Below are 72,089 nucleotides of genomic sequence, written 5' to 3' on the forward strand. Positions count from 1 at the left end.
CATATGAAAGTTCTTCGCCTGTACATTCTAAAACAGATTTTTATTTATTTTTATGCATCATATTTTTTGAATTATCGTGCAAAATGTCGAAAAAATAAGACTGTAGTACGGAACCTCATTGCGCGAGCCTGACTCGCACTTGGCCGGTTTTTATTTATCATAGTGAGATCGCAGTCAAGGGCTTGTAATCGATAAAAAAGCGTTTGTAAACAAAACTGTTTACAAACTTCTAGCAGTAAAGTGGTGTATTTACAGCGAGTTGTTATTCTAAGATTTACAGTTTTCCTCTCTCCATTATTTAACTCAATGGCTTTTACAACATGTAAATTATGCCTGATTTCCGGTCACAATGACGCGGCTACTATTTCTATAAAGCTATCATACCTCTATATTGTAAGCATTGTAAGCTAGAAGCACTAATTTACCATTAGATTATGATCTAAATGACTCTTCGAACGCAGCGGACTGCTAGCTAGAACGAGAGTCGCTGAAAACTAAATTTAGGGAAGCTAAAATTATGACAGTGCATAATCAATATATTTTTGAAAATTTACTGTACGTACATAAAAACATAAATAAATTAAGAAAAAAAGTGACTGTCATAATATAAATACTAGAAATAAAAATAAACTTGTAATTCCCGCCTCTAGGCTCAGTAAAGTTAGCAATTCATTTGCTCGTAATTCCATACGTTTCTATAATAAGCTTCCAGAAGACATATTGGAGATGTCTCTCAACAAGTTCAAAGTTTTCATAAAACGTAAACTGATTGAAAAATCCTATTACAATGTAAAGGATTATTTAAATGATAAGCAAGCTTGGGAATGAGTTGCTTAACGACTTTGGGATAGTTCTAATAAGTTTCAATAATTTTGTAAAGTGGTGATAATAAAAAGAATACCCGGCTGTGTTTGTTGTGGGCTCTTCTCAGACCTGGGCGCGTTTGGAACCCTCGTAGCTTTAGTTTTAAGTTTGCGTAATAATTATCACCACTATATCTTACAAATCCAACACCATACCAGACCATCAATAAGAGTAATTTATTACCTATTTTGAATAAATCATTTGACTTTGACTTTGACTTTGAACTAGATAGGTATAGTCACTAGTGTATATCCGTAAACTTAAAATCACCAATTAATTAATTAATGTGGGGAGTAGTCTTCACGGGTTATGATCTTAACCCGCTGGATGAAAGGCCCAGCGGAGAGAAGACCGATGAAAGCGGAGAAAACGCTCCAAGAAGATATTTAGGGGTAGGTTAGGGGTTCAATGAGTGGGGCTTCAGACCCTGGCCTCAGGACCGCTTGAGCAGGTCTCGGGGGCATGCCCTCCTGTCAGGCATAATAACCTCTTTTTATTGAAGTAAAAAAAACACTAAGCGTAATCAAAAAAGTTAAACAGGATCCAACGAACATATTTTTATCAAAAAACGCATTCATATATAGGTACATAACTCCAAAATTCTACCTGTCCGTTTTGTTGCCGGGTAATTGGTAATAACAGGTTCCCCACATAATTACCGTCCAATTTGCCAAAATCATGTCAAACTACACACATCCATTCAAACTCAATGTCAGAGGTCGTTATCCTGCATCGTTACGAGACCATAAACGATAAATGTCTGGAGTTTGCCCGTAATATAAAATTTTACGTCTCACCAAACGTTGCTAGAATTCGAGAATCGAAACAAAATAACATCAAAGTAAAATGGACCTAAAGAGCTTTTAATTTAAGTCAAAAGTTCAATGCCACTGATTTTAATTTCGCAACGTTTCCGCTTGAAGCGCTAGCTGTAGATGTGTAGACAAACTTGAGCTTTAAAACAAGGCAATTTAGATCCAGTTTACTATAACGTAGAAGTGTTTCGATTCTCGAATTCTAGCAACATTTGGTGAGACATAAAATCTTAGACTACGGGTACTGGACACATCGAACGCAGGGCGGATACGTGCCCATCGCTGTTACTAGATTGACTCCTATAAAGACTGATGTTCTTCTATATCGATGCTGATGTTGTTCGATGTAAATATATTGCTGTATACAGTTTAGGTAAAGTAGGAATAATGCGTAAAAACGCGCCGCATTGGGAACCTTCTCATTTTTGAAAGTCGGAAAAATACAGTCAAATATAATAACTTCATCATTTTACCTGTCCGTTTCCATTATTACATTCAATCTGCCGAAATCACGTCAAACAAACTCAATGTCAGAGGTCGTTATCCTGCATCGCATCGTTATGAGAGCGAAAAGGATTAAGGTCTGGGACACATCGAACGCGGGACCAGAGTGAACTAGAGTGAGTGAGCTCTCGCTTTGATGCTGAATACTGAGCGCGACAGTACCTATATTATACTACTAGGGGTAACGAGAAATTAAAGATTTAAAAATATTATAATACTAGCTGATACCCGCTACTTCGCGTGGATTTAGGTTTTTAAAAACCCGTTGGAACTCTTTGATTTTCCAGGATAAAAAGTAGCCTATCATTCTTCAGGTCTTAAGTTATACCCATGCAAAAAATCACGATAATCTATTGCTCCGTTGCGACGTGATTGATAGACAAACCAACAAATCAACAAACCAACAATCAAACACACTTCCTCATTTATAATATGGATAGTGATTTTAGCACTGAGAAAGAGAGTATATTATAGGTACTAAATCTAAGTTGAGCACTAGCGGTGACGGGAATTCAAAGATTTAAAAATATTATACCTAATGTTTTAAACTCTTTTTTTTTTAAAGAATATTAGCCATGTTAAATGACTAATATTCCCCTTTCCTCTCCAACTAAGCGTCAGGCTTGTGCTAGGAGTAGGTACCTACGACAATAGTGCAACGGGCGGGGTTTGAACCGTTGACTTTGTTTGTCATTATACTAACATCTGATCATGTACATATTACGAATAGGTACATGACCCCTGAAAACATTACTCTCCTTTTTTTGGGCAGTTGTGTAAAAAACAAAATACCTATAACACTTAATTAAGTAAATAAATTAATTCACTTTAAAATACGTAGGATGGGTTACGTACTGACTAGTTATCATGTTGATCTATAAACATTTTCCTAGAACTATTCGACAAATAAGCGCATCGATTCGGTTGTAATATAAATAAACCGTTAATCGATTTGTCACCGATTCGCCAGAATCCTAAATACCTAGGTATACAAGCAAAAACAGGGGATCACCGCTCCCGCACTAATCTCTGTGATTCGCAGAATGTTTAGAGTAGCCAGGACTTAATCGGACTGTGAACGTGATCCTATACACAACTACCAAATTATTCCTCTGACTAAAAAGATCTCAGGGTTTTTAGGGTTCCATAGCCAACGGGACCATATTACTAATACTAAGTCTCCGCTTTCCGTCCGTCCGTCTGTCTCTCAGCGGACAGTATCTCATGAACTGTGGTAGGTAGAGAGTTGGAATCTAAATCTGAATATATAAAAGGAAAAGGTGACTGACTGACGACTGACTGATCTATCAACGCACAACTCAAACTACTTTACGGATCGGGCTGAAGGCATGCAAATAGCTATTATGACGTAGGCATCCGCTAAGAAAGGATTTTTGAAAATTCAACCCCTAAGGGGGAGAAATAGGGGTTCGAAATTTGTATAGTCCACGCGGACGAAGTCGCGAGCATAAGCTGGTATAATATAAAAGGAAAAGGACTGACTGACTGATCTATCAACGCACAACTCAAACTACTTTACGGATCGGGCTGAAGGCATGCAAATAGCTATTATGACGTAGGCATCCGCTAAGAAAGGGTTTTTGATAATTCAACCCCTAAGGAGGTGAAATAGGGGTTTGAAATTTGAGTAATCCACGCGGACGAAGTTGCGAGCATTAGCTAGTTCACCTATATATTCTTAGGATTGCCGCTTTACAGTATACAATACACCTATAACATCAAATAATAAAAATTTCAAAATGGCCGCCTTGCAAATTAAAAAAAAGACAATAGCACCTAATCTCCACAATCCAATAGGACCCCACGACGCTCGAGTAAATCCCTATTTAGCGTCTTGGGCTCACCTAGTATTACCTTGTCTTGAGAATGACTTGCTTCTCATAACAAGGAAACATTATTGTATTATTGTAAACATCGGGAGATTTCCTTGCGGTCAAGTAGTCGGAAGATTACCCTGAATCTTGTGTCTTAGCGGAATTACTAGATCATTTCAAAATGACTACTCTGTTGGATTGCTTCCGAAGTCACGTCCACATTTTTTTTAATTATTTTGATTGGTACAAGTTGGTACTTGAATACAAATACAAATACAAATACAAATTTCTTTATTGCGAATATGGGTAAACAGTTGAGATATTACAAAAACAAAAAGGTACAGCCAAATTCTGATTTCTGCCTATTAGCATGCAATATGTTATGTTATACCTAGCATCGAGTTCTGATAATATTACTCGTACATATTTAAAAAATAAGGTAAAAATGTGTCTGGTAGTGTAATATGTCAAATAAGAATAAAATGTCAAATAGTCGGATAAGAACAACGTTGAGTTAAAATGAGGTTATTATTCAAAATTTTAAGTTAATGTAATGGGGTTCCCATGTATATTAAATAAAAGTAAATCGTGCATTAAGTAATCATTACTGCAATACATTGACTGCAATCTCACATCATCACATGGTGGTGAGTGATGATAGCAGTCTAAGATGGAAGCGGGCTCGAAAGGTATGGTTTGGTTTCTAGTTTTCAGACAATTATTTAACCCATTCATATCGTGCCTTCTTTTCGGGAGGTCAGGGCATCGATCCCGGGCACGCACCCCTAACTTTTCAAAGTTATGTGCGTTTTAAGCAATTAAATATCACTTTGTTGGATACAGGAGGAAACATTGTGAGGAAACCTGCTTGCATGAGAGTTCCCCATGTTCTCAAAGATGTGTGAAGTCTGCCAATCCGCATTAGGCCAGCGTGGCAGACTATGGCCTAAACTCTTCTCATTCTGAGAGCAGACCCGTGCTCAGTAGTTGGCTGGCAATGGGGCTGATCATGATGATAATTATCGTGCACTTTCTTATTGCGGTTTTAAGGGTTCCGTATCTCAAAAGGAAAAACGGAATCCTTATCACTTTGTTGTCTATCTGCCTGTCGGTCTGTCAAGAAACCCTACTTCCCGTTGACCTAGAATCTTGAAATTTGGCAGGTAGGTAGGTCTTATAGCAGACATTCGGGGAAAAATCTGAAAACCGTGAATTTCTGGTTACACACACAAAACAAATTAAATTGTGGTCATGAACTACTAAATAATTAGTATTTTCAATTTTCAAAGTAAGTACCTAAGATAACTAACTATCAAGTCGGGTATCATATGAAAGGACTTTACTTGTGCATTCTAAAACAGATTTTTATTTATTTTTAGGCATAGGTACTTAATAGTTTTTGATTTATCGTGCAAAATTTCAAAAAATACGACTGTAGTACGGAACCCTCGGTGCGCGAGCCTGACTCGCACTTGGCCGGTTTATTTATTGGAGGCAATACAGGAATGCGGTAAGAGGCATAACCTAATAAAGAAAGGCAAATAAACTTTCAAGAGTTTGCTCTTAAAGTTTATTCGCCTGCGGTTAAAACCAAACTGACGTCAACAGAATTTCCCTGATGCTGATTCAGGGGATACTTCAGATTATATGAAGAGATTAGGATGTCGCTCAGGTAGATTTCATAATGATTTTTGACGACTTCCCTCAGCAATAGAGGAGGAACCCCTTAAGGGTTGAATTTTCAAAAATCCTCTCTTAGCGGATGCCTACATCATAATAGCTGCATGCCAAATTTCAACCCGATCCGTCCAGTAGTTTGAGATGTACGTTAATAGATCAGTCAGTCAGTCAGTCAGTCAGTAGTCAAACCTAGTTTGTGTAGTCCACACGGATGAAGTCGCGAGCAGAAGCAATGGCTTGTCGTGAATTGCCAGCATAGTGTAACGACCCCAAAAACTTGCACGGAGTAAGGTAGGCTTGGAATACTCTTCCGCGATATGTGTTTCCTACCAATTACAACCCGGGTATCTTTAAAACAAGAGTGAATAGGCATCTTCTAGGTAAACGCGTCCCATCTTAGGCCACATCATCACTTCCCATCAGGTGTGATTGTGGTCAAGCGTACATCTATAATGAATCATTCAATCAATCAATGCTCATTTTCACCAAGATCAAATTGGTTCATGAAAGAATAAAACATGTTGGTTCAATTAGACTCATCATATTAGGATGCTGTTGAAAAAAACTGACAGTTATATCTATTTTAAAGGCTACAGAATTAGAGGTTTCAGAGATCTTCAGTTCTCAGTAGCTAGCCCTTTGTAAGAGCCCATACATTTGCGCAAACAATACGAGATAGATCTGTCAGCAACCCTTTATCATCCGTCAACCCTTGCAGATCCTTCATCCTTGCATTGCAGTGCTTGCTTATCAATTTATCATCGACAAGGCGCCGGCTTATCGCGGTGGTGGGGATTGGAGATACGATTTAGCGATTTACCCGACTTATATACTACGATCGCGGTTTGAACAGTCTCAAACGTAACCGAGCGGTGGACGAACGCGCACCGCGTTAATTTTTTTTATTTTAAAACTAAATTAATTCCGTGAGAATGTGTAACGTTTGTACGAAGGAGGTTGTGGCGCCGGCGCCCGCCCCTGCGAAACCTAACAAGGTTCTGGAGAGATTGAAGAAGAAACACAACATCGTCACAGACCCCAGTGATGCTGAGAAGCAGAAATCTGTGGAATACCAGCCTGACCTTCTGGCGCTGTCAACTCAGTACTCCAAGGTAGCCTTCGACATTTTCAAGCAGAGCCTGATGCGTCTACAGGAGACGAAAGCCTACGCGTAAGTATTTTAGTGTAAATAAGTAAAAATCGTGATATTTTTTAAGGTGTTTAAAACTTTTTACACGTGTGTTCAGGTGTTTTGCTGTAGGGTGACGATAGGTTTTGATTCTGACGGAGCTAAAGATTAAAATTGGTTCTGTTTTAACATGTGAAATAAATGTTGGCTATATAGCTTAAATCCAATAATACCTACTACATTAGAAGCTATTATTACATTTGAACTAAAAAATGTGGAGCTATCAAATTAAGAATCATTATTTATACTTCTGAAAACTAATAGTACTTATGATTTATACCTACCTTAAAATATTTTTAAAGCTTAAGACTTATTTTTTTTTGCGACAAATTCAGGATTCCAAGCATTTTTCTGTTTACAAAATTTTGCTATACCTAAAGAAATTGAACCATAGTTTTATCTTTTTACGATTCTAACAATTTTTTGTACTTATATTAGTTTGTAAACAAATATCTCCTATTTTTAATACAGTATGAGTGACCCTGTAATTGTGTGAATGAAATGTCATCTAGTCGTAAAGTCGCGTGTGTTAGCATTAATATGCAGTTCCAACTTCTAACAGGCATGTTTCCCGCATGTGGCTCGGTCGGCGTCACTTATTTATTCAGCTGACCCGTGAATTATGACGTCTCGTTTGTGCTCATGTGACGTAGTGCTATTCCGCGATTCTACGATAACTACGCTTGTTTTTCTATTATGTAAAGCTTGTTGGCTTCACGAGTCACGACCTAGACCTGTAGCATCAAACTTGTCGATTTAACCGCGATTATTCCTACTGTTTTTATTCGCTGATAAGTTAGCCCTTGACTGCGATCTTACCTGGAGCAATCCAGTCCAAGACGGAAACGGGTTGGAAGTTTTTTAAACCCACGCCCTTGATCTTTCCAACTGATATTTTAAATGACATCTTAGCTGGTGCAATATTTGCTGGTACTATGTAGTCTAACATGGTAACGGGGTAATCTGGAAGGTGTTTAAAGGTCTTTTCAAATCCATGCCCCTCAACCTTCCCAAGATATTTTTAACTTCTATGACTAGCTGTTAGCTCTTGATGATTTGTTATGCTATCTATTATAGATCTATTATAGCTATTTGCTAACTCACCTAGTGTGACAATGCAGCTTAAGATGGAAGCTGATAGTATTACCTAAACCCATTATCAGTTTTTACGAGCCATGTACGTACTGGTACGCTTGGCGGCAGTGCGTTTCTGGGGTAGCTAGCTAAAGCTGAACCCTCCCACCAGAACAGACTTGAGCTAATTTAGAAATGATAAATACTTGGATCTCCCACCTATAAGACCACAGCTCTCATCACTACGGCAGAGTTTGCTGAATGTCTTGACTACTATTGACTGAACATAATATGGCACTCTTGAAATCAGTAAGAAGATTGTATGTATTTTTGGTAGTTTTGGAAGGGTGTCGGCCAATCCAGTATCGTATTTTTCTTCAATTGTATTGTTACTGTGAGATCGAAAGCTGACGTTATATCACAAAAAGTAGAATAGAAAGGGTTATACGACCTTGTTTTCGAGGCCTAAATCATGTCCGCTATCTTTCATCCATTAGCAGGATAAAATGGGTACACCTATTGTTGTAGTTTCGGCCCATTATCATAGACTTTTGGATGTAGAGGGTTCATGAAACAATCTCCACGGAATTACTTGAACCGCTTGGGTCCAGCGGCTCCTGAAGTCTCGTTTTAGATCATCCAAAGTCAGAGGTTTGTAATATATCTGCGTTTTCGGGTGCAGAGTCACCATTTAAGCACCCAAAGTTTGCTGGTAGATATATTATGGACCTACATATGCCTTGCCCATGACCATTTCACTTTTGCGACTTTTTGAACAATGATTACCATGCTGTTGAGAAATTATTTTAATTAAAATCTACTGTGTCTGTCACTTAAACTTTAAAAGATTCTGCCGCTTTAAAATAACGATTCGGTAGGCACTTTAAGTGACGATTAATTTAATATTGTTATCATTATAATCAGCGGCGTTTCATCTGTCGGCCAGGCAAAACAAGCCGAGGTCGTCTGTCTGTCTGTCACGATTTCAATCTCACCTCCAGGAAGGCTATTTATTACTTTGAAGAAAATATGCAAAGTCGCAAATTTATTGCGGTAAACTTAATAGTCATGGTTAAAAGAGTTATTCAGATAAATATATAACAACATGTTTGTACCTACTTAGGCTTTTATTTCTACACTCATAATATTATGCAAATTACAAACCGTTGCAGTTCCAAAAATAATATTCTTCGTTGGGCTTTACGCCAGATCTCACACTTTTAAAGTATTTTTACTTACAATTTTTTTATTATGAGATGTCTGATGTTATTATTATTAATTAACACTAACTGTTACATTGTCCATATAAATGGTGACAAAAACACTAGTTGTGTTTTGGCGCTGATTCTTGATGCAAGAACTGAGCTAGTCCTGAAGATTAAAATACTTAATGTAGGTATTATGTGTACTTATACATTTTAATGTAACTGTTTATGTGTGTATGCTGTAGGGGGGTTTTAATGCCTGACAATAAAAACTATTATTACTTTCAGTATTAGCAACAAAATAATTACATTTCATGCAACATCGTGAGCCGCAGCTAATAAGACACGGTACTTACGTCGTGGCAGGCATCATAAAACAAATACTTTACAGTTAACACATTGCAATAAAAGTCCTCCATAAATATGTAAAGTTACATTGATCCCATTTTGGACAGCGTATTTATCTGACTTCTTCTTTGCTGAATTATTTTTGACATTATCATTTTCAACCTTGGTGATGTGTTGGAACTGATAAATAAGTGACTATCTTTTTGTGTACCGAGATTGTCTCTATTTATTTTTATCCTGTGCATTTATGTTCTTCAGTTTTTCACTCCAATGGCATTTGCATATATCGATGCCAAAGCTCTGTGCTGTGTAAATATATCTCCTTATAACCATGATTTTATGATCTTTTTTAGAAGTTGTAGTACATAATATAACCTAGTTACTTTCCCCCAGTTCCCCAATTTCACTTTATAACTGATTATATTCACACTAAACCCCGATAGGATATTAGAAAATATGAATAAAAAGCGTGAGAAAAAATTGGTTTGAACACTTCTCTGTTTCGGTATGCCGTGAAGTTTCGAATAATAAAATCAATGGATTATCTTTCACTCGATTAAAAAAAAGTAATGCGAAACAATTTTAATAACACAGTCAAATCTAGATTATCATCACAAAATAACAAAAGTTTTGGATGCTGCCCAATTTTTTCGAGGCTTCTAGAACGTCTTCGCATCGTCAATTGCAAAATAAAATAACTAAGATCATAATCTTTATTTTATTTGGCAAATTTCATGTCATAATATGCAATTTGATTCATGTCAGAAGTACATATTTGCATTTTGTTGTTGTAAGTTATTACATAACATTATTGTCACAATAATATGTAAGCAACTTCCAAAGTAGCCAAAATTGCGATAAAAAAGATAAAGTTCATACCTTGCAGACTTCGAACCATTTGATTTTTTCTTTTTTGTGACACTAAAGTCTGATATGACCTTACTCACTATGACCTTCGATAGATGATGTATGATTTGGTTTGATTGCTGCAAAATACAAATTCCATTTCTAGAGAAGACATACCTACCTCTATTTTGTGTCAAGTAACACACTTATAGCGGAAAATAACAGCCAACTAAAATGATAAAAGAAAAAACGTAACCCGCGCCGAACTCGAAATCACTCCCTGCTTGCTAGATATCACGCAGATTAGCATTTTATCGTAACGAATTAATGTTTGCAGAAAATACAACTTGGTAATCAAAATCTTATAGATTATGAAAGAAGACTATCGCCAAAGTGAACTATGCTATTACTACCTGGAAAGGTGTATTATTAAGAATACATGAAACCTACATGCTATTCTATTTCTATGGAATATAACTCGCTGAAGAATACAGTTACAATTATTACTATTGCATGCACCTTTGCGGTTTGGCAGCCATTTTGTATTCTGTATTCATCTCAGAATTTGATAAGCTATTTCGCAGATTGAACGCTGATTTGATAAAAGGTTATCTGCACATTTTGAAACACGTGCAATCTAATTTAACGCACACATTCAATTTAATTGTATATCGATACACAATCTAAATCACGATCTTTATCAAATGCATTTCAAAGTTTCATCATTACACTTTTTAATACGATTTTATCGTTATTTCATTTTCTTCTTTATCATCAAATCTACATAATGTTTAGATGAAAAGGACTTATCGTTGCTAAAAGCATTGATTTTCATGTTTTTGATAAGACTGAAAAAGCAATTAAATGTAAACAGTCTTCAAAACAATTTGATCTAAAAATATAATTTATTTTTGTACTTTTTTTTTCGATGATAAGTCAGTCCGTGATTGCGATTTCATCTGGTGATAATTGATGATGTAGTCTAAAATGGTAGCGGGCTAACCAGCAGGGGAAGGTAGCTTTTGTGCAACCAATACCTGCTATAGTAATTTTGGTACCAAGCATTCTAAAAGTTTGAAAAAGTTTGACAGGAACTCGGAAGTAGGGAACTCTTAGTTATAAGTCCACAGCGTACATCATCGGACATAGACCTCTTCTAGGAACTTCTACTTGCCTGAATCTAGCGGCTCTCTGTGACTCGATGTCGTTGGTTCACCTAGTGGGTTGTCTGCTAGTGCTGTGCTTTAAGGTTCGTACGCACCTGAGCGGCGCGGCGCGGCGCTTCAGCGAGCTGCACGTCGCGGCACAGAGCGTCAAAATATCATTTCTATCATTTTGTATGGCGCATATCGCACTAGAGCGGCGCTGCACAGCGCTTCACCGCGCGTTGCCGCGCGGCACGGCTGGAGAGAATATTTTAAAGCGCAGCGAAGCGACGCGCAGTGCAGTGACGCTAGTGCGACATACCCAGCGGCGCGGCACGGCGCTTCGCGCTCGTACGCGAACGGGTATAAAAGTGACGCGCAAGTGACGCGAGGTGCCGCGTACTGAAGTTGTAGTGCGGTAGGCACCGTCGAGCGGCCTGAGGTGACGCGTTCTGCAGTCGGACTGAAGCGCCGCGCCGCACCGCTCAGGTGCGTACGAACCTTTACAGTGCAAGGTTGCCAATCGAGCATCTCGGGGCCCCAACATCTATCGGTTCTTCGTAGTTCTTCCCCATCCATTGCCACTTCAATTTTGCAATCCATGTACCCAACATAAATTGCCAATTTGAATCCATATGTAAGCAAAACAAGAGCAACAAAACTCCCCCTCGCAATCAGAGTCCAAACAAATTGCGAAAGAATTGCTACGTGCTGAAAGACGTGCTCCATTGCACGTAGCTTGATGTTTACATGGTGATCTTGTTACTGCAATCTGCAATACCTTGCGAGCTGCAGTTAGGGTTGAACAATTGCCAAGAAAAAATCGGGATGATAAATTGCATTGCGAAATGTGAAGACTGCGCTACGTGTCACGATGCAAGCGATTTATATTATGTATTTGTACTTAACTATGTGTAAAAAAAAATAATGTAATATGTGGTACCTTCCTATATAATTACCCCATACTTTTGAAAAATATTTAAGACTAGCTTATGCTCGCGACTTCGTCCGCGTGGACTGCACAAATATCAAAGTTTGCGTGATAATTATCACCACTAGGTATATCTTACAAATCTAACAACTGACAATCAAAACGAGTAATTTATTACCTATTTTGAATAAATTATTTGAATTTTGAATTTTGAGATATAGAGATAAAAATATGTGTAAAAGTCATTCAGGAACAAAAATTCTTAGAGAACCGCTGTTACACCTTACATACAGTAATAAAGTAACATTAACAAAAAAGAAATGATGATGAGATGTAAAATAATTACTTATTGAGTATTCATTATGTTACTGTAAACATGTTAAACTAAACTTCATTGTAAAATACCATAGAAATAGGAGCCGTAATCTTTTTATGCCACATTTTCTTATTTTTGTGATACTTTCTTTGGATACCGAAGGGAGGAAAGGGACATCGACACAAAAGTTTATTTTAACATAGCATAATTCCTATTCTAGGACTATCCTATAATTCCAAAATAAGTGGCAGCCCTAATAAGCATATGTACAGGGAATAATCACATGGCCAATAAAATGAAAAACGTCGTTCGGTGGTTGAAACGACGCGGTTTGATTGTGTTTTGAAAGTCTACGATTGTATGAATGTATGGACGTGTGCCCGGAGTTTCCCACGCTCTTGGTTATTCGGAAAATTGATCGTCCATGAAATATTTATAATGAACTAGATGATGCCCGCAACTTCGTCTGCGTGGATTTGGGTTTTTAAAAATCCCGTGAGAACTCTTTGATTTTCCGGGATAAAAAGTAGCCTATATCCTTCCCCATGATGCAAGCTATCGCTGTACCAAATTTAGTCAAAATCAATTGAACGGATGGGCCGTAAAAAGCTAGCAGACGTTTCATCAAAATCGGTTAAACTGTTGGGCCGTGTAAAGCTAGCAGACAGACAGACAGACACACACACTTTCGCGTTTATAATATTAGTATTGATTTTATACATGAAAATATGCATTCGAAAAATTAGGCTACGACGCGACGGGGCTGGCGTGTCCGTGTTGGACAAAAGTCCCATAAAAATTGAGATAATAAAAAGAACATTAGGTATTAAAAAACCATAGATTTAATTCCATGTGGGAACAGACAGACCCCTTTATTATCTTTGATCGTCCTCTAATTCTTTACATGAAAGTTTTTAAGTTCATTAATCTCAATATAAAATGGATTTATCCACTTAAAACAATGCCATAATGAGCTGTTTAAATATCTAAGTATAATATCATAGATTATGAAACTTGCATGCGTAACAGTTCTCTTTACCCAGCGTGGTAGATTATGGCCTAAATCCTTCTCATTCTTTGAAAAAACTCTGCAGATCTCTTAAAAGCATAGAAATTTTGCTTTTTTTTATGAAGAAAATTAAAATGTTTCTTTAAACATTATTACTGAACTATATATTATAATGTACTTATTAATATTATAAATGCGAAAGTGTGTCTGTGTTTCTGTCTAATAGCTTTTCACGGCCCAACAGTTTAACCGATTTTGCTGACAAAGGAAACTTGCGTCCTAGAAATTGACATATAATACTTGGACAACTTTTTATCCCGGAAAAGCAAAGAGTTCCCGAGGGAATTTTAAAAAACTTAAATCCACGTGGACCAAGACCAAGATCCTCTAATTACTACTATTTTAATTAGTAAAACAAAAAGTTCAAGATTACTATTCCTACTTCCTATATATATTTTTTGGTCAATATACTTAGTACTTTTTTAATTGGCTGCTTTATTTTTTTTAAATGCCGGAAACGTCTGGCAAAGATACATTTGACAGTGGCAGCCTCGTATTTCTACTGAAAATAACTTACAAAGTTATTGGAACTAAAATAACCTCGTTGGTTCAATGGTATTCGATTTCTTCGGGTTCAACGAATTTGATCTCATTTCACGCGAAAATTATGAAACTAAACCGAGTTCTAGATATTAAAGACTAGGTAAGTATCTAAATATATAAAAGGAAAAGGTGACTGACTGATTGACTGATCTATCAACGCACAGCTCAAACTACTGGACGGATCGGGCTGAAATTTGGCATGCAGCTATAGCTATTATTACGTAAGCATCCGCTAAGAAAGGATTTTTGAAAATTCAACCCCTAAGGCGGTGAAATAGAGGTTTGAAATTTGTCGCGAGCATAGGCTAGTATGTAATAAGAGGAAAAAGTGACTGACTAATCTACTAACGCACAGCTCAAACTACTGAATGGATCGAGCTGAAATTTGGTATTCAGATAGCTATTATGACGTAGGGATTCCGCTAAGAAAGGTTTTTGAAAATTCAACCCCTAAGGTGGTGAAATAGGGGATTGAAAGTGTAGTCCATGCGGATGAAGTCGCGTTAGAAATTTCAGAATGGCCGCCATGAAAATTAAAATAAAAAGTGTTAAGTATTTCTTGTATTTTGGCTTTTTGGAAACATTATCTTTAAGGTTCTTAGATTTTATTTTAGTGGAAACAAAAGAATATATTTATTCAATGATGGCACAAAAATAATGATGATGATGATGAATATCTTTGAAATTATAGCAACGTAAAGTTATCTCTGATAAAGAAACAGTTGGTAGGTACATACAACAAAAGCTGTCATGTGATAACCTCAGATACCAAGTTAGATGTACGATATTCACGTGACGATACTCATCAATCTGTGTGGTTAGTATGAGATTCTAAATCTCACCAACGTTGGTAGAAATCGAGCGTCAAAACACCAGAGTAAGATGGAAAGTTCCTTGTTTTGAAGTTAATGTGGACTGTAGCTGTGACTATAGTCATAAAATGATGAGATTTGTTTAGTGGTAGTTTATGGGGCTAGAATTCATCATTAAAGAGAATATTTTAAAAAAAATCATGAGTTATTACTCATGATTTTTTTGACTAACTGAAATGGTTAAAAAACTCATTTCAAATGTCACAGGTCACAGGTATTATTTTGTGTAAATATTTGTGTTGTGTGAGTACATAATTTTACTTCCACGTTAAATGTTTTGACGCTCGAATTCTATCAAAGTTGGTATATAGCGCTCTCGCTGTTTGGCTCAATCATTTGTATAGGTACGTAACAGAGACAGCGCTGTACTAAACTTATCCACGGAATGAAGTAGCGCTCTCTCTGTTTTTATATGGGATTAGGTAGAGAGAGCGCTATATTAACTTCATTCCGCGGATAGGGTATAACTCCGCCTAGCTTTCCCTAGCGTCGCCAGCGATTTCTGTATAAACGTAGATCTTAACCAATCATATTGAATTATACAAATTTTGTTAACAATAAAGTTGTTCAATTTTTTTTTTCATTTTTATTCAACTATGAACATTTTTTCGCGTCATTGAGTCTTCTTAAATGCAGGTATAAAATATGATGGTGTAGTCAGCACTCGGCAAGTTCCGCCTATGTTATTTCGTTGAATGTAGGCCAATTTATATTTAAGTCGGGGACTTTTAGAAAGATTGCAGCGAGATTGTTTGATGTTCTTCCGTTACAACATTTTGGCAACTGTTAAGTGTCTACAAAGAAATGGGTTTCTAGAGTAAAAGGGAGCATAGTAAAGTATCACATAACCATCCATCATGATCATGGTGTGGTTTATATTTTCTAATAAAAGCGCCTGTCATCTGTCAGCGGTGATTAAATAACAGATGATGAGTTTCAGACACGCTCGCAGCTGAAAGAAACAGTTTCAACAAAAACTTCACGCAAAACAAACACGAATTTAAAGAACCAGTCATGTGCGAGTCGGACTCACACTCCAAGGTTCCGTACCATCGTACAAGAAATAACACTTAGTAACTTTTTAATCTTCATGGCAGCCATTTTGTTTTTTGTTGTTATAGCGGCAAAAGAAATATAAAATCAGTCAAAATTTCAACTCTCTATCTATTACAAACAGTTCACAAGATACATCCCGCTGATAGACAGACGGACGGACGGGCGGGCGGATGGATGGACAATGGAGGTTTGGCAATAAGGTCTCGTTGGCACCCTTTCGTTGGAACACTAAAAAGTCGCCTAAATATTGGCTGATATGGATAAAAGCAACCGGATGAATTATATCTTATCCAGATGTGATTGAACGCTTGAATAAATAAAACATAAGATAAGATAGCTAGATTGGTAGAGAGCTTCCTAGCGTAAAATCCATGTTATTATTATATCAATACTCAATATCGTCAACTCCTCAGTGCCTGAAGACGAAAGTCTTTTAACCAGTGTGTTCTTCCCGTCCTCACCCATGGTGCTGAAACGTGAACACTGACAAACGGCCTTGTTCACAAATTCAAAGTCGCTCAGCGAGCTATGGAGAGGGCTATGTTAGGAGTTTCCCTGAGGGATAATATCATTAATTGATCTCCTCATGGAGATCCGCAGGAGAACCAAGGTCACTGACATAGCCCCAACTATTAGCAAGCTGAAGTGGCAGTGGGCAGGTCATGCCTGTCGTAGAGGCGATAGCCGTTGGAGCCGAAAAGTCCTTAAGTGGAGACCACGTTTAAGCAAGCGTAGTGTGGGACGCCCGGACCGACGATATAAAGAGGCTGACGGGAAGTGGCTGGATGAGGAAGGCGTGAGAAGGGTGTGGTGGCGCTCTTGAGGAGGCTCTCTATGAACCAAAAGTTTAAACCCTTCACATTCTGAGAGGAGACGCGTGCTCAATAGACAATAGTGAACCCGCGATGGATAGAGAAGATGATTATGATTACCTACTGCAAACTAAAGGAGCATCTCAAATCAGTAAACTGACACTACAGACCCACTGATAACAGACAAAGGAATACAAATACAGTTATCAATAATCATCAAGTTGCATTCGTTCCCAATAGCTAGCCAAGCGTGTTATCATTCCGCGATATTTAATGCGAGAGTTTTGTATCGATTTCTATAAACGATTTTGCATTGATTTACATTTCGCCTTTTTATAAATTATAAATAATATAATATAACGATGTTGCATATATTTAAATTGAAATCGGATCTCTCCGGAAACTAGGGTTTCTCCACACTAGGGGTTTTCCACGCGTGTTTTGAGTCCAGAAAGTCGTAACTTTCAATGGCTTAATTAACTCAGCTGCTTTCTTGAATTCAATGCTAGCAAATAAGCTTTTAAGTTTTACCTTTAATTAAAGGCACAAAACTGGCAGATGTCAGTTTTCTAATTTCAAAAGTAGGTAGGTACTTATAGTTAATGATTTTTATACCTTCATAATTTTTGTTTATTTATTTATCTTTATTCGTTCTATTTTCTATTTTATCAGGTTCTTTCTGAAATCCTGATTGATAATGAAGTTATTTTGATGCTCCGCTTATCAAGGTATTCCCCGATTTTTTATGCCGATGAAAAATAATGTCGATTCATATCTAGTTCATTGTTTTTAGATCAACGATAATAGGTGCGAATATTATAAGTATATTATGCGAAATATTTACTTTGATACTTTTTTTGTCAATAACTGAAAAAAAACTTCCACCGAGGAATAAATATATTCAATCATCATCATCATCAACCGATAGACGTCCACTGCTGGACATAGGTCTCTTGTAGGGAAACGATCTTGCGCCGGCTGAATCCAGCGGCTGCCTGCGACTCGTCTGATGTCGTCCGTCCTAATAAATATTATTATTCGTGCTTAATAGTACCAAGAACTGCATTCTCTACAAGAATTCGACTTTCTACATTAACATCTGAATGGCCAATACTCTACTCAAAACTAAGTCAGTAATCGACAACCATGGTATTGTAACAGCTGAACTAATGAAACGCATAATTCGCATAAATTATACTTTATTTTTACTCATTAGCGAATTTCTTTTTCTTGTCAAATTTCTCCTTATTAACACGTTTTTGTATATATATATATTGTCATCACTACAGTTCATATTGAAAGATATTTACGTAGGTTATCTCAACCAATGCACGTTTTTACTGCTGGATACAGGTCTATTGTATTCATTCTTTTTCTTTTGATGAAAACAAATTGCTCCGTGCGTTCCAGCTTGTCAACCATTACCGTGTGCTGTTATTTCATGGTGGTCCTAGCTTTATAGCACAAACATTATTAGGTCGCCATACCTGAGTTCTTTTTTTTGTTGCATGAGTTTTTTCCTAGTTCTTTTTTCGGTTCATTGGTTTTTTTTAATTCCTTGTTTTCCTAATAGCTGACTCGTTTTTCCTTTTCCCTAATACAAATCTATACTTCTTTGGAGATAACTTATAGTAAATGAAATGAAAATGTGACTCGAAGATACAACTAGCAAGTATTTTTCCTTCGCTAGAGTAGAAATTCGATTCGATGTAAGATCATATAAAAGTGTCTGTCTGTACATGAATGGCAGGAAACAAATAATAACATATTGGTAACTCCAAAGAAAAACCAATCCATATTCAAAGAAAATCGTGAACTTCTTCATAATGTATTCAAAATGAAAGAACTTTCGTCAACCCTAAATAAGTTCAAGGAACGGATTAGCCACGTAAATGCAATGGAATTAAAAATCTGCTGGCATTAATTCCGTTTAATTAAAAATTTAATAAGCACTATTTAAAAAATCCAAATACAAGTAAGCTTTTTAAGTGAAGGTTCTTAAGGTACACGACAGTACATTATAAACATAATACCAGTTTTACGTGCTTTTTACGATTGCTTGTTATCGGATATTTTTAATTTTGTTCTTCTTAATTCGATTGCAACCTTTGGGTATTTTTGTTAGTTGCTAATTAAATGTCACAAAGGTGTTAATTATTGTAGTTGTTAAATCCGTATAAAGGTGACGATTTATTTTAGGACTGACGCTAGTAGGGTTTTCCAGTATGAAAAATATGGAAAAGTTACAAATATTAGTATTAGCTATTACGTATTTCATATTTTGTTTCATACTGTACCTACAAACGCAAAATATTACTTTGTTATATACAAACTAATTTCAGGCTTTTGGTTATTTTGGTTGATGCTAATATACTTATTTATACTTAAATTTTTATTACCAAACCGTTGAAATACGCATGGCCTTATTCATTTTTTGACCCGTTATACCTACCTACGTTCGTTCGTGCCTTAATCTTCCCAATTTTTATGTATGGAGTAGAGACATGAACTATCAAAGCAAGAGAAAGGCAAAGAATAGATGCGTTTGAAATGTGGTGCTGGAGGCGGATGCTACGGATTCCGTGGACTGCCAAGCGCACAAACGTGTCTATCCTTTCGCAACTCGGGATCACTGCTCGACTCTCCTCCATATGTTACCAACGATTACTCTCATATTTCGGCCACATCGTACGGCGGGGGGACGACAGCTTAGAAAAGCTCATAGTGACGGGCAACACTGAGGGCAAAAGACGGAGAGGCTGCTCACCAACTAGGTGGTCCGCCCAGCTAAAGGAGTCCAGCAGGTGTGGATTTCATCAGATTGTAAAAATGGCCACCGACAGAAGCCGATGGAAACAGATAAGCCATTCGAGGGCAGTTTGCGAGGACCACGATCTTCAGCAATGAAGGAACGATCGGAGAGAGAGATACCTACCTACTTAGCCAGTTATATCTCCGATATTATCTTTTACATTGATTCTTATCGCACCTTGCCGCAGCCTGCATATCCGACTTTTTAAGTGCAGCAATATTTCTTTGGAGTATTCATTGGACACTAATTGGCCATGCAAAACCGTAGTCAACCAAGATGGAAATTAGCTTCACAGAAATATAACCTTCAGTGTGACAGCAGGTAGAGTTACTTTTCCTTGTACAAATTAATTCTGCTGTATTTACGAAAACATGATCTACGAAGTTTATGTTCACAGGAAAGCAAGTTTTATTTTTTACGGATTTAAACGTATTTTTCTGTGTATATAATTTTCCTATACGTCTACCAAAAATACAAATAGCTTCAAAAGGAAATAACCCCAATTTGTAAGCAAATTAAGGCTATTTTTCCGTATAGCCAATATCCATACATATTTCTCATGTACGGGGTAGGGATTAAAGCATAAATCAATCGAAAACATACGATTATTATTTTAAACAATTTATTTGGACGCGGTTAAAAGTATTTTTTATCTGTGACAGTGCAATAAACATAGTATCAGTACTTAATTATTTTTTAATTCATATGTAATTAACTTTCTTTATAAGGAATTAACACCAAATTATTCATTGCCGAAACAAAATTTTATGATGATATATTGTAGGAAAAAATATAAAGTTAAAAGCTTGTATATTTTAATTTCTCATCATTATAATATGAACAGCTGATCCAATTTTGATCTCATTTAAATAGGATTAATTCGACAAATACGTCTCTTGCTATCCCATAAATATTAAAAAATTATAAGTCAATTTTGTAATATTACATGATTTTTTAACTAATATAAATAAAACCTATTTACGAAAAGAGTTTTTATACAAAACTTAATTATGTTTAATATTTTATCTAAATATATCAAGTCTTTTATTAAAATGAGCTCCATAAAACCAATTTTTAAGAAAATTAAAATATAATTAAAATTAAAACGGGATATTAATAAAGATCTCTCCATTAAAAAAAATACAAACACATAGGTAAATGACGAAGACATTATGAAAAATTTAGATAGATTAACTGCCTATCAGTAAACTAATAATTAATAATCTGTTGATTGTTATTGTGACGTTGTTGTTTGACAAAAATTGTATGATATTTTTTGACAAACAACAACGCTGCTAAGTAACTTATCGACAGATTATGGATGGACTGATTTATTATTATTTTTAATATTTGCCGTTAATCACATCATAAGTCTGTCTAAATAGGTAAGTAGAGATGGATGTTAGTTTAGTACATACATACGTAGTAAACGTAATAGTAGTAGGTCATTCAATGGAACTAACAGCACTTAAATAATAATAATCATGAGTTCATGACGACATGACCTTGCCGCGTGACGCTTCAGTCATCGAACTGTGCAAATATCCTTCAAGACATGAGACAATCTGGGAGTTGCTAATAGATATCGTCTAAAAATATCCATCGCGAAACTCACAAGCTAAAACGTACCTTGACAATTGATATTAAAATCAATTATGCTGAAACACACATTCTACACATAACTATTGCAAATTACTGTGTAGAAATATGTTTGTACAAAGTCTGTAGTGTATTCAGAGTTTGTCAATTTGCTAATTAACAGACAGCTAAGGCTAAGGACAAATATAGAACTCCACAAGCGAAAAAACGTGCGTTAGGAGGGCGCCTTATTTGGGTAGATGTGCGCGTTTTTCGCAACTTTTTCTTATTCTCGGGCCAAATTAAGGTTAACGTCAATGCCCAACAAATAAATATCGCGATAATTCCGCCTATAATATTGATTATAAACATATACCACTCACTTTAATACTGTGTGGCCACTCAGTTTAACATATTGATGTTAAACTGAGTGGCAACACTTGAACGGTTAACGTCTAATGCCAATTGAATTGGGTTTAAAATCTTCTAACGCCAAACGGCAATGTGAATGCCGTTGTAAAATTAACGCGTTGGGTCGTTCGTGGCTACGCTTCGGTTAACGGCCATCAACGCGTTTATCAACGGCGTTTCCCGTTAATATAGCCGGTGCGTAAGTACAACTGTTGCACCTTTACCACAGTCGCTACACCAAAGCGAAATTCCGATTCAGATTTATGCGTAGGTACCTAATCGCTGGAGCGGAATTAATCTCGCAAAACTCCGCACGCCAAACTTTCGCTGTTGTCCTGAACTTGATCTTCATGAAAAAAATTCAAATAACTTACTCTGGACAATATTTTACAATTTTTATAGTGTTTTACCTACACTTCAAGGAAATTTCTAAATAATTTTAAATACATACCAAAAATTGCGGACTGACAGGAATCGAACCCGCGTTCATCGGACAGATTCAGATCTGGACAGAAATTAACCCAAAAATATGTCGAGTATTAGTTTACCGCGGTAAACTATCTCAGTCATTTTGGGAAAACATGAAGAATGAAAACTGGGCATTTTTTGTTTTTAGTTTGTACCACATAATATATACCTAGGTATAGTTCTTGCAATTCACGAAGGCTACTGAACTTTACTTGTGGTAACGTCGTTTACATGGTCATTGCGTAAGTGTGCGTGCATGTCGGACCAATCAGTAACGAGCAAGCTCTGTCTAACACACACATTTAGTGCACCTTACGTATACCGATACGACTCAAACACAAGGCTGAGTCGGTGGCCTTCGTGAAATGCTAGAATTATAGGTATTTAGGTACATATACTTATTTATAAAAACACAAAATTATTCTATGCGGCGGAAGTCGCTGGCTTCAGAAACAAGATTTAATTAATAAAGATCCGTAAATATTTCAAACAAGCACTCCCCTACGTCTGTTTTGTGTATTTTGAAAACGATAACAATATCCCATACGGGGATCAAAATAAACATTATTAGGCCGACTGTTTGTTTATTGAAGCCACTATTGACGCTACCGGTGGTTACGATCGCGTTATAAATGACAGCTCTAGTCATGGCCACGTGCTGTGGAGGCCAAATCCATACTTGTTTTTAGGGCTCCGTACCTTTAAAGGAAAAAGGCACCCTTATAGGATCACTTTGTTGAGTGTCTGTCTGTCTGTCCGTCTGTCCGTCGTGTCTGTCAAGAAAACCTATAGATTGATTAATTATTAATTTCGGAACATACTGGTACTTTTTAACGCCTAATTTATGGGATCTGTTGCTCCATAATATTACAACTCAATGCATGCTAACTAGTATAAATAATCATACCGCGCTGAATAAAATCCATACTAATATTATAAATGCGAAAGTGTGTCTGTCTGTCTATCTGTCTGTCTGCTAGCTTTTCAGGGCCTAACCGTTCAACCGATTTGGATGAAATTTGGTACAGAGTTAGCTTACATCCCGGGGAAGGACATAGGCTTTTATCCCGGAAAAGTAAAGAGTTCCCACGGGATTTTTAAAATACCTAAATCCACGCGGGCATCATCTAGTATTTAATAAATGATTTTTATACCAATCATCTTAGCTTAAGATATATAAACAAATTATATTTATTGGCACGTATTACCATACAATCCATTATTACTACCGTATAAGTTTACAACAATAGTAACTTTCTCCTATCCCATAAGGGCCTGCTTATGTTAATCTTCTCGTATTATGAAACTCTATCCCATTCTATTACATTCTTGTGAAAAAAAGAAAGTTTGTTTTGAATGTTTGTATGAACACCTGGTTGAATTGACACATTTTACCTATTTCCTTCATCTTATTTACTCGAAACTTCGGAAAACTTTTATCGAAGTAATACAATAAAAATATAACTGATTTATTAATCAGCTCAAACTACTGGACGGATCGGGCTGTTTGACATATAGCTATTATGACGTAGACATCCGCTAATAAAGAATTTTTAAAAATTCAACCCCTAAGTCACAAGCTAGTTGTTTATAAAATAGACTTAATTTTTATTTGCAACTAACACGAAAAGATAGTAAAATAGAAGAGCATTTTGCTGGTTTTTAATTTTTCAAAAATACCAAAAATTTATTTTTTATAAAGAAAATATTTGCTACCGAATAACCGAAACTCATGCTCGAGCAGCGACAATTAGTTTGGCCGACGATGTTGCAAGCTATGCCTACTGATTTGCTAACTATACAGTTAGCGAATCAGTAGCCTAACACTGAATATCCTAAATCATAGCCACCGAGCTCATTCATTTTTTTTAATCCATTGAATGTTTTATACGAAAAATTGTTTAAGTATCCCTCAATGAAGCAGCAATGTAGAACCAACCAATGTCAAATGAGCTCGGTGGCTATGATTTAGTTAGTGGCACTGAGTTAGCGAATCACCCCGCAGCGGGGTGATTCGCTAACTCGTTAAGGCCGCGGATCAAAGATACCATTTCTATTACCTTATTTATAGTTCTGTGACTACACTACACTACACTTCGTGTTTAATAGAAACAAGATATTGACTCATCAATTGATATACATATTTCAATAAACGTCCAAGCAACCGATACTATGTGATAAGACCTAAGTAAAAAGTTCACGAGTAGGTAAAAGTGTTGATAGCCTTAAGTACCTACCACAATTATTATAAAGCTACATACTGTGTGATTACGAAATCGAGTTGGTAACAACTAACAAGTAATAAGTGTGCTTGAGCGACTAAAAGGATTTTAAAACACGTCAATAATGCAGGAAAACGATTAAGAAAGAAACAGTTAAAAGCATTTCTCGATAAAATGAAGACAGGTGTTAAAACTTCAAGTTCGAGTAATTCCGTAGGGCGATTGTCTAAAACCTGCATCAATCATTATTACAATCTCAATTGTTCTGATTGGCTGAATTTGTGCGATTCTTGTTGCAACAATGCATTGTGGCCAATAGTGAGCGAGCATTAACCAATCGGAGATGATTGCGATCGTGACATTGTAGCTGTCAAACAACCGCGGTAGGGCCACTGGTTAAGTTTCCTTCTCTCTCGCACATTCTAACATTTTTAACCGACTTCTAAAAAGGAGGTGGTTCTCAATTCGGCCCGTTTTTTTAATGATTATAAACCACTCATTCTTTTACAATCATTGAAAATGTTAGAATAAGCTGTCAACAAATGTGGCTCGGCCAAGTTCTAAACAATAAAATTACATCTATTTTAGACATATTATTTTTATTGTAATATATCTAATTTTAATAGAGGAAGAGGGAGATGAAAAATACTGAATGTTTTCCCAATTTTTCTCTATGAATACTACTGATATCACAACCCATACTCATCATCATGATCAACCCATCACCGGCTCACTACAGAGCGCGGGTCTCCTCTCAGAGTGAGAAGGGTTTTTGGCCATAGTCTACCACGCTGGCCATGTGCGGATTGGTAAACTTCACACACCTTTGAGAACATTGTGTAGAACTCTCAGGCATGCAGCTGTTTCCTCACGATATTTTCCTTCACCGTTAAAGCAAATGACGACCTCCCTGGCGCAGTGGTGAGCGCTGTGGTCTTATTAGTGGGAGGTCCCGGGTTCGATTCTTGGCAGGGGTTTGGAATTTTATAATTTCTAAATTTCTGGTCTGGTCTGGTGGGAGGCTTCGGCCGTGGCTAGTTACCACCCTACCGGCAAAGCCGTGCCGCCAAGCGATTTAGCTTTTCGGTACGATGCTGTGTAGAAACCAAAGGGGTATGGGTTTACTAAAAACTGCCATACCCCTTCCAGGTTAGCCCGCTATCATCTTAGACTGCATCATCACTTACCACCAGGTGAGATTGCAGTCAAGGGCTAACTTGTATGTGAATAAATAAAAAATAAAAAAATGATATTTAATTAATTAAAACGCACATAACTCCGAAAAGTTAGAGGTGCGTGTCCGGGATCGAACCCCCGACCTCCGATTAGAAGGCGGACGTCCTTACCACTAGGCTATCACAGCTTATCAATCCATACTAATAAATATAAATTCGAAAGTGTGTCTGGCTGTCTGTCTGTATGCTAGTTTACCATAAGAATGTCCGAAACTAATGTAATTTTATTGTATAGGACTTGGCCGAGCCACATAGTTAAGTGCACTGATTCTTCGGTTCTTCCACAATCATTGAAAATGTTAGAATTTGCGAGAGAGAAGAAAGTTTAGCTAATCACAGCGCCTTGTTGCTTATGTAGAGTCATTTGAATTTCAAACATAGCCTGTAATGATTGATGTCATCGAAATTAAATAAATGAAATGAAATACCTATTTTTAGAGTGCTGTACCTCAAAAGGAAGAAAGAATCACTTTGTTATCTGACTGTCTGTCCGTCGTGTCTGTCAAGAAAACCTATAGGGTACTTCCCGTTAACCTAGAATCATGAAATTTGGTAGGTAGGTAGGTCGCCTAGCAAAAGTAAAGGAAAAAATCCGAAAACAGTGAATTTGTGGTTATATTACCAAAAAAATGTGTTAATGAACAAATGAGAATTAGTATTTTTAATTTTCAAAGTAAAATAACTATACCAAGTGGGGTATCATATGAAAGGGCTTTACCTGTGTATTCTAAAACGGATTTTTATTTATTTTTATGCAAAATATTTTTTGACTTATCGTGCAAAATGTCGAAAAAATACGACTGTAGAACGGAAGTCGCGCGAGTCTGACTCGCGCTTGGCCGGTTTTTTATATTTGTCTAGACTAGATACTTAATGATGCCCGTGTGGATTGAATATTTAATTTTATGCTAATTCTATTGTTTTTAGCACGAATAGATATTTAGATAAGCACTTATAAATTGACATTTCTTATCAAAACATTATAATAACATAGGTACTCGTATTTTTGTATTTCGTCCTGATTGCACTTTGCCCAATCATCGTTACAACTGAAATAGATTTTATGTTCGAAATATAATCTTGCAAGCCTGTCCAACGTAATATTGATTGAGAACAATGTTTACAATCCATACTCCGTACTAATATTATAAATGCTAATGTGTGTCTGTCTGTCTGCTAGCTTTTCACGGCCCATCCGTTCAACTGATTTTAATGAAATTTGGTACAGAGATAGCTTGCACCCCGGGGAAGGACGTAATCTACTTTTTATTCCGGAAAATCAAAGAGTTCCCACGGGATTTTTAAAAACCTAAATCCACGCGGACGAAGTCACGGGCATCATTTAGTGTAGAATAAGGTATTAAAATTGAAATGAAATAGAATCTCATTGCAAATAGGCATAGGAAAATTTTCGGCATAATCACGAAATATAATATTATGTATCATAGATTAATTATTATTGGTATCGCTACGCTCTACATAAATGTATTTTAAAAAACAAATAATTTTCACTATGACACTGAATAACAATATTCACCACAGAGTACTGAACACCACTGAGTAGAGAGAGCTGACTGACTGACTGGCTGATCTATCAACGCACAGCTCAAACTACTGGACGGATCGGGCTGAAATTTGGCATGCAGAGAGCTATTATGACGTAGACATCCGCTAAGAAAGGATTTTTGAAAATTCAACCCCTAAAGGGGTAAAACAGTGGATCACCACGCGGACGAGGTCGCGGGCATCGGCTAGTAAGAAATAATTGATTGCACATCAATGCTCGCTGTTGAATTATATTTGTCATTTGTTATGTATTGTTTTCAATCGACCAATAAATAAACATTGTATCTGTAATGGTTCAAATCAAAATGTCTCACACGACGCGCGCTGCATTGGGACCCAAAATATTGATGAGATTGCATAAGAAGGTAGATAAAAACTAATAAAACAAGTAACAACTGACGTAGTGGGTAATGAATTATTCATTTTGTTTACCCTTTTAAGGCATAAGCGAGTTTTTGTAAAATCAAATCGAGCCTCGGTTAGCGGAAACTGAATTATAATTCGTTATTGAACTTGAAACCTGAATGGGCGACCATAATGCAGATAAAAAAATTGAAAACAGAATTTTACAAATGGCCGTTGAGAATGAGAATAATTTATTTGAGGCTTCTTTGACAAAAAGTCGTGAGTGTTTGAGCTTGCAATTTGATTGCTGGAGGCAAAAACCTCTTGTGTACCTTGCCCTATACGGGAAGCACAAAGAAAAGTTTTTTGCTTACTTTTATTTTGACCATTTTGTATTGCATTAACTTTTCTTTGTATTCTGAGGTGGTCTTTAGTTTATGTGTTTGTTCTTTCATTTGTAGAGGATTTTTAATAAATCAACATATTTTACACTGCCATTATGTTTCATCATCATCATCATCAACCGATAGACGTCCACTGCTGGACATAGGTCTCTTGTAGGGACTTCCACATGCCACGGTCTTGCGCCGCCTGAATCCGGCTCCATGCAACTCGTCTGATGTCGTCCGTCAACCTAGTGGGGGGTCTTCCAACACTGCGTCTTCCGATGCGAGGTTGCCATTCCAGCCCCTTGGGACCCCAACGTCTGTCGGTTTTACGAACTATGTGCCCTGCCCATTGCCACTTCAGCTTCGCTTCGTTGAGCTATGTCGGTTACTCTAGTTCTCCTACGGATCTCTAATCTAGAGGATTTTTAATAAATCGACATAATATTTTACACCGCCATTATGTTTAACTATAGCTCTGTTTTTTTTATTATTCAGATACAAGTTATTCAAATGTATTAACTATCGTTGCTTATTATACAACCTCAATTTATTCAAATAAATAATTAACGTTAACATTTAACATCAAGAAATACTTAAGTGGTAGATATATTTTAATTAGTCCATAAATATTTAACCCTTCGTGTCCGAAGTACTTCAGCCTTGTCAGTTGCTATCTCAACACAGTCTTTTCGTTACATTAATTTAAATGTATAAATTATTGAAATAATTTATTTTCAACTTTATTTTACGTTTTATGTTATGCTTGCCTATAAACTTTACCTAACTTTTAATTTAAAGTTAACTATCCAAATGAAATTTTCTTTTATAAAGTAGCAAGAAACGTCTTTTGATTTAATATCATATTCAGCATATTATTAGTCTCGCCATTCAACGAGGTAACGCTGCCAGTGTTCTGGGCACCCTGCCTCGTTGCGGTGGTTTAGATGATATTTTCGATCTGTAATTTTTATGTTCTAGAATAAGTTTGGTATTTTTGTTTATTGTATTTTCATTTGCATATAATAATTGAATATATAATTTGGACAAATAAATATGTAAATCGGTACTAAGTACTTTTGAACCGTCAAATGCATCTACCACTGGTTCGGAATGAATTTCCTACCTAGAAGAACCAGCAAGAATATCTACTGAATGTTAAAAAAAATACTTAATATTGTTCATTATAGTAAATCTACCTTCGTCAACTTAATCTTATTAGAATTTTCATTCAATTTCGGAATCTATTTATGATCATTTTTTATTAAAGTGTTTACTCTTCAAGGAAATTTCTAAAAACCTTTTTAAACCATATTGTTATCAAAATTTGAAGAATCAGCAGAATCCGAACTTGGGGATTGCGCTCTGTGTTTCTTACTTAAAATCAAGGCAAGCGATATAGCTGCAGGATTTAAAACACGATTTAAAGTCGCACAGTTTCATCAATTCAAAGAACTGGCTTTCAAAATTAGCCAACATTGATTAGGCCACATTATCGTCCCCGCCTGCGTGCGAGGAGGCACGTCGGCTAATTTCACGATGATAACACTAATAAGCGATATCGGTGTTACTATATTTTTCCATTGAGACCACTCGGTCAAAAACTGGTGCTGAATGCAAAATTTGTCATTGAGATTATCTTTATCGCAACGGTTTGCAAAAAGAGGGACGTGTGACCTATATAGTCGCGAGCTTCGACGGTACATATTAGTCGATTGTGCTGGATAAGCAATGTTTACCCAAGCCCAAAATGATGGATGGGGGACCAACTTCATTCTATTCGATTCGTAAATCGTAGCCAAGGAGAGCTCGATAAGCCGCCGCGCGTCGTGCTTGTTAGCCTTGAGTTGAGACCATTGATTTACTTGTTATTTGTGAATTTGAAGTAATTATGTGCATGACAGACGGGTGGACATTATATCTTAAGATGTTGCAAAAATGTGACCTACCCTTGAGACTGATTCTCTGAAATCTTACTGATCTCAGAAGACTGATTCAATCTGTTTACGTCATATATACCTAGACTCTATTATAAGTATATTGATGGTTTTCGTGGACATCAGGTATTTCTTTCTTTAAATGATGTCTGCGTTCTATCACAGGATCTACAACATCCATTCTACTTAATTATCTGGTGGGAGGCTTTGGCCGTGGCTAGTTACCACCCTACCGGAACGCTAAGCGACTTAGCTCCGGTACGATGCCGTGTAGAAACCTAAGGGGTATGGGTTAAATACAAACTACCATACCAGATTAGCCCGCTTCCATCTTAGACTGCATCATCACTTACCACCAGGTGAGATTGCAGTCAAGGGCTGACTTATATCTGAATAAATAAAATAAATAAAAAACCTTAATAATAATTCAACGATCGAGTACGGAATTTCAGTGATTGAGTACATTACTGATAGGTATTTGTTCTGTGGTGCGGACTACAGTCCTTAGCAGTCTTAGCAGTAGATAGTCGCTTTCTGTTTATCGTTGTACTTTCTCCGTCTAGACATTCGTGACTGGCGAGGTGCGATAAATTAGCAGCAAATATGTGAGGACACCGTTGCATTGATGTTTAAATGTAATCAATACTATGTCTTGACTTGAATCTCCGTCGTAGACTTGGTCAATAGAGCAGGTCTGACGTCACACGTTTGTTCAGTGGACGCGTGTGGAGGGCGTGCGACTCCCACAAACACCGCACGTCACTGAATGATTGTGTTGTGACGATCCCATCCATTAAAACCAGGCGCATATATGAAAATGATGAAAAACCCTATTTTAATGTAGATAACGGACACATACCATGATCAATTTGATGGTTTTATTTGACGATATTTCGACACAATTGCACGAGTCGTGTACATCGATGGTCGTCGATGTGCAATTTTGTCGAAATATCGACAAATGACACCATCAAAATATGAATCGTGGTATGTGTCCGTTATTTACATTAAGATATGTCATTATAAGTATCGCTGTCTTTTTGCAAATATATCTCAATCATCAATAGTAAGGTTAAAGGTGAATCAATGCAAAAAGTCGCTGTGGGTGATCTCTACATAGTATTGTTGGAATCAATTGAATAAATTATAGAAGGAATAATGATTCTCAGAAAATTCTAGATCAGATTGGGAAAAGTTTAGGTACCTACTCAATAAATCGAAAGGATATATTTTGTTTATTATTTATTGTCTTCAATTAAGACGCCCGCAGCTTGTCCATAGAACAGTTCGGGGGCAACTGTGATTTATCGATAGTAACAATTGATGAAAGTCTCGAATCAATCAATGGTACCAGTATACCATTTACTAATTCGAGGTAGGTATCTATTGGTCACGGTGAAGAAAACATCATAATGTTCTCAAAGGCACCAAAGGTGTCTGTCAAACCGCACTTGTCTAGCTTGGTAAACTATGGCCTGAACATACTTCTCAATAATATGGAATAGATAATTTATATAGATAGATACTTAACCTATTTGTCAATTAAACATTAGCTTATTGCTTCACGTAAGGACCCAAGTCCTCAATACATACCGGTAACACCCACTATATTGTGTATATTTTATTATATCGGACTTGCCATGATCGGAATTAGGTAGGTAGGTACCATTTCTGATTACCAGACAACAAAAGCATTTCGTCACATCACAGACAAAGGTCTCAAAGTCCTCTTGTTCTATGAAAGAAACATTTTAATTTTGCCCATTTCTTCCACAGAATTGCGACTAAAACGACTCAACCGTTCCACGTGGCGCTGGCAGTGCTGGTGATCATTGCCTGGTTGACGCGGGCCGGTTCCAGCGCCCATGTCCGCGGCTGGCGCGCCCTTTACGTGGGCGCTGTGGCCACTCACCTCGGGGCACAGATATGGATGACCTTGATTTCTGGTGAGTGACCATTCCATATATTGCTAGCATTTCTGGTGATCGTCACCTGACAGACGCCCGGCGGCGGTTCCAGCGCCCACAAGTGTCAAGGTGCCTAGAATGGCGACCTCGCACCAGAAAGCGTAGTGTTGGAAAACCCTATTAGAACTAGGTGTACAGACGACGTCAAACGACTCGCAGGGACTCGGGAACAGCCACAGGGAACAGCGTAAGATCGTGGCATGTGAAAATCCCTACAAGAGACCTATGACTAGCAGTAGACGTCTAATGATTGATAATATTGATGATAAAACTCTTCTAAAGAAATCCCTAGCGGATCTTTGAGATTTTGACAACTTTTTTTACTACTTTCAGTAAAGTTTGAGAAAGTACGTCATCACTACCCATATTATCACTACCATATTATAAATACGAAAGTATGTTTGTTTGTTGGTTTGTCCTTCAATCACGTCGCAACGGAGCAACGGATCAACGTGATTTTTTGCATGGTTACAGTTTAAGACCTGGAGAGTGACATAGGCTACTTTTTATCCCGGATAATAAAAGAGTTCCCACGGGATTTTTAAAAACCACATCGACGCCTACGGAGTCGAGGATATCAGCTAGTAAGTGATAACTTAGAGTGAATGCCATCTTTTAGGGGAAAAGGTGGAATTTTCTTACTCTAGCGACAATACTTTGCATAAAATTAATTATCATAGTGGTAAAGAAACCAGTTGTGTGTAATCTATGGTCAGGCTTTAGCAAATACCTAAGTAAGTAACTTATGGCCATAGCTTCCGTTAGCACAATTACGTCCGTAAATAACTCAATTATACACGGCTTCTATATTTAGATGGATCAGGTTAGTAATTAAAGCAGTCTAGCGGTAGATAAGACCGACCTAATTGTTTATTGGGTATTATCAAATTTGCATAATTTGCATTTTCTTATGATTTTCCATAATACTTGAATATATACTTGTCAGGTGTAAGACATTATTTATGTCGTCTAGGATTTTAGATTACCTATATCATTATCATCATGATCAACCCATCACCGGTTCATACAGAGCACCCCTTCTCTTCCCAGTAAGAGAAGGGGTTTGGCCATAGTCCACCACGCTCGCCAAGTGCGGATTGGCAGACCTATTTACCTATATCAAGTATGCACATTCCATTATATTAATATTATAAATAAGAAAGTCTGTCTCCTAGCTTTTCACTGCCCGTTTCACCGATTTTGATGAAAGGCACAGAGTTACCTGAGGAGATTGACTTTTCTGCTGGAAAATCAAAAATTTCCGTCAAAATATTCAGTTTCAGAACTAGGCAGGTACATGACCTCAAGGATTTACATAAGTAAAAACTTGTAAGTCCGTGTAATTTTAAAATTAGTAATTTTCCTAAGAAACCACAGATATTAGTTTCTAGAACGTTTCTAGAAACAAAATTATCTACATCGAGTTTAATTGGTCAGTCATCATCATCATCATCATCATCATCATCAACCGATAGACGTCCACAGCTGGACATAGGTCTCTTGTAGGGACTTACACACGCCACGGTCTTGCGCCGCCTGAATCTAGTATTCAAATGAAAACCAAAGCCGATTGGTCAGTATTCAAATGAAACCCAAACCTCCATACATTTGTATGGAGCGAGTCAAGGAGAGATCACCGTTAATAGTCGTAGGCGGTAAATAGCTAGCATTCATAATAATGCTAGCCAAACGTTTATGAATGAATCATGTTTCCATACAAAGCTACGGAAGTGCTAACTGGGAGATGTAACCTAGATCTGTCTGTCTTGCCGACATGAGACATCACACGTCCATATACGCATGTTTGATAAATAATTAATTTAATAGTGGGTATAGAGAGTAGAGAAACTAACAGCGCTTCTCAGTGCTTTGAAAAAAATCTAGACATTCAAGTTTCTAAAATTTTGCATACCTACCTACAGTTACGAATAGGTATTTTACAAAAAAATTGCATACCTATAGGTACGAGTAGGTATTTTACAAAAAATTTGCATACCTATAGGTACGAGTAGGTATTTTACAAAAATTTTGCATACCTATAGGTACGAGTACGTATTTTACAAAAAAATTGCATACCTATAGGTACGAGTACGTATTTAACAAAAAAAATACATACCTATAGGTACGAGTAGGTATTTTACAAAAATTTTGCATACCTATAGGTACGAGTAGGTATTTTACAAAAAAATTGCAGAGTAATTATTATTCCTGAGCCGTTTTCTGAGACTCTTTCGAGGTAAAGTCTTTATATTAACCGTAACGGGACTTTAACCGCCTGTTATGACCTTAGATTATTTGGTATCATTGACTAACATTGACCTTAGAGTGAATAAATTCTTTTGGACTCTAACTTAGACTTTGTTTAGATAACGTTAATATGAAGACTACGACTTGATGAGTTATCTAAGTTGATTTGACGAGAGTTGTTGATGTTGTTGAGTTGATGAGAGGGCATTTCATCATTTGTATGGGAAATATTCATACCAGCGCGGTAGAGAAAATACAAAAAATATTTCAAGTCGATTTTAAGATTATTTAGGTAGGAAAGTAGGTATAATTATTTTGGAAATGACAACATTATAGTACCTATAGGTATTTATTATATTTATGTACTTACCCATATTGTATTAATTATGCCTTGCATGGAGGCATTCCTTATGCATGTAGGTACATAATATAATGGTTTTAAATTGAGACTTCATTGTAATTTGCAAATTGAACTTAAACAGTTCAAAGAAATAATTACGGACGTTGAAAAACTTCAAAAATTCAGCATCGTTATTTTTTATGTGATCGAAACTTGGACTTTATTTCGAAAGCAAGAAGGTTCTAAGTAAGTGCTATATGTAATTATACAATTATTGTAGCTGATTGATGCCCGCGACTTTGTCCGCGTGGACTACTTACAAATTTCAACCCCCTATTTTACCCCCTTAGGGGTAGTTTGTGCTGTGCGTTGCTAGATCAGTCAGTCAGTCAGTCAGTAACCTTTTCCTTTTATATATTTAGATTATTAATATCTGTAAAAGTATTATGATTTCGTAAAAAATTATATAGATAAGTAGCTGTACTAAGTGGCCTGGCTATTTTATTGCATTTTCAAGATGATCTTTCTGTTAACAACTATGAAAAGGTGCGGATACTCTAGGTTATCTTTTCGAGTTATCATTGTGCCTAAATCTAAAATGACATGATTTGATACCTCCATACAAACCTGGATGCCTGTGAGTTCTCCATAATGCTCTCAAAGGTGTGTGAAGCCTGCCAATCCGCAATTGGCTAGCGTGGCAAACAGTGGCCTAAACTCTTCTCATTCTTAGAGAAAACCTGTGTCACTACTAATAGTGGGCCGGCTATGGGTTGATCATGATGGTGCAATTTTGGCTAGGAAACGATAATTTGTAAAATTACAGTAGCGTCACAGTTTTAGCTTAAGAATAACTAGTTAGTTATGCGCCAGATTTTCCTGTAGTCTAAATATAGGTTTAGAATATCTAGTTAAGTACAAAGCGCTTCCTAGGTACAATGCGAGCCCCGATCTGCAAATTGTTTCTGACGTGTTTCAACTTCCAATTGATGGGTTAATGTCTTCCGTACGTAATATTGATATGACCTTTGTTTTAAACTCTTTATACTCAAAATAGAATATTCAAAGTAGAACTAGGTGAACTAGAGATGTTCTTTTCCAGTTGACCTTTGACAATGGGGACAGGGTGAAAGAAACTGCGTATGTTATAGTGAATGAAGTAAAAGAAAAACAAACTTTCTTTTCCAGTTCACCTTTGGTAATGGGGACAGGGTGAAAGTGAAAGAAACTGCGTATGTTATAGTGAATGAAGTAAAAAAAAAAGCAAACATACATACATGTTTCTTACCAATTACAACCCGGGTATCTTCAAAACTAGAGTGAATAGACATCTTCTAGGTAAACGTGTCCCATCTTAGGCCGCATCATTACTTTCCATCAGGTGTGATTGCGGTCAAGCGTTTGCCTATAATGAATAAAAAAATAAAAAATAAAAATACTTAAATACCTAGGCGCTACTGGCCTTTCCATTCTGTTTGCATTGTATGATAGTTCTTTTTCTTTTGACACTTGCAATAATAATTACGACGACCTCCCTGGCGCAGTGGGACAGCACAAGTTTTATTTCCAGCGGGCGCTTTAGAATTTATAATTTCTAAATTATTACTGGTCTGGTCTGCGGGAGGCTTCAGCCGTTGCTAGATACAACCTTATCGGCATAGATGTACCGCCGTGGTGCGTTGTGGTACGAGGTCACGATATTAATTAAATTATAAATATTAACGTTGCCAGCAAAACAAGCTTAGTAACATCCCGGTAACACTTACAGAATTACATAAAAATACATATATAGTTTTTTTTTGTTGTTTTAATGTATGTTTGCAAAACTTAACTAGGTATTTTAATAGTGGCTATATTTATTTCAACTGTTATAAATAAATAAATGATTGTAGTTTATTATCTATGAGCGTATCATAGACAAAAGATGCTAAAAATAATAATTATTATTTATTTGAACATACGCAGGTACTTATTACGCTCGTAAATAACAATATACGTCATATTTATGATAAATATCCACTCTAATGTAGAACACACACAAAAACAACAAAAACAATTTGTAATAAAATCTAGATAAGATCAAAACAACAATTCCTAAGTAAATATAGCAAGGAAAGTTTCCTTAACAACCATAATACCTATAACCTAATGAATTGCATAGAAATAAATAAGTATGCAATAACTACCTACCTAACCTCAAATCAGCATTCGACCTAAATTATTCGAAAAACATTATCTCCATTGTCAAGACTGATCTTGTTTATTTATAACAGTCAAATAAAAGTAGAATGTATATTTGTAAGAATTATGACTGATTTTTCATTTTTATTTACTATTAATTGCGTATTGTTTATACCATCGTACCATACATAATAACCTTATAATATTCTTGTATCTATGTCTTTCATTTTAAACTAAAGAAAGTTTTAGTTTCAAAATTCAGTCTTTTTTTTAAATCATGAATTATTGACGAGCTATCGAGAAAAACGGTGTAATTGCACTTCTGACTTTTTGTTCTTTAATCCGTGCGTTTTCAGCCCACTGAATACAAATCTGAATTTCTAAGCAAAACGGCCTAAACTCTACTGAAATTGCGTCCAAAGTTCGTGATTTCGATCAAAATTATATAATTACAGTAAAGTTTCAAAAGCTTTCTTCAGTTTTTAGCTCCTGTAAAATTTCATTTCGTGCAATTATACCGTTTTGGTCGCCAGCTTCTCAATTACTATGTATTAATATTTGCAAATTACGACGACGCGACTTCGTTATCCCAATAATCGCAATCGTAACTAAGTCTATAATCTATTCATCTCTTTCTTCCACAGGCATCGTGCTATACTTCTCGCTCCCTCGCCACGAGTTCGGCCGCGTGCAGACCGTGCTGTTCCCCGTGTACTACGCGTTCAACTCGCTAGTGAGCCTCCTGGCTGTGCTCGCGTACTTCCGGACGCAATGCTTGACGCAATTCGTCAATACTTCCTGGGTACAAGTGAGTATCATCTTATCCATACTCCTATTCCTATTATAAATGCGAAAGTGTGTCTATCTATCTGCTGGCTTTTCACGGCCCACCCGTCTAAAAGATTTTGACGGGTAGGTACAGAGATAGCTTGCATCACAGAAACGGACATTTATCTACTTTTTATCCCGGAAAATCAAAAAGTTCCTACGGGATGTTAAACCTAAATCCACGTTACGAAGTTGTGGGCGTCAGTCATCTATTTGGTGCATCATCTAGTTTTTAATAAATTTCAAAAAAGGAGATTGAAGACTGATGGCTTCAAAATATTGGTGAATAATTGTTATTTACAAATATTTTAAAAGCCTAAAATTAAGGTCAATGTGATGAACAAGTGGGAATAATTGAGAGGACAAATGGGGTATGTAGGCATACCCCCCCCCCCCCCCCCTGGCCATGGCCATCTTGGCCTGTCGCGGAATATAGGTATTTTGGTTGGTTTTTTCACGTCATTCGACGCCACATAATATCACCTTGCTCTTTTCGCCTGATTCAATTTCATTGGCCTTAATAGTTTAATGATATGTTGGTTAAAACTTACAGTTTACAAGCACTTATTGAGATTTATATTGACACTTTAATTACCGACTACCTACACCAAAAGGAGGTAAAAACATATTCATTTCTTACCTACATTTTTGTATGCAGCAGTAGGCACCCTAGGTATCTAAGTATTATTTCAGCTAAGAAGCTGCCCCCCAATTGTGTAAGATTTCATCATTATCGTAATCGTCAACAAATTCTGCCCTTTGATTGGCTGTGAAAAAATGTAAACAGCGAATCAACCAATCAAAGGGCACAATTTGTTGACGATTACGATAACGATGAATAAGGTTTTCTTACACAATCGGCGGGTTGGTTGATCAGTTTTGAACTAAAATAGCATATTATTCAACAGGAGGGTAATGTAATCTCTTACATCACGGGCGCCGGGATAAATCCCAAGCGTAACGAGGGAGTTTAGAGTAATTACACCCGAGTCCCGAGCGTAGCGAGGGGGTTGCTCTTAAATCTCTGTGGTTGGTATTCCAGGTTCTTGGTATAGAGAAATATCAGGCATGCATGTTTCCTCACGATGTTTCCTTCACCGTTAAAGCAAATGATATTTAATTACTTAAAAACGCACGTAACTCCGAAAAGTTAGAAGTGCGTGCCCGGGATTGAACCCTCGACCTTTGATTAAGAGGCTGACGGCCTAACTGACACTAGGCTATCACAACCTTACACTACACATATAACACACAATTATAATACTTACCTATAAAGTGTTCTAATAAAAATCTACTGTTTACTAAGCTATTACACTGATCGCGAGCAATTTACTCTTATCCGTTGAGGAGTTTCAGTATCTATCTTCGAAGATGTTCATCAGATCTTCACCAAATTTAAATGGGACCAACTTTGAAGTATACCCTTTCGAACAAAAAAAGAATTTTCAAAATCGGTCCAGGCTTCTTCGAGTAATCCGGCTACATACATAAAAAGAAAAAAAAGATTCCGATGAATTGAGAACCTCCTCCTTTTTTTGAAGTCGGTTAAAATCACAAGAAATAGTTTATCACTCGGTTGTAAAAATCTTTTATCAATGTTATCAGTGATTGATTATATTATACATATACAGGTTGTAACCAGAACGCTAGCAAAAACTAAGCGTTATTTTTATACCTACTACCTAAACACAATAAACTCAATCCAATATCAATAAACATTTGGCTCATTTTGTGGTTTTAGAGATTTAGTATTTTTCAAACCCGCAATGTATAGCGTGCAAAACTCGGGTCAATGCCCGCCTACGACGCAGCATTGATTCTGAGTGGCGAACTTGCGGAACGTTCGTTGACCTATAGCGTCAGTCCGATGTTTTATTTGCAACATATCGTGAAATTTAAAAAATATAGGAATTATTTGTCGGGTTTTTCTTGTGGTACATCATATCAGTAATCATCAGTACTATCACCTGTCTTCGATTTTGCCAGCGTTCTGGTTACACCCTGTATACCTATAGATAATGTGAGAGGAAACGTACCTAATATTTCTGCAATCTACAAGGTTCAATGAATTGAAGGAACTATGTTGCAAAATATCTAACTATATAAACGTAAATAGATATTATAATTTAATAATATGTTTTTCCTGTTTGTTTGTTTGTCTAATCGTTTGTCAGCTGATCCCAAAGCCTTTGACTTTCACCGACTCTGAACTGAATTCACTGTAAGAGATGTAACAATCTCTACCCATCACCAGCCCACTACTGGGCACATGTCGTCAATTGTAACGTCACATGCCAGTACATATTTCATAGATTAGGATCTGGGATACTATAAGCGCGCGTTTTGACGTTTGATAAAAAGTTACTCATGGCACTTGAATGACATTGACAGGCGGGCGCTGTTGAAGAACAAAGGCTAGAATATTCAAATAAGAACAAAAGGGACACTAGACGGCAACGTTAGTTCCGATTTTCGCCACGCGCCAAGATAGCCTTGTCGCACTGTAACTAATGTGTAACTATTAGTAAGTATTATATGACTAAAGTTTATTTGCTTTGTTTCAGCTAACCCTGCTGTTAGTCGTATTCAGCATCGAGGCGTACGTGCGCCTCGTGCTCGTGAGGCCGATGCTGCGCGCCAAGCACGTGAAGACGCAGATGGAGGAGGCTGTGGGAGGCGGACAGGAAGTGAGTATGACATTACCATTTTTATTTTTTTAACTTGGGCTGAATGATGTTTATTCCCTTGCCGTGATTTTTATGAAAAAAAAAAATTGAGTTCAATTTTCGAACGCCATATTTTGTTGGTTTAATAAATCTAATAAGGGTCCGTTCGTAGAGCACACATACATGCATTATTTAGTAGAACAACAAATATTATTATCAATTGGTACGGTCTACCTATTTCATACTACGTAGGGATACCTATATTAAGGATGTCTATAAATAAAACATTAAGTAGTGATTATTCTAATGGTTTTTTTGCATAATTAAAAAAGTATAAAAATATTCTTAGCGTACATTTGACTTTAAATAATTGTCCTCGAATCGTATTAGATAAAATAACTAGAGCAACAGACGACACACATTTTAACGGTAACCTAAAACAGTCAATCAAAATTGAATGAAGTTTTGTTTATTTAATTAATGACAACGCATGTGTTTGGTATTTTGTTTCAAAAGTGTGGAGTACTTGTTTAAATATTTGGCTGCAGTACTACAGTGCAGACTAGTTTGTGTCGTAATTTCTTTGACTTTTCATTTTTAATTGTGCCGCTCAAAAGTTCCAGTAGGTACACAAATAGCCCACTGAATTCCAATGGCAGGGAAAGTACCAGCTAATGTGTAAACACTATTCAGGAATTCGGAATATCTTTTGATATTTATAAATATTATGAAACCCCATAAAAGTCTACAAGCTGGCCAGCACAGGCTACATGCGGAAAATGTGAAATGGCCCTGTAAATTTTCATTGAGTGCATGGGCCAATGTGTACAAGACTCCTAATGGTTTGTTCTATGTTTCAGGTTGGTCGCCTCATCCTCGGCGAATTGGCACACTGTCCCCGCTACCTGCGCGTTCTGAAGACCTTCCGCACATACCACTCCTGCATCGCCATGGGCACCATGATCACCCTCGGCTGCTCCTTCTACTCCACCATGATTATAGTCGACTCGATGTGCCATTAGAACAACTTCTAAACCTGAGGTGTTTTAAAATCGCAGCTATTTCTAGCACAATACATACTGACTCGTGTTTAGAGATGTTTTTGGGGCCAAATTAAAATTAGAGCATTGTGTGTAACTTTTTGTGTAATTTTGGATTTATTGGGTTTCCGCTAATTTACAACCTGTATGGCGATGGAAAATTAATTGTCTAATGCTCCGTCACGAGCGCCGTTAATTTTTACAAACGTCACACTGATAAGCAGGTATTTGTCAACTTTAGTGATGAGTTTTTGCGGAAAAAGTCAAAGCTATATACGCCCAATTTTGACATTTAGAATTTTTAGTTACGACCATAGGTTTTATTGATATTTAATAAATAACATTTAATTATTTTGCGGTCTTAACTCAAAATGTCTCTACGCGAGTCATGGGGCAAGCGCCACCATTACTCAAGACGGTCTCGAATTAGTTTAATAGCTATTGAATAATTTAGTGAATATCAAATAGTTTATAATCGGTATAATAATTATTAATATGATAATAGAAAATGACTATTTTTGACTACTTTGAAAAAAATGTGAATTCTGATGTACCTACAATAATTGAAAACTGAACTAAAAGCATGACTCAAAATTTACGAAAAATGAAGTTTAGTTTAGTTGTACTCAGCATTACTTAAGTATATATTCTTTGATATTATGTTTAAAAATTATTTTGTGTGTTTAAAAAGGAGAAATGACTTTGTGCCGTGGACTTAAAAATATATACCTAATAAAAAATGATCAGGTAGATATTTTTAATATAAGTAATAATTATATTTAAATTATTCCATAACGATTCAGTCTTGAATAATTTACGGACGCTCGCCCTTACTTCAATTGCATTGAATTCTAGAAACTTTTCACAATTTTTATTCAGTTGGAAACATTAGTATGCCTACCTTATTAAATTATACAGTATTGTTTATAATACAGAATCGTTTCTTATTTACATTAGTTTTATTTTTAGTTCGCCATTTTTTTCTATTTTCTAAATTCAATCAGAGAATAATTGCATTAAACACTTAGCAATCAGCTTAGCTTTTAATAATAATTTGTCAGTTGAAGACATTTATAGCGACATTTGCAGTCACAAACGTCGATAATTTTTAGGTTCTTGATTAAGATTGCAAGTGCAATATTAATGCAATAACTCTCTCATTTCACATTTGAGAATATTTAACATTGTAGCATTTCTGTTATGCAGTTATCAACTTACTGAAATACACGCCAGTCTGTTTCATAATTTTTTTATTTTATTTTTAGTTTATTAGCCAATGGAGTGAATTTGATGAATTAAATGAGAGGCGCTGGTCGCACGAAATGTGTTCTTGAGTGTCAATGGTGAGGGTTGTTCCAAATTGTAATATTGTATTATCAATGAAATTTATAATTTTATTTAGTTAATTATCCAAACTTATTAGTTACAGATCTGGACTGGATTTGACATTGGTGTTATTTCGTTTGAAGAACGCTCAAATTGAACTAAAATATTCAACTATCTTAATCAAGCAGTTCATAAAAGAATCTAATAATTTATTCTAGTTTTAGTTTTTGCGTCAACCGAATTAACATCATTGTTGGCACAAAATAGTCATAAGAAGTATTTAATTAGGTAGCCGTAAAAATGCAAACAATTTTAACTAAAACTATAATTATTGTATGATAATCATTAATACCTAGCACTTGTTAATAATAAAATTATTTTACTGTCATCGCCCGGTCCAGCTCTTATAGTGAAATTGTATCAACATTTTCATCAATCAATGTAACTTAATAATGCTGTTTTTGGAATTAAAGCTTATGACGGGGAACGCAACATATTGTGCGTCAAACAATCACTACTTGGAATACTAGTGATCGGCAAATAACTTGAGCGAAAAGCAGGGTAGAGATAGAAAGCTGGCGCATTGCAGAAAGCAAGGGCGCTGGATCAACCAGTCGCGTGCTTCCGCGCGTTAGAAATTCCTCACGCTTCAAAGCATTTCTTTTATGTGATCGATTAAACTTAGTCAGATACAATTTTCAATTTTCAGTATTGAAAGGCTTGAGGCTCTAGGGGTGCATGCCGACTCTGATTTTGCAGTCAGCTTTATATGTTTCCAAAATATGATTATTAAATTGTATTCATTGTACTTATATTGTGTGTGTGTGTGTAGTTTAGTCGTTTTAGCCATAGGTACTTTTGTCCTAAAAAGCGTATGGCGAACATATTTCTTGCCAATAATGTAATCAAAATGTCGCTATTCGATATAAATAAAGAAGCCATCACGACCGGGACCACAGCTGGCCTAACTGTAAGCTGCTTAGTTAGGACGATCTCGAATTGACTGCTTTCTATTTATTTATCTGCAATACTGGCATATATAATTTAAAGGAAACCCACACAGTGAAGTATTGAGTACATACGATTAAATTGCTCTATTTTGTAACGAAATGTAACAAAAAAAATCTATGTGATAATTCGACGTAATGGGATGCGATTAAACAGTGATTAGATATCGCCTAAAATAAATTTGTATGTTTTATTTCAAAATGTGGGCTTAACATTAGTGTTTAATGTAATTTAAGGTTTATATAAACACGACGCAAAACATCGAACAATCGTAAAGACTGAAAGCAGGAATTTGCGAGGTCGGCGACTTTTTTATTGCTTTTTTGTAACTATTACAATTATTTCTTCATGTAAAGGCATAGTTTACGAATTATATATGCTTTGCTGGTAGGTAATTCGGACATCTTGTACCTTTAGGTAGGTAGAGGTATTACAGACCACACAATTCCTAAGTATGTTAAAAATCAAAATATACTTATTAGATAATAAAATATATATTATAATAGACCCAAAGTAGATGTGGGGAACGCAATTTTATTGTTGAAACGTGTCCATCTACTTTTTGTAAGCATTTACTTGCTAATACAGATAATATGCGTAAATTATTTGTACAAATAAATAAGACAAAATACAGGGCACTCAAGTCTTCAACTAGAATAATTTTCAGTCACTAATGAGTTTGCAATAATTTTGGATAGTTAATTTTAATATTCATTTAAATCTACTCAGAAATAAATAGGATGCGACAACTAAATTGCAGTATTATTTTATGCTTGCTCGTGTTAATGAAATAAGACCTTTAGGCAAAGACTACAGAAAAATATAGACCGCACACAACTGTACGTTTGCAAGATGTGTTATATTATTTTCCTTTAATCTGTGTTTTACATCATACATGGTAGATAACCTAGGTAGTTCAAACCCCACCCATTGCATTATGGTCGTACCTACTCCTAGGTACCTCCTCGCTTTGCGCTTAGTTAAAAAAAAAACCCGGCCAAGTGCGAGTCAGGCTCGCGCAACGAGGGTTCCGTACTACAATCAAATTTTTCAACATTTTGCACGATAATTGAAAAACTATGATGCATAAAAATAAATAAAAATCTATTTTAGAATGCACAGGTGAAGACCTTTCATATGATACCCCCATTTGATATAGTTATCTTACTTTGAAAATTGAAAATCCTAATTATTATTATGACCACAATTAAATTTTTTTGTGTGATGTAACCACAAATTCACGGTTTTCTGATTTTTCCCCGAATGTCAGCTATAATATCTACCTACCTGCCAAATTTCATGATTCTAGGTCACCGGGAAGTACCCTGTAGGTTTCTTGACAGACAGACGGACAGACAAACAACAAAGTGATCCAATAAGGGTTCCGTTTTTCCTTTTGAGGTACGGAACCCTAAAAAGAGAAAAATAACTAGTTAGATAGTTTTTAAATAATTTGTAGAGCCATTTCCATTATAAATAATATTTATCTCGGCTCACGTGTCTAGTCGACGTTAGCCCGACTAGTTTCCCCGAGTAGAAAAGGACCCCGGATGGGTTCGAAACTAGTCGGGCTAACGTCGACTAGACAAGTGAGTACAGCCGGGATAGATATTATTTATAATTGTAGAGCCTTATTCCGTTAATAAGTCCCGCAAATTGCTATTGCGCTGGAACCATGTCTCATTAACGTCGAAATGCCGTTTTGACGTCAGCCGAAATAAAAATGTACCATCGGCTCGAAACTTCAGTCTAGTGCTGACGTCACTAAAATGGCGTCTACGTGCATTAGCAATTTGCGAGACTTATATAACGGACAACATTTGTGATTGGTCAGTCACTCAAAATGGTTAACGCCCACTGACTTTGTCTTTAACATGGGATTACGTAACAGCAGCGTAACGGAGAGCCCTTAGATATTAACTTCTCTCCGTGGATAGAGATAATTGGCAGAAATACTAACTTTCGTTCAGTAAGTTTAAAATGTACCTATCTTTGACGTGTGTAACCTATTATAATGATGATCTGAATGTCCTACAGTAAGGTTTTGTTATTTATTCGAAAGAACGAAGAAAGTATTACAACATGAATAATTAAACATATTAATAAATTCTTTACTGTTGTTTATTTCGCAGACGATAATTTTTATCGCTTGTTAGACATCCCTTTCATTATGTTTGCACTAAATCTATTAGCCAAGATTAAACCTAATCTTGGCTAGTTGGTAGGTAGTTTTAAACCTCAAATCACAAAATGAGGGTAGAACTATTATATTACTAGGTGATGCCCGCGATTTTTAAAATTCCCGTGGGAACTCTTTGACTTTCCGGTATAAAAATTAACCATGTCCTTCCCAGGGATGCAAGTTATCTCTGTACTAAATTTCGCCAAAATCGGTTTAACGGATAGGTCGTGAAAAGCTAGCAGATCGTCTCGTCCAGATAGACAGACAGACACTTTCACATTTACATATATCTAATATTAGTATGCTGGAATGGCAACCTCGCACCGGAAGACGCAGCGTTGGAAGGCCCCCCAGTCCCCACTAGGTGGACGGACGACATCAGACGAGTCGCAGGGAGCCGCTGGATCCAGGCAAGACTGTGGGCGTGTGGAAGTCCCTACATGAGACCTGTTCAGCAGTGGACGTCTATTGGTTGATGATGATGATGATGAATATTAGTATAGATTAAACTGCATACCTACCTAAAAAGTTGACATCGTCGGTTTACTACAAGACTCATTTGCAAAAAATATCAAGTATAGTAAGCGACAGGTCCAGATGGCAATCGGGGTGGGGACACCCCGCGCTCGCCTGCACCGGTTTAGCGCGGGTGTGCGGGGCGTCCCGCCGCCTCATACCTCGAATGCCATCTCGACCTGTCGCATACAACCTGTTCCGTGCATAGTTGTTAGGTACTTGTAAAATGTATTAGGAAAACTCAGTAGGTAAACCGACACCACGCATTAGGAAACATTAAAATATTTTTTTATAATTTATGAATGAGGTTTCCAGGCAACGTTTGAGATAATTTTCATAGATGGCGCTGAGTATTTCCACTTCTAAAGATGAAAAATTTAAAATCGGATGCGAAATAAATAATTACTTCTATTATAGTTCACAGATTTTGTGGGGGAAAAAAGTATAAGGAAAACTGCAGTGCACGTTGGCTCTTACTTTTTCATCTTTAGTGGTGGAAGTATTCAGCGCCATCTATGAAAATTATCTCGAACGTTGCTTGGAAACCTCATTAGGATGAAAAGTTACCTACCTACTTCAAGTTACTAGTTACTTACTCTAGTCTTTAATTTTAAAAAACAAAGCCCGTTTACAAACTTACAATTTAATTCCTTTTTTTCTTATCATAGTAAATATCTTTTATATTTTTGAGTGAATTCTCAGCATATTATTCTCATAAATTATAATCATAATATGTATTTATTTTATTTATCATAACTTTATTAAACTTTCAGGAGGTATCTACTGTGTCCAATATAAGGGCCATCATCGGCATAGGTATTATATTTGGAAGGTCAATAATAAATGCAATTTATTTATTTTCTGCTTATTTTTTACGTAATTTTGGCAGGTAAAAACCAATAGAATACCTACAAATCAAACGAAAAAATTATAACAAGTGGTATTTTAATATCTACAAGAGTTGCAAAATGCCGATGTTCTTTACAATTTGATTGAAAAGCATAATAAATAAGAGTAAATATCACAATCACACAATATCACTGACGCTTCTAGAATCAGGATTAAGCATTTCATTATCTGTATCATCGGTGTCATCATCCGGCAACTGCTCGTCACAATCCTCTACCGACTCATCAACTTCTACGCTCTGCTGAGTCGCAATCACTTCGCCATCGATGTTCTTATTTTTGAGAATGCCCATCCAAAACGCATCAGAACAATCATTCGCAGCTAATACCGCTTTCACTTTATATAGAAGCGTTTCCAGTAACTGTTTCATGTAAGGAACTTTCCCTAGCAGAGCCTTATCTTTCTTCGCCCTGAAATGACGGCCCAAAGTTTGCAGAAATCTCGTAGATTGCTGTAAAATCTCCAAAATTTCTTGTACTTTCTTTGTTCTTCCCTTAAACTCCAATTCTATTATAGGTATTCCGAGCTGCACGAATAATCTAATTATAGGTAGCGACTTTTTGAAGAAAGCGATCAAAATATTTCTTACTTTGAGAGTTTTAGCCACTTCTGACATACATTTTAAAACGAATACGACTTCTCTCCATAGATCCAAATGCTCCAAATTAGTTAAGCCTTTATTTAAAAATCTTTTCGCCGATTCCTGAAGAGCGCTGCCAATATTCCTGTATAATATGTGTAAATTGTTCTTATTTATACTTGGATATGAAACCAATGTGCTATTACGACTTTTCAAGTCTTGTACTTCATTAATTAGCAACAGAATGGATTTTTTAAGTTCTGATACTTCAATATTTTTAAGATTAAGTTGCAAGAAGTTGTCAATGCTCTGGTTAAAGAATAAACCTTTTTCGGCTGCCCCACTTGCAGTTTTCCATTCACGGGAGAGAAAATGCTGCGCCATTTTTTTCAATATTTTTGTTACAGTGGAGCTCGAACTATGTTCTTGTAGTGCGCTGACTACGTCGAGTAGTGCTACCGCAGTAGTCAGTTGCACGCAATACTTTTCGTGCCTTTGGAAATATTTGGCAACAGTTAACAACAATTGTTGCGGAAAAGTAGCATTTTCGCTATCCAAGCTTGCAATTGAGCGCAACGAATTTTCTAATAGAGCTTTGTGTTGAATTTTAAATCCCATCCATTTAAAATATGTTGTAAACATGTTGAATATGTACTCCAAACTTAGAATATAGTCAGAATTTTTATCACTTGTCAGAAATTCTTCATTAGCATCTTCATTATCACCTAAAGACTTGTCTAAATATGATGTAATAAGTTTCAAATGGTCAATTATTTTTGGAATGATATCATTTATAGACTGAGCATATTGTTCAGCTTTTGTACAATCATAAGCTTCTGTAGAGTCTTGCTTTGTAAGAAAAGTCTTTTTTTTAATTCTTGAAATCAACACATTTTCCAGACTGCAGTTAATACATTTTAATATAAAAGGAAAATTTTCAATGTTTAATCCCGTTTCCTCTTCTGTTAGATTATGTTTAAGAAGGTTCAATATGCTTAGGCTAAATGGTCTAAAAGTTATATTTTGTACAAGCCCCATTTTATTTTTAATAACAATTTTGTTATTATTAACTGATGATTGTGACTTCATTGTTTCAGGTAAAACAGATTCCTCATTTGTTGCCTTTTTTTGATTTTTTTGTTTAATGTTTTGTTTTTTATTATTATTTTTTGCAATGTCACTATTGTTTCTTAGACTGGATATATTAGCCGGGGGCTTGTAAGTAAAACTAATTTTTAATAATATCGTGCTAATCAAATTTTCCAACTTTTGAATATGTGCAACTCTACTAAAAAGTTTTGATTTTAAAACATCGTCATTGTGAGCTGCAAAAGCGTTTAATATTTCTCGGAACCAATTGGCACAATGTATTTGACAATCTAGAATATGAGATATAGCATCGGAACTCATGTCCTCAATAGAGTCAACATCAAAGGCGGGCATAACAACCGGGCATCCCAATAATGCATCAATTTGTGACAAATCACCATTATACTTTCGTACATGTAATGCTTGTACGAGCTGAAATAATGGGGACAAAATTAGCATATTGACACCTTCCTTAGCTTGTAAAGTCATACTTGCAATGTTAATCGCTAAAACTTCATCTACTTCACTGTCTGAATTTAAACAATATTGGATGTTAAGTTTTAGATCTTTGACAGTGTTGTGTTCAAAGTTGTAGACTACAAAATTCTGCTGTAAATCGTTAGTAACAGCATCAGTTATCCAATGTAGAAAGTGTTTATTGATATAACTAGTTGATTGGATTATTTTACTTAATTCATCGTAGAAGAACGCTGTCATATCGGGAAGCTCTCTAGTGTTGTTGCTGATCGACTCTATGATTTGTGCTGCTTCTCGTATATCACCTTCAATCAAATGGTTTACTAATGAATAGCTAATGTCATCGGCAGAATCTATTGAATCTTGTTCTCCATCTTTAGATGCCATGAGATACTTAACGGCATGTATGCCGGCGAGGATTCCTTGGATTTTAATGGTGGGGTTGGAGCTTCCCAGCTCTTTTCTAATAATCATGTGAATATCATCCCTGATTACTGAATTCTCGTAGCCGTATGCGAGGCCACATAGCAAGTTCATCACAGCCCTTATTTCAGGTAAGCTCATGTCGTCCATCCTATCTAACAGTTTCAACATTTGTACACTTTGCGGCTTCAATACGGACATATCTTTTGATGCAACCTTGTTCAAAATTGATAGTATATTTATGACACATTGTTTGGAATCTAAACCTAGTTGCAACAACTCTGCTACAATTGTTTGACAAAACTCTTCAAGCTTGGAGAACATTATAGTGTAAATATGGGAAGCAAAATTTTGAATAACAGGTTCGGCCTTAACCTCCAAGAGAGAATTTGTCAAGGTTATGAGATGCTTCAGATAGTCTTTGAATATCGGTTTGAATTTTTCAAATGCCTCATCCAGTAGTTCTTCGTTCAATATATTGCTTTTTATTTGTTTCCGAATCAAACTTTCCAACTGCTTCTGCCGTTCTTCTGAAGTGGAATATAGAATTACCATGATGGCGAAATCTATTGGTTTGTGGTCAGTGTTGAGTGTACACATGAAAACAGCCTTTAACCAAGCATTAGCAATAACTTTAGATGACACTATTGAGTTCCTTATAGCGGTAGCGGTGAGAACTTGGCTTGACACAATTTCTTCAGGTTTATCGATGGAAGTCGACCAACTTAATGCACTTCGCAATCCCTGGACCACTTCCAAGTAGGCATTGTCAGATGTGCGCCCCGGTATGAGGAGGAACTTGATAAAATTAGGAAAATAATTACATTTAGGTATAGTCATTAGAATGTTTAGGGTCTTTTTCTGCAGCCGTTCATATTGCTCATCAGACAAACACAGATACGAGAGACAGTCTAGGATCGCAGGAATGAGCTCGTGGTCTTCACTCAAAATCCGACTCATTTCTGCTGCAATGTTGTCATGCGCTTGATCGCCGATGATGTCAGGTATAGCTGTGATTATCTCTAGACGTACCATGTGTTCCGAAGCCACATCTAGAAGACTGATGAGGTGTATGGAGATCTTATTGCTGTCAACAATATTGTCTAATGTAGAAAAGCATTTCAGTATCATCTGTATCCACGGCCCACATTTAGAATCAGCGGCTAAATCTATAGCTTTCTCGAAAATGAAATCAATCAGTTTGTCCTGAAGAATTGGTACACTGAGTAATATTTTTACAAGACTATCAGACACTGTGCAGCTCTCAGGACTGTCGGACGTCTTCCTCACGATATTCGGGAATAAATAATGTTTGAAATCGGTTGAATCTTGACATCGTTTTTGAAAATTCGAATAAAACTCCGATACGTTACTGGGGTAGTCTGAATGTTTTTGCAAGTTTTTTTTCAAGTTTCGTATTATAATGACGGTTTCCTGTGAAGTGACGCACTTATCGGGGCTCTCGTGGACTTCTAAGCCACATTCCTGTAACACTTTACTGAAGTAGTCATCGCTGATAATATTCTTCAGTCTTTTCCGCTGGCTTATTTCCTCATTTTCAGTTCTTTGCGAGGTTCTTTTAAGCCTCATCATCCAATAAGATCACCGACCAGAAGATACCTATGTTTCGACTGGGATAAAAGTTTCGACTAAAACGTAGTGATTATATTATACTCTTTGGTTTCGACTCAAATGACTATAATAATTGTACCACAGAATTGTACATTAAAAATTAGCTAACTAACTCCGAGTCACAGATTATTATAGGGATACTACGAGAAAATGAATAACAATAACAATTTTATTTTATATTTAATCTCTGTAATAATATGGGTACAATTTGCCTGAAATAAATAACATTATTATTATTAATAACAATTCAATCTCAATATAAGATTTTAATCTATGATAAGATTTGACACAGCACAAGTACCTCGAGTTCCGAGCATAAATACTGTAAGAGGCCCCGCACACGGTCAAGCATGTTTGTCAAATTTTACGTGTTTGACAAACATGCTTGACCGTCTGCGGTCGTTGTTCACGTGTTTGTCAAACAAACTACGTGCCTGTCAAACAAACTACGACGTGTTTGGCAAATTTTATAGACGGTGTGTTTGTCAAACATGCTTGATGGTGTACGGCTATGTTTGTCAAACAAACGTTCCATTTTAGCTCCATATATTTTTTTCCGTAAATTTTCATGTGTGAATATATTTTGCTGTCTTGATCATTCTCGTGCCCAACATTTCCTTTTTTTCTTTTTTTTAAACACATTGCTAAAGTTAATGCAAGAAATCCTTGCGCCTATGCTCAGTGCAGTATCCCTTTCTAAATTCTGCGTCGAAACTGACGCCTTGTTTGAAAAACGTGTTTGGTACGCCTGTTTGACAAACCTGTTTGAATGGTGTTTGCACCGTGCTCTTGTGTTTGATGCATTTTGATGACCTTGATCAAATAAAACGTCACAAAACGTAAAATTCGACAAACATGCTTATGGGGCCTATAAGATTCCGAGCAGCAAGATTAACTCCAGTTTTGTCTATGCCATTCATTCTCTAATGTCAGTGTCAAAACTGTCAAGCAAAATCAACTGTCAAAATGGCTGTCGAACCGTGATCTTACGTGTATTTCTGTCATTTGGTTATTTGCAATAAGTGGTTTTATTGCGATACACGATGAAATTTAAATTATTTACAGTGACCAATTCTGTCAGTTTATCAGCAAGATTAGTTTCGGTGAGAAAAAGTTACAATGTACTTCCTAAATAGATCGTCGCAGGTATCACAGGTCGAAAAGATGAAGTGCGAATCAGAGAAGCAATTTCACTTGAAAATGATTGTGGATAAATGTAAAACGGTGCTGATACTGTCGAGTCTGGTGTGTACGTTTGCCGTTCTGATTTCCTTTCACAAGCTGCTGAGCCATGACATTAGGATATCCAAGCCGTTTTCACCGTTGCCAGCTGGCCTGTACGGGACGTATCTCGAAACTTTTGTGGAACAGTCGCCTCTCCCTGCCAAGAAACGGGATAAAGCTCACGATGCGGAAGCCGTAGTGTCATTAAACGCGGCGTTAGAGATGAAGAAAGTAGGTAAGGCCGAAAAGGCTTTGAAACTGTTCCAACACGCATTCGCGTTGTCCCCCAAACACGCAGACATTCTAAACCACTACGGAGAGTTTTTAGAAGAAACTAAAAAGGATGTAGTGAAGGCCGACCAGCTGTACACATTAGCTTTAACAAATTATCCAGAGCACTCTGGCGCTCTGATGAACAGACAGAGAACTGCAAGTATTGTAGAGAATTTAGATCGGGAGATGTTGAGAAAGATTGATGAGAAGCGAGACACTCTGCTCTCTATACCTGAGAATAACGCCGCTCTGTGCCGAGCCAAGAAAGAAGCTTACTTCCAACATATTTATCACACTGTAGCAATAGAAGGCAACACTATGACTTTGCAGCAAACTCGAAGTATATTGGAAACTAGAATAGCTGTTGAGGGGAAGAGCATAGCAGAGCACAATGAGATCCTTGGTTTAGATGCAGCAATGAAGTATATAAATACGACATTGTTGTATAGAATAAGAGACATTACTATGGGTGATATATTGGAGATACACAAGAGAGTCTTAGGGCATGTAGATCCAGTGGAAGGCGGCCAGTTTAGAAGGACACAGGTGTATGTGGGAGGTCATATACCTCCAGGTCCGATGGAGATTCCGAAGCTTATGAGTCAGTTCTTGGAGTGGGTGAATTCTGAAGATGCTTTGGAGCTACATCCAGTGAGGTATGTGTTTTACTGCTTAAGGTTTCATCATCATCATCAGCCTGTGGACGTCCACTGCTGGACATAGGCCTTCCCTAAAGAGCGCCACCACACCGGGTACTCTGCCTTCCTCATCCAGCCACTTCCCGCCAGCCTATTTATATAGTCGGTCCATTATGCTGGAAGGCGTCTATGACTTAAGGTTTTAATTCCTTTGAATCGTCAGACAGATGTTTATCTTTTCTTTATAGTTGTGATTCTTCATTGCTGAGGGTCATGACTCCTGTCCATTAATCACATAAAGGCAGAAATTCTCTCTGGATAATAATGTGGTGGGTTCCCAGATCCTTCCTTGTTCCTTTCTTTTAACTTTAGTGAGTTGTTTGAACTCACAAAGAGAAGAAAATTTACATTTTTAGGTTGTACAGTTATTATCAGACTAGCTGATGCCCACAACTTCATATGTGTGGTTTTGATTTTGAAAATCCTTTGGGAACTCTTTTATTTTCCAGGATAAAAAGTAGCCTATATAGCTCTCCAGAAACTATACCCACACAAAAAATCACGTTGATCCATTGCTCTATTGAGACGTAATTGAAGGACAAACCAATAAACCAACATATCAACAAACAAACACACTTTCCAATTATATTATGGACATAATGATTATTATGTATTGAACAATCATAATTCATAATATTTTGTGAGTAGGGGGGAATTATGATCTCATTCCGGTCAGGTTTTGAATTTCCGATTTTTAGAGTCCATTTATTCTCAAATCAGCTCTCACAAGGATTTGCAGGGTTATCTTATCGCTGAAAACCCCAAAACTTTCAGGTACGCAGCCCTAGCACACTACAAGCTGGTCTACATCCACCCGTTCATCGACGGCAACGGCCGCACGTCGCGTCTGCTCATGAACCTGCTGCTGATGCAGGCGGGCTACCCGCCCGTCATAGTCGCCAAGCAGCACCGCCACCTCTACTACCAGCACTTGCAGACTGCCAACGAGGGAGATGTCAGACCTTTCGTGAGGTGAGTACTGGCATCAAGGCAACAAAAAAAAATCCAGGCAAGAAAAAAAGTTGTGAATTTAATAATGGAATCATTTTCGTAATCGGCACCCATAAAACCTATAACACATGAATGATTTCTTCTAAGAATTTTATGTCTAGCATTTTTATTTATTTCATGTAGGATAGCATGTGCTACTTATGTGTGACTCTATCACCATTTTGGAAAACAATTTCTACTGAGTATTATTAAATGAGAAAACCATAAGCAGTTTTTTTTATTGAATGATTTTAACAAACTTAGTCACTATATTACATAGATTATTACATACATACATACTTACTAATACATAGATATTTCTATCATGCACAACTATGTTAAATCATTTAAAAGTAAACACTGCATGCAAATTCCATACAGTATGTCTGTAGGTATGGCTAAAACAGTATATATTTGCAACCAAGTTGTCTCAAAATTTGCCCTGAAATAGATAATTTTCAAAATATAATTTAATTTTACTATGTTCACAGATTCATAGCGCAGTGCACGGAGCGCACCCTCAACCTGTACCTGTGGGCCACCAGCGAGTACAGCCCCAGCGTGCCCGCCATCGGCCACCCGCACATCCTCACTGGGGAGGGCTTTGACGACGACCTGCTATGATGACTGAAGGCGGAAACAAATTATCGGACGCGGCTGACCGACATAGCTTATCACCGTGACTTATAGGATCTGGATAATAAAATGCAAACTATCGGACGTAGGTAGCGGACGTAACCTTGAGCGCTCGGACGTCCGATAGACATCTCGCAAGCCGCGTCCCAAACGACTGTTCACCTACAGAACATCCCGTTGAATAAAAACTATCCAGTTTTTCTGTGGGTTAAATGGTCAGTCACATCCTTTCTACAAATGTAAAAATATAGTGGGTGAGATTGCGCAAAATTCTCAAATTAGAGTAATAATTATTGCTTTAAATAGATATAATAGACCAATATCCAATTAGTTTGTATTTTGTATGTTTTTAGACTTTGGTTCTTGCCAGACTGTATTTATCTACTTTTCTGAAGTTTTTGTGTTCCTGTACAAATTCCTGAAAGGCCGGCAACGCATCAGCAGTTCCTCTGGTGCTGCAAATGTTCATGGGCGGCGGTAATCACTTAACATCAGGTGACCCGCCTGCTCGTTTGCTCGTTATTTCTATTTAAAAAAACCATTTTTTTTCGTAAACACTTGTTTATAAAACAGATTCTAATATTATTCTGATTATGTATGTACATAATAATGTACGCCAAGCTTTGATTAATTTTTAACCAAAGAGTATAGAGTTGAAGGCGACCAAATCTACGGCCACACCTGCAATGCGTGATGCGGCAGTGTCCACGACGCGAATTTATACTTGCAGGTGTGTGGTCACGTATAGTCTGCGACAGATTGACATGGCAATCGGAGTATGAGGCGGGGGGACACCCCGGTCACTCGCGCTCGCCCGCACCGGCTTAGCGCGGGGGCTATGCGGGTATACGGGGCGTTACCTCCCCAATTGCTATCTTGAACTGTCGCGTACAGTGCGACAAGGTTATCTTGGCGCGTGGCGAAAATCGGAACTAACGTTGCCGTCAAGTGTCCCCTTTCTTGTTTGAATAGGTATTCTATTATAAGCCTTTGTTCTCCAACAGCGCCCCCCTGTCAATGTGGCTAATTCCGTTGTACACAATCTCTAAACTAAACTAAAATGACACGTCTAAATCTATTGCTATCCCTTTCATAATGTTGCTTGCGGAAAAGGTTAGCACTAGATTTAGACCTGTTAATTTAGTTTAGTTTAGAGATTGTGTACAAGAGAATCAGCCCCAATGTCATTCAAGTGCCAAGAGAGCCTTGTCGCACTGTACTATAGGTGTCAATCATTAAATATCGTGGGAGGCGATCGCCGCACGGCTGACGTTCTCGCTTCGTAGTAGCTTTGGCCTCGCAGGATATGTAACTTTAAAAAAATTAAAAGCGCATTTTTTTCAACTATAATGTACAAAAATGTCCTATAGATATAGCTCATAAGTGAGTAGGCTCCTGCGGTAGTGGCGCGATGCGGGAGGGTGACAGTTGTCACAAGTTGGTAAAGTTGAAGAAGGTCACGTCATCTCACCCCTCCACTACCGCAGGGACCTATACTGAGGATGAGATCTAGAGAGCGCACTCTTTGCTTAGACTTGACTTAAGACAGAGTTAAAACGAGACATGTATATCTCTCACATAAATCTGTCTCGTTTTAACTCTTATCTTAAGTCTGAGCAAAGTCAAAGTGCGCTATAGATCTCAGCCTTAGTTATGGATTACGCCTGTAGTTTGTAAATAATGTGTATTTATTTATTTGTAACATAGGAGTGTTCTGTGATACATAATTTATAATCGGCTACGTGTTATTTATTATGTAAATTGTATATAGAAAATTTTATGTTGAACCTAGTGGGTAAATATTACTTTATCTTTACCTTTGCCATATGCATTTAATACTGAAAAACCTACAATTTAGTTGGAGCTCAGTAGGTATTTAGTGTGGTTAATTATATTGTACACCATCTCTAAATTGAATTTATTTCATATAGGACATTGTGGTGCCACTTATGATAAGTCAAGACTCTACCATCGGTTCGGAAAGCAAGTTCTACTGGGAAGAGCCGGCAATTGACAGGTCTAAATCTAGTGCTATCCTTTTTCACAGCTCTATCTAGTCCATTTTAGTTAAGAGATTGTGTACAACAAAATAATAATTAGCCAAATTGGCGTTGATTCCGAAGTTTTTCACTAAACTAAATTTTGAGTATCTGCATCTTTTTTTATTATTAGTATATAAGTAACAATTATTTTTTAAATTTAAAATTCATTTTCCGTCCTTTTTTATTATTGCTAAAAAAGGACGGAAAATGAATTTTAAATTAAATACTATTCAGTGCAACCTAAACTCTGTACTCAATACTAGCACCTTAAGTCCATGAGGTTTGACAGTTTAAAAATTTATTTAATTTTAGAAATTAAACTAGCTTATGCACGCGACTTCATCCGCGTGGACTACACAAATTTAAACCCGTATTTCACCCCCTTATGGGTTGAATTTTCAAAAATTTCAGCCCGATCCGTCCAGTAGTCTGAGCTTTGCGTTAATAGATCAGTCAGTCAGTCAATCCTTTTATATATTTAGAATTGAGTTTGTCTGTCCTTTTCTCGTTAGATTGGTAAGAAAAAGATGCGAATACTCTAAAATTTAGCTGTGTCAGATCAGAATCAGTACCAGTGTCTTCCAAATTTTTTGTAAGTACCTTAATCATGACCTGAAATTCCATGTAACTACTAGTATAAAATCTGTATAGACCTAAATATAAATCTTCATGACAATACCTATTTTTATTTTCCTGGAAGAATTGTGGCTCCTGGAAACTACCAGTAGGTAAATACACGGTGTGCTATAAGACCTACCCACATGCCAAAAACCATGATTCTAGGTCAACATAGGTTTCTTGACAGACAATGATGTGATCCTAGTAAGGGTTCCTGTTTCTTTTGAGGTAGGTCTAGGTAGGTACTAAAAATTACATTACTTTTTCCTAGGTGCCAGGTCATACATAAATTATCTGTTTATAGGCACATACTATAAAAGCCTGAACGCCCCTTTACTAGAAGAAATATTAAGGGCACACACGAAACAATGTCATCAAAACCCATCAGTAGGTATGACCACAGATTTGCAATAGTCCTACTGATTAAGCAATAAAGGACCACACATACGTGCTGAGCCGCCCGTATATTCAATGTATACTCTGTGACATACACCTGCGACCTAAGTGGTTCTTATGACACTCTGATCGCAGATATGGAGCCACCTTACCAGTGGCGGATTTGCAGTCTTAGCCGCCCTAGGCCCCAGGTCATTTCGTAACTTAGAGTATTTAAACTAATAGAGAGGAAATATCTATGGTTTTACCGTGTACTTTTTAACACAGAAAATGGCGGGGGGCTTTGATCTGTCTGTCAAAATACAATCCAATGATAAATAGGAGTGCGAGCGCAGCAGGCGCAATTTTTTTGTTACTAACTTACAAAAAAAAGTTATTTGTGTCACAATTGGCCGCCCCTAATATCTAGCCACCCTAGGCCAGGGCCTACTGGGCCTTAGGGCAAATCCGCCACTGCACCTTACTGTACCGCAAGGTTTTTGCGGTAAACAGTTATGATCATTATGAAAAAAATAAAAGAGTCAAATCAATTTCGATTAATTTATTATAATGTGCGATGTTAAAATAGGTTTTTATTATAATAAAGCATTTCACTAGCACGACCGCAAGTCGCGCCTTGCCGCCTGTCGGATCCCTCACTTGTCCATTTAAACACAACACCAACACGAATAATATACAAACTAATTCATTATAAGCAAAAAAAATACAATCTCAGCATTAAAGCATTTACAGACACGCCAACAAGTCGATTCCCTATATGTAGTTTATTAAAATAAAAGTAAATCGGGAGCGGAATCGGGCTGACTAGTCAAGCAACTAAGAATGTTTGATTTCCAACCACTAAATTATTCAAATAACAATGTCAAGCCTTACCAAGTACATAAGACGAAGGCTATACGTTCAATAAATATTGTGATCCAAAGGGATTTATTCCATATCGTGATATTTATTGAGCGTGTAAATTAGAAGTATTGGCGGATCGCATGGATTTCTAGATTTCCAAATTCCGGATTGTCATACCACGGGTCGTGATAAATATTGAACGTGTAGCCTACGCCTAAAAGTTGGATACCAAACCAAGTTGGCATGTCTGTAGATGCTATTAGGGCACCTACACACGCGACTCTTTTAAGCTTTTATATCACGAACACGCCTCGTGTGCAAGTCACCTGAGTACAATTAAAAGTATGATTGTTAGAGATTTCGTTCATCGCGATCGGCGCAAACAGTCACTCTGATACAGAGTACCGATTTAAGGTTATTTTTTAATTTATTTTTAATAATTAATATTTATTAAAAAGCACTATCTAATAAACTTTGTAAGCTGTAGAACCGCCTCGATGATCCTTTACATAATATTTTAAATAGCTTCTATATTTGACAACCAATTTTTATATCAAGCACATTGTGGGTTTAAAACACGGAACAGAAAAAACAGTGGAAGTGCTAAGTAGGCGTGGCACGCGTGCCACAATTAAGCGTAGTTACGTAAAACTGATCCCAGTCGCGTTCTAACATCGCGTGGAGTTGGTAGTCTCGCGACAAATTCATATTGCCCTAGCAATGTTACTGTTCCGTTTTGGAGTGTAAAAATGATAGTAGGAGAAAAAATCTTAAAAATGGAGGTGTTTCGTATCATCGGTAAGTACGATTTTCATTGTTTTCTATAAAATCTTAATTTATTTCAATTTACTAATATTTAATAGAACGGTTAGTCAAAATCAACCTTAACCAATTAAGATAAAGTTTATTTTGGATTGATTCTATTCCGAAAGTACTTCGCTCCGTGTTCGCTACTCAAGTAGTGATGTGGCCAAGTCGAATATTGAATTTATCGATTGATATCGATACAAGGATATAAATAAATAGTAACGCAATAATTATAATTTATTAATGAGTGAGACGTTGCATTGATCACTAAATAGACATCAGTAGTTCCTCTAACCTTCATTTAAAATATTTTTAGGTTTCCCAAAGATGCAAGCATCAAAGAGAAATGGATAGATGCAACGGGTAGAGTTAATTGGATGCCAACCAAATCAAGCATGATATTATGCTCTGAACATTTTTTTAGAAGTCGATTTTATAATATCAAATAAAGGATATAGATATACGAAACCTACTGCGCTTCCATCAATGAAAATCGTTAAGTTTTTTAATCAAGTAAGTAACCTTGTTTTATTTTATTACTTTCAGTAAGTATTGAAAATACTTGATATTATAATACAAAACAACACCACCTCTTAGTTATATTTTTGTATGAAGATTGACTGACTAAATATCAAATTTAATTCATAAACACACTAATTAATTTTTCTCCTATTCATTTTTATATAGGTACTAGATGATGCCCGCGACTTCGTCCGCGTGGATTTAGGTTTTTAAAAATCCTGTGGGAACTTTTCAACTTTCCGGGATAAAAAGTAGCCTATGTCCTTTCCCGGGATGCAAGCTATCGCTGTACCAAATTTCATCAAAAACGGTTGAACGGTTGAACCGTGAAAAGCTAGCAGACAGACAGACAGACAGACACACTTTCGCATTTATAATATTAGTACGGATTTATTCTCAAAATTTAATTTTGGTTTCAGCCACAAAATGATAAATGTGGTCACTCCAGGTTCTTCAAAAAGACAAAGTGATTCGGAGATTCCTGCGTCTAATCACGTTACCGATTTGATGAAGGCAATAGTCGAAAAATATATACATAAATGTTCGCATACACCGTTTATTAAAATTAAAAATAAGACTTTCGAAACGCCAGTTTCTTAACAAATATGTTTTATTTCAAGGGCAATAAATAAAATTTAACTATTTTCATACGTTGCAGTATTTATTGTGCATACTTGTAAAGGGCATGCATACATACCAGCACTTTTATTCAATTTTATAATTACCTTTTTAATTTTATTTTTGCGAATGAACAAAATAACGAGTATCTATCGATATCGATAGGTAATTCATTGAGCTACGTGGTGCGGCCTTAGCTGAGGAGGAAAAAAAATCGACCGATCACGCAAATGTCAACCATATGTTTAACGTAATTAAGTTTATAATTGCTACCACTTAGAATACCGCCATCTATGGTCAAGTAGCGGAATTAATTGGACAATTGAATCTAGTGTGACGTGAGTGTGACTATAGCTCGTAAATACGTTCTTCCGCTAAAGCAAAATAAATCTTATTTCTAGAACGTCAGGGTTTGTTTCCAAATCTGTGACGTAGGCTAGTTTTGACTAAACTTAAACGACAAATCAAATGATTTGTTTCTTTGTAGTGCAATATATGACTATCGGTATATTTGTTTGAGTTTGGCGACAGCGGTTCCTATAGTAATTTTGGTGAATTGCACTTCCACTGTTCTTTCTGTTCCGTGGTTTAAAATATAATGGCGAAATTATTATAAAAGCCATTTTCAGGAACCTTTTCTAAGTATTGATAAAACCTTTATTTAAATTGATTTGTTTTTCTAATTTGGGCTCATACATACAGCGTTACGTCGCCTACGAATTTATTCGCAAATCAGTTCATAAGATAATTGCAAAGAAAATAAAATGCAAGTTGGATTAAATGAACGGCGGACGTAAATCGCTCTATATGACATGACCCTTAGTGAAAAAGTAGGAACATGACCTATTAATTGATAATGATTTCTTTTAAATAGCGCTTGATCATACCTTTGCAACATACCTACGAGGCATTTTCTGTCTTCTATATTCAAAGCACCAGTCCTACATATTATATTTAAAAAAAACATTTTTTTACATTTTCTGTCAAAACAATATTCCTATTGGTAAATCAAACATAGGTAGTTAATAACAGTCTTGGAAGTTTTAAAATGTAGACATAATTAATATTACAAAATATTTAGGCCTCTTTCTACACGGACCGATTTGTCGCGAACTAGAACAATCGATTTGATCAAATTGCAACTTCAAATCGTTCCGTGTATGGTGAGCTTAAGAGCCACCACCACAAATTAGTCGGATCGGGCCGCTTGTTCGACATAATTTTACCTATTTACTTAATAATTAAACAGAAATCGGGAAACCCTTCAACTTTTCTATTGACTCATTAATCAACACATTGATTTTGATTCATAAATCATTTTAAATGACCTATTCTCAAAAGTGTATTTGACAGCATGTAAAATATAAGATCTATTGATTTGATCCGTATTGAATATGAATTTTGAAAACCAACTACATATTTTACTCATTTAAGAAAAATATGAGATATTTTAAGAGAAAATCGACAAAGAAAATTATTATTTTTTCAACGTAAACGGCTGTGATTGGCCGAGTGGTTGATGACGTCAACTGTTCGTAAACAGTTGCGTGTATACAGTATAGTAAACAACCAAAGTTTACGAACAGGTGACGTCAAGATGACGTATGAGACGCCATATTGTCAGGAAAGCGTTTTCGCGTTATATTTAAATAATATTTGTTGTTTTCGTTTTTTTTCTTGCAGTATATGTAATGGAACGTATAATATATACATTTTCTGTTGAGTCCTTATACATACATAGAACAGTTTTTAAAAACCTGTCAAATACGCTAATGCTAACAGGCAGGGCAACATTTTGACAAAGTGCAGCTAATTTCACTCGCAAAAAAGCTAAGTTGAGAGTTAAATTAACAGGTATCAAACCCCATTATCAAATCATTAGCAAATGAACAAGATAAAATTAATTTAATTAATTCTCTAGTTTGTAAAGGGCTTAAGAGAATAGAAAATAAATCAAAAGAAGACAGATTAAAGGTTGAACATATTTCTGTATAAAGATATTGAGAAGAAAAAACAAAACAATATAGTTATTACAAGCAATTTTTATTTATTGAAGGAAACGCTATAGCGTAAGTCAACGAAACACTATCCAAAATACAAAAAAGTTACAATTAATTATCACAATATAATAAATAAGTCGCATTACAAAAAAAGTATTGACTTGAAAAACTTTCATTAGATTCATTAATCTTTTTAAGTGGTTTTACTATTTTTTAATTATTAAAAAAATTATAATATGATATTTTACGATTTTTATGACTATGATGTATGTGATTATTAATGATTTCGCAAATTAATAGTAAGGCCTGACACAGACTAACCGACTTAGGTCAGACAATGTGTTACTGTTGGTGATGCTTAATGAATGGCCTCGAAGCATTCATCGATTGGGGTGATTACGTATCTCGCGACAGGCGTAAATCTCGTGATCGTTGCTGTCAAACGTCACACGTAACAGCGGCTAAAGAGAGACAACAATAGCCACAAAGCAAAATAAGAAGAGAGACAGCAAATGAACTGTCGCATTGCTACTGCTATCGCGTTGCTGTCGCTACTGCAACGTTTTACGTAATCACCCCGCCGATCATTCCTGTGGCTCGGTCATATTCATTCCAATTTTTGTAGGATCGTTTCTTTTGTAAGACTACCAAAAATTAATTTGATCTGTTCGAATATTGTAGACCAATTTTAGGGTGCTTGTCTACTAAATAGGAGCGGAGGCGTACTTATCGACTAATCAGATTATTAAAAGATGACGTGATAAAGCTTCAATCCATCTATCAAAAATCTGATTAGTCACTAAGCACATTTCCGCATCGCTCCGCTTCGTTAGACAGGCACCCTTAAAGTCGATCGACTGCGCTAGAGCCGATTCCGAAATGAAATTTACTTCCAACGCTTCCGTATTTCGTCAAAATTCATTTCCAATACAAAATACAGGTGGCATTTTAAAGTGTGTTTTACCTGTATAAGAATTACGCTCAGATCTATAGAGCTTACTTTGACTTTGCTCAGACTTAAGATTGAGTTAAAACGAGACAGATTTATGTGAGAGATATACCTCTGTCTCGTTTTAACTCCGTCTTAAGTCTAAGCAAAGTCAGAGTGCGCTCTATAAATCTCACCCTGAGATTTATAGAGCTTATACTTTGACTTTTCTCAGACTTAAGACAGAGACAGACAATGAGACAGGTTTATATAGAGATATAAATCTGTCTTGTTTTAACTCTGTCCTGAGTCTGAGCAGTCAAAATGCGTTCTATAGATCTAAGCATCAGCTCAATTGCTAGAGTAATTACCAGCATAACTTTTTATCAAACAGGTTGTCGCTTGACTGCGATCATACTTGGTGGTAAGTGACGATGTAATCTAAGTTTACATCGCTAACCTAGCAGTTAAGCGAATGCCAGTTTAAATAGTCCTTTATCCACAATCAGTATTTACGCGGCATCGTACCAGAACGATAAATCGATTGGCACAACCCCGATAGATAACTAGCCAAAAACTTTCCAAATTCAAATTGACTGAGGCAGACATTGAACCCCTTTACATAATCCATCGTTACGTCAAACATAACTTCTACGTCACAACACGAGTTTTTCTCTTAGCACGTTTTACGCAATGAGAATTGAATTATTTAAACCAGGAATAATCTATAGGACTTACTTTACAGAGATCTATAGAGCGCACTTTGACTTTGCTCAGACTTTAAAGCGAGATGGCGCTATATCTCTGATATAAATCTGTCTCGTCTTCTTCTTCGCTCTGGGCTGGTTTCCGCACTTAAACGTTTCCGTCTGTTGTGCGTCTCGTCTTAACTGAAGCCTTGAGTCTTAAGTCAAGGTCTGCACCCGTACGTAGTCAAAATTCCACGGATACGTACGAAGCGATTTGCCTCCTCATTTCCAATCCGAACTGCTGAGATTTGCATCAGCATCAGTTTTTCCCTCCTATGGGTATATATGGGTACCTTCAAGTCGAGAGTGAATAAGCATCTTCCAGGCAGGCACGCTCCATCTTAGGCTGCATCATCACTTGCCAGCAGGTCTGTTTCCAGCCAAGCGCTAGTCAGTAAATAAATAAATAAAAATAAAGTCAAAGTACGCTCTATAAATCTCAGCCCTAGATAGAGTTAGAAAAAAGATATTTATATAGATACAAAAATCTGTCACGTTTTAACTCTGTCTTAAGTTCGAGGAAAGCCTAAAGAAAGGATAGTCAGAAATTCTAAGTCAGGTGGTTCACCTAGTCTCAAATAATGTTGTCATGCAAATGATCTAGTCTTAAATAATGTAGTCATGCAAATGATATGAATGGGATAGACGAGGCGACCGCACAGACAGACGGAGCGTTTATACGACGAACTGTACAGTACCCGGCAGGAAATATTGTACATCGACCTTTAGAAAGAGAAAGCGGCTTCGTAGAGCGTTGTCCCTGTCGTTGAGACCGACAAAACGAGTGCCAGAGACAACGCTCTACGAAGCTGACATCTCTTTCTATAGGTCGGTGTATAATATTTCCTGGCTGCTGCTGGTAAGTTCTTTTCGCACACACACCTCAAATTAAGGGTAACTGTCCACTAAGACACACTCCAATATGATCGATATTCATAGATGACGTGATTTTTTTCACCAATCTATCCATAGCTAGCTTAAAATATAGATTTACATTTTAAAAAAATCCCTAAAACACTCAAAGAATATCAGTACCCTTATTATAAATGCGAAAGTGTGTTTGTTTGTTGTTGTCCTTCAATCACGTCGCAACGGTGCAACGGACTGACGTGATTTTTTGCATGGGTATAATTAAAGACCTGGAGAGAGTACTTTTTATCACGGAAAATCAAAAAGTTCTCACGGGATTTTTAAAAACCCTAATTCCACGCGGACGAGGTCGCGGGCATCAGCTAGTAATATGATATATCGAATTGGTCTAGTGAACACATCGCTCTGTACCACGTAAGTGGACAGGAACCCTAAGAGTGCGTTTCGACTGAGGCGCTCTAAAGTGAACAGGCAACCTAACTGTCCGTATAAACGCCCATAACAACTCAATCACCCGTTAATTTATTACTTTAATATCTACAAACATAGAAATAGGCGATTAGCGAAGTTAAATGCATTGAAGTTAAAAGTCACATCTAAAAAAAGTCTTTAAATAATATTAAAAACACGTCGCACCAGACTGGGTCGTCCTAGACACGCAATTTAAAAATCGATATTCCACCGGGGAATCGATTAACTGTAAGATCACTTACGGTCGAAATTAATCTACTTATCCGTAATTTCTCGATAAGTTTAGCAACTAACAACGTTGCTAAGTAACCTATCGATAGATTACAGATAATATTGGAGCAGTATCAGCAACGCAAATCAAAATAGTCTATTAGTATTATTGGACGTTTTGAAAACTCAATAACCACAACGGACGAAGATAGTATTAAGGAATAACTCAACCCCCCGCCCCCCTCTATAATGAAAAGATAGTAAGAAGTTGTGATCCTCGTAAATATAATGAAGAAGAGAAAAAGAAGTGGGTGATAATCTAGAAATATATAATGGAAGTCATAATTGAAAGAAAGGAGAAAGATGAAAGAGAAGGAATACGGGTCAGTACGCTTAGTATAAGTTTTTACGTCTCACCAACGTTGCTAGAATTCGGGAGTCGAAACATAACAGCATCAAAGTAAAATGGACCTAAAGAGCCTTGAATTGATGTCGAAAATTCAATGCCACTGATTTTCATTTCGCAACGCTTCCGCTTGGAGCGCTGGCTGTAGATGTGTAGTCAAACTTGAGCTACAAAACAAGGCAGTTAAGAATCCAGTTTACTATAACTCGGAAGTGTTTCGACACTCGAATACTATCAACGTTGGTGAGACATAAAATCTCGTACTAAGCGTACATACCGCGGCAGTAATGGTAGGCCAACAAGGCGGGAACATTATTGCTTGGAGAAAGGAGGGGGGTTTTTAGTTGGTAGGAGTCCAGCCCTATGTCCATGGGAATTTTGCCCTCCTACGAAAAATAATAATTTGTATTTTGAGGAGTATATGTAATATCGCGTTTTAAGCCCCGTGCGATGTCAGTCGGGCTTTTTGTGCTTACAACACTATTATTAAGTCTATAATAATATATATTTTTCATTAGGGTGGCCACACATGTCACGACAAACAAGTCGCAAGGTTGCGAGCTTGTATCGTAACATGTGTGTTCTCCATAACGCTTGACGGCACCCGTTACATCGAAGTATACTAAGCTCTCCCACATAGGTATGAAATTCCGAACAGAATGTTCGCCATATTTTATCTATATCTTTAACAAGGCTTACACATCTTCAAATCGTAGAAAGCATCGAAACACAATATCGTTAGAGTAAAATGGACCTAATGGCCTTTGTTTTAAAGTCATATATTATATGGCATATGACATATAAGGCTAATGATTAACAGATTATAAAAAAAGGAAAAGGTTCTCAATATTCAGCGCGCTTTTTTTAATACGCAAACGTTCTGTTTAGGGTGTTGCCTGCAGATATTTGGACGAATTCAAGATTTAAAATAAGACTGGTTAGGTTCATTTTACAATGACGCTGTTTCGATACTCGAAATTTATCAATGTTTTCGTGATCCGCGAAGTCGTACTAACCCTGTTCTGAGTATATTAATTGTACGATACCACTGACTGCAAAACTACATCAAGTGGAGTTTCGAGATGGTATTTTTGGCGGATATTCCGCCTGGTATTTCGCACCTATTAGCGAGCACCTTTATTCTACATAACTATTTTGATCGCAGTCACAACTTTTAGATTTCTTTTTAAGCACAACTTTGGTTACAAGCGTCACTCTATTATAATATTTCTAGTCACAATACTGTACTAAAAATCTTCATATATTTCATATCCTTTTTATTTTTAGTTATTACCGTCTTTGTCATTAGGCATCATTTAAAGCCGTCATTGACTTACGCAGCATCACATAAACACAGCTTATCTATGAATTAAATTCAAATGTAGACTTTAACTCGTGGACATAAGAGCGATATATCAATGGCAAGACAAAATAGTAAAACTTATTTGTAACCAACTAGGCTTGAGTATTGGTTGAAAACTTTATATCTTCTCTATTTAATCAAAATATCTTCGAGTTAAAAGTATAACGTAAGTCAGTGACGAACATTAATACAATTTCCTTGTCAATAGGGCCATAGTTCAGCGTAACATATCGTAGAACTAGGTCTACGTAAATCATGCACCTAGTGTCGATGCGGCAAAACTCAAGTAATATCACTTTTTTTAATTTATCGACTAGTGCTTGACTGCAATCAGACCTGCTGGCAAGTGGTGATGCAGCCTAAGATGGAGCGCGCTTGCCTAGAAAATGTCTATTCACTCTTGACTTGAGGGTACCCATATTAAAAGTGGAAGGGAAAACTGATGCTGGAAGGGCGTTCCATATGCTCCCACGGTGTAATTGCACAACGCAATCGCAATCAGCATATAGATATTAACTTGGCAGCTGAAGTCAGTTTGATTTTGAGTTTGATAGTTGAAGCTGGATTGATTGGAAAATATTTGATTTTCACAGCTGAAGCCAATAAAGGATTTGAAAACGTTTGATTTTGACAGCTAAAGCCAATGAACGATTTGAAAACGTTTGATTTTGACAGCTGAAGCCAATAATAGATTTGAAAACGTTTGATTTTGACGGCTGAAGCCAATAATAGATTTGAAAACGTTTGGTTTTGACAGCTAAAGCCAATAAACGATTTGAAAACATTTAGTTTTGACGGCTGAAGCAAATAACTGTAATTTTGATAGCTGAAGCCAATAATAATAGATTTGAAAACGTTTGATTTTGCCAGCTAAAGCCAATAAACGATTTGAAAATATTTAATTTTGACAGCTGAAGCCCATAATAGGTAGGTTTAAAAACATTTGGTTTTGTCGGCTGAAGCCAATAATTTATTTGAAAATGTTTGATTTTGCAGACTGATTTGAAAACAATTTAGTTAAAGCCAATAATAATAAATATTTGATAAGATTCCGTTTTGAAAGACAATATTATTTATTTGAACAGTGATAATATGTAACTTTTACCGTTCGCGTTAATTGAAATTAAAAAAGAAAGCAAGTTAATTTTTTTATAGATTGAGAATACGTTACGCAAATACATCTATCTAAATATATATTATCTTTGTATAATTATAATTTCATTTGTGATTCCAATTTTTTTATCGTGTTCTGGCAGAAATATGTACAATTAGGAACTTCGAATACAACAATTCAACTAATAAAGCATTTGTTTTTAAAAGTGTAACAATAGGGCCGATTCTCTTGTACACAATCTCTAAACTAAATTAACAGGTCTAAATCTAGTGCTATCCTTTTCCGCAAGCAACATTATGAAAGGGATAACAATAAATTTGGACGCGTCATTTTAGTTTAGTTTAGAGATTATGTACAACGGAATTAGCCACAGTATCTCGATTCACACAATTTATTGGGGGTAAATGCAAATTAGATAAATAAATTCACTATATGTACATTAAAAATTAATGTAAATTTTTTTTTATAGGTTTGGAGTTCTTGTATAGTATTCGTGTGGATATGTTGGCAGTTTTTTTTATTTAAACGTTAATTTATAAAATATAAGTCCCGCAAATTGCTATTGCGCTGGAACCATGTCTCATTAACATCGAAATGACGTCATTTTGACGTCAGCCGAAATAAAAATATACCATCAGCTCGAAACTTCAGTCTAGTGCTCACGTCACTAAAATAGCGGCCACGCGCATTAGCAATTTGCGGAGTTTATAAAACATTATTAATTGACCTAACCACCTCTTTTGCTCGCAAATGAATGTCAAAGTAGTCAAAGATATTCGTAGCGCCATCTAGCAACGTATTTAACAGCCATCCTAAGGGTGAAGGCATACGAGCGTAATTTTGTAATGCGTTTTGCGAGTTGCGTAAAGCCAATCAGATACTTTTTTTGTTAATAAGTTTTTTTATAATAGTATTTAGTGACAAATACCAAGAGAACCTTGGCCAAAATTAAGCATTTACCTTTACGTCTCCGGTATAAATCTCTCTCATTTCATTTCTGTCTGAGTCAATGTCAAAGTATGCTCTATATATCTCAGCCAAGGTACAGTAGCTGGCAAGAAATATTATTGTATATCGAACTTTAGAATGAGATTTCGGCTTTGTAGAGCGTTGTCTCTGTCACTCATACCTATGTGACGTTTTGTCGGTCTCAACGACAGACACAACGCTCTACGAAACCGCTATCTCTTTCTAAAGGTCGCTGTAAAATATTTTCAGCCGAGTTCTGTACGCTCTATAGGTCTCAAGCTTAAATTAGTTAAATAAAGTAGAAAGAAATAACCGTACCTATTCAGAACTGACAATCGACAGATTGACGAACCTTCGACTTTCGTATAGTGAGCATTTTAAGAACTCACTCGCCATTTTTGCACTATGTGTCATCTGTAATGTGAGTAGTACGATTTAAGTCCTTATTCTAAGAGTAAACCGGACTTTTACACACTCAGGATGAGATCTATAGAGTGCAATTTGACTTTGCTTAGATTTAAGACAGAGATAAAACGAGACAGCGTTATATCGCTGGCATAAGTCTGAGCAAAGTCAAACTGCGCTCTATGAATAGCCTCAGAGCAAATATGGCGAGTTAGTTCTAAAGCATAATGCAGTATATTCTCTTTGATCGTATTGTACTTGAGTGAGTTCTCGGCATCGACACTACGCGGACGCTCGCACGCACGCACGCACGCACCCGCGGCACGCGCGCGCGCTAGTGCGGGCGCGGCGGATGCATGCGTCGCGAAATGAACTCCTCCTGCGTCATCTTGGCGCGGAACTCGGACACCAGGTCGCGCGACTGCGCCAGCACGGCCAGTTGCTCGTTGAGCTGCTTCTCCCACTGCGCCGCGTACACTGTCGGACAACACACATCATATTATCATAGCTCAACGGTTGAAGAGCCGACTGAATTCCGAAAGGTTGCCGGTTCAAACCTCACTCGTTGCACTATTGTCGTACCTACTCCTAGCACAAGCTTTTCGCTTAGTTGGAGAGTAAAGGGGAATATTAGTCATAATTAACAAGGCTAATATTCTTTAAAAAAAAAAACACTAGTTATTATTTAAACTAGCTTATGCTCGCGACTTCGTCCGCGTGGACTACACAAATTTCAAACCCCTATTTCACCCCCTTAGGGGTTGAATATTAAAAAATCTTTTCTTAGCGGATGCCTACGTCATAATAAATCTGCATGCCCAATTTCAGCCCGATCCGTTCAGTAGTTTAAGCTGTGCGTTGATAGATCAGTCAGTCAGTCAGTCACCTTTTCCTTTTATATATTTAGATATCCAAATGTTCTTGCGGGTCTTGTTGAATGAAATCAAAAACTTATTTTCTGTATTAATGGAATTTGACATTTAGTTTTGCTTAGTTTTGGAATCACAGAATATAAGTTGTTAGTTTTTTTTTAATAGTTGTTCAATTGAAGGAATGAAAGCTGACGTTTAAAATAATCACCTAAAGGTACAAACACACTTGCGCTGCGCTTTGCAACGCGATGCGGCGCGGCAAATACAGGTTGTAACCAGAACGCTAGCGAAAAACGAAGACGTTGCGTAAGTAGACCATTCGGAGTCAATGCTGTGTCGTAAGCGGGGCATTGACACAGGTTTTGCATGCTATACATTGCGGGTTTGCCGCTAACTGCCGCTCTCAGAGTCGCTTAATCGTTACTTAAGGCTAATATTAATTAGTATGGATAAGGAATGCCTTAAGTAACGACTAAGCGACTCTGAGTGCGGATGTTAATCATTAAAACTACAAAATGAGGCAAATTGGATATAGGTATTGGATGTTTTTGCTAGCGTTCTGGTTACATCCTGTATAGTTTATATGAGTT

At 36.6% G+C, this 72,089-nt stretch overlaps 4 protein-coding genes and 1 long non-coding RNA gene across 5 annotated transcripts in view; 3 read left to right on the top strand and 2 right to left on the bottom strand.

Annotated features, from left to right (window-relative positions):
* Positions 1 to 6,539: 6,539 nt before the first annotated feature.
* LOC117993805 (transmembrane protein 205) lies at positions 6,540 to 45,779 on the top strand. Its single transcript, XM_034981672.2, has 5 exons — positions 6,540 to 6,869; positions 31,841 to 32,010; positions 37,444 to 37,607; positions 40,192 to 40,314; positions 41,154 to 45,779. The coding sequence occupies exons 1-5, from the start codon at positions 6,631 to 6,633 to the stop codon at positions 41,313 to 41,315; spliced, it is 858 nt and encodes a 285-aa protein (XP_034837563.1). The 5' UTR covers positions 6,540 to 6,630; the 3' UTR covers positions 41,316 to 45,779.
* Positions 45,780 to 47,293: 1,514 nt separating this feature from the next.
* Positions 47,294 to 51,504, bottom strand: Fancd2. The gene has a single exon (XM_034981459.2). The coding sequence runs from the start codon at positions 51,434 to 51,436 to the stop codon at positions 47,393 to 47,395; it is 4,044 nt and encodes a 1,347-aa protein (XP_034837350.1). The 5' UTR covers positions 51,437 to 51,504; the 3' UTR covers positions 47,294 to 47,392.
* Positions 51,505 to 52,459: 955 nt separating this feature from the next.
* Positions 52,460 to 55,618, top strand: Fic (FIC domain protein adenylyltransferase). Its single transcript, XM_034981578.2, has 3 exons — positions 52,460 to 53,628; positions 54,445 to 54,642; positions 55,152 to 55,618. The coding sequence occupies exons 1-3, from the start codon at positions 52,595 to 52,597 to the stop codon at positions 55,282 to 55,284; spliced, it is 1,365 nt and encodes a 454-aa protein (XP_034837469.1). The 5' UTR covers positions 52,460 to 52,594; the 3' UTR covers positions 55,285 to 55,618.
* Positions 55,619 to 59,768: 4,150 nt separating this feature from the next.
* On the top strand, positions 59,769 to 61,199 carry LOC138403832 (uncharacterized). The gene is made up of 3 exons (XR_011237990.1): positions 59,769 to 59,993; positions 60,319 to 60,515; positions 60,944 to 61,199. It is a non-coding gene; the product is annotated as an uncharacterized lncRNA (long non-coding RNA).
* Positions 61,200 to 68,710: 7,511 nt separating this feature from the next.
* Klp10A (kinesin-like protein 10A) overlaps positions 68,711 to 72,089 on the bottom strand; it is a 101,755-nt gene continuing 98,376 nt past the window's right edge. Inside the window, exon 17 of the mRNA XM_069505759.1 lies at positions 68,711 to 71,104. Coding sequence (XP_069361860.1) covers positions 70,962 to 71,104 — 143 coding nt within the window. The 3' untranslated portion in view covers positions 68,711 to 70,961. The remainder of the gene's footprint in view (positions 71,105 to 72,089) is intronic.

The sequence above is a fragment of the Maniola hyperantus genome, chromosome 2, assembly GCF_902806685.2.
Source record: "Maniola hyperantus chromosome 2, iAphHyp1.2, whole genome shotgun sequence".
In the NCBI taxonomy this organism is placed as follows: domain Eukaryota; kingdom Metazoa; phylum Arthropoda; class Insecta; order Lepidoptera; family Nymphalidae; genus Maniola; species Maniola hyperantus.

Coding starts and splice junctions, on each gene's coding strand:
- LOC117993805 (XM_034981672.2), top strand. CDS start 6,631: ATGTGTAACGTTTGTACGAAGGAGGTTGTGGCGCCGGCGCCCGCCCCT. Junction 32,011..37,443: donor ATGGATGACCTTGATTTCTG/GTGAGTGACCAT, acceptor TTTCTTCCACAG/GCATCGTGCTATACTTCTCG. Junction 37,608..40,191: donor TCAATACTTCCTGGGTACAA/GTGAGTATCATC, acceptor GCTTTGTTTCAG/CTAACCCTGCTGTTAGTCGT.
- Fancd2 (XM_034981459.2), bottom strand. CDS start 51,436: ATGATGAGGCTTAAAAGAACCTCGCAAAGAACTGAAAATGAGGAAATA.
- Fic (XM_034981578.2), top strand. CDS start 52,595: ATGTACTTCCTAAATAGATCGTCGCAGGTATCACAGGTCGAAAAGATG. Junction 53,629..54,444: donor TTGGAGCTACATCCAGTGAG/GTATGTGTTTTA, acceptor CAAAACTTTCAG/GTACGCAGCCCTAGCACACT. Junction 54,643..55,151: donor GATGTCAGACCTTTCGTGAG/GTGAGTACTGGC, acceptor CTATGTTCACAG/ATTCATAGCGCAGTGCACGG.